Genomic DNA, 72,089 nt, shown 5'->3' with positions numbered 1-72,089 from the left:
TTAGCTTTATGCTTAACTTTTTGGACATTTTTGACTCTATGAGTCTATATGGTGTGTTGGAGATCTGTGTATCTGATGAGTGATGATAGAGCTCACTTTTATGTTTCATAACTCAAGTGCCAATTTACCTATAAACATATTTTTAAGTATTGTGATGTATGCTTGAATGTTATGTGATTATATGAGTATTGTGATATATGCTTGAATGTTATGTGATTATATGAGTATTGTGATATAACCTTAAATGTTATGTGATTATATGTGTAATGTGATATATGCTTAAAACTGTATATGATTACCATGTAAATAAACTAGTAAATATTGCACAAGTATAATTTGACACTAAAGTTAGAACTGTTGAGGTTGTGCTATATGGTTGTTTCGTTAATGCTTGATGAACTGTTTTCATGGTACTTGTTCTAGACATTTGTTGAGCTTATTAAGCTCACCCACTCCTTTTAAAACCTTTCAAAGTAGTTAAGTTCTAGTGTGAGCGGTTTGATTCTGATGGGTGATCCAAGAAAGTCCATTTCATTTTTCGTAAGTGTTTATTGTTTATTCAATTGTGTTTTGGGTCTAAGGCAATGTGGTAGAATTTTACTAATTTTTGCCATGATGTTTTGGATGTTTCCGTCGATTATTTGTTCCTAAGTTTATGAGATTTGTTTCATATTACATTGATTACTGCTAAGACTTACTTTCGATGTTTGAGACTATTACTATGGTTGCTTTGCTGTTTCTTTGTTGATGATATGATAGCATGATGAATTGGTACAAGTTGGAAAGACTTATATGCTTAAAAATGTTGTATTTTTCTGGTCTGAAGTAGAGGTATCGATCTTCGTGTTGTAAAAATGTTACATATGTGATTTTCAAATGTGTAGGAAGTCAGAATCGTAAATTGGTATCGATATCCTATCATGAGTATCGATACTAAGGGCAACTTTATCAATACTTTTACAAAAGTGTCGATAATTTCAAAGACTTTGGTTTTTTTACGAGAAATAGAATGCTAATTTTGTACTAATTTTCCATACGGTATCGGTATCGTGTAAGGAAAATATCAAAACCCATGTTTTAGTAATGATACCTACATAGTTAGTTTTGAGATTTTGCTAAATGGACCTTATGTATATTTAATTATTGTTATAAGACTATCTGATGTATGTTTAGCATGTTACAATGATAACTAAAGAGTAAGATTGACTTAAAACTTATACGAATACTAAAATTGAAGAAGTATCGTTTAGAATGAGCTTTTACTTGTTGTGTATGACATGAGATAGTGGTGCAGCCTCCTCATATTCGGGCTTGACGACCAGGCTGGGTATAGTATGTTACATTTGGTGGTATCAAAGCTCGAGATCTATTACAGTCAGACCTAGGTGATTATTGTATGTTTGTAGTATCAAATCTCATGAGTCTAAATTTCTCTTTTTTCTTGGAATTGTGATATAAATCTGTTTGAAATGTCTTTGATTGAATTGTATGTGGGGTAAGAATGGGAACACATTACCTTAAATCCTGAAGTTTTCTTGTAAGAATGAGACTTGGATCATCTCTTTGCCACTTATATCGCTTATTTGTTTGTATGTTTTAGATTAGATTTGATATGCCTTCTAGATGTGTTAGTGTGAGAACTAGTGCTCAAAAGGATGGTACATCCTATGCACCTCTAGTGTTGCCGCGTAGAGTGAACATACCTGATGAGGGTGTAGGCCCTCTGATGGAAGCTATGATAAGAGCTTTTCAACAGATTACTAGTGTTAACCTTGCTCCTGCACTTGCCAATCTTGCACTTATTAAACGTGGGTTGCCAATTGAATGTCTTCGGGCGTTGGGTGGAAAAGAATTTTCTATAGTGAAAGGTACTGATCCAACCATTGTTGAGTATTGGTTGGAAGGAGTTGATAGGATCCTCGAGCAAATGTCTTGTTCTGATGAGGAGAAGTTAGGTTGTGTTGTGTCAGTACTTGACAGCAAGGCGCATTGTTGAAGAATACAGTTAGGAGAGGTACTATTTCTAATAGATTGACTTGGAATCACTTCCTTGAGGTCTTTCAGAGGAAGTTTATGGGTGAGCAGTATATGGAGGCTCGTAAGCGTGAGTTTTTGAATTTGGTTCAAGAAGATTTTTCAGTGGTTGATTATGAGGCTGAGTTTGGGACTTAGTCAGTATGCTCTTGAGATGATACTTTTTGAGAGGGACCGATATAAGAGGTTCCGATTTGGGCTTATCGGAAGATCCAGTTTTACTTAATAGCATAGAATGTAGATATGTTTGATGAGTTAGTTGAAAGAGCTAAGGTAATTGAGGATACCTTAGTTGAGCCGCCTCATTCTGTGGTTACCGATTCTAGTAAGAGAGCTTTTGATGGTGTATCTAGACGACCGTCTAAGAGAAGACATGATATTTAGGGTTCTGATGGAAGTGCACGACACAAGTTATGACCAAGTCAGTCTAGGCAACAAGATAGTGTTGTAGTTAGTACTAGTAGTTCATCGGGTGGTTCTAGATGGCAACTTTGTGTACATTGTGAGCATAGGCATTCGGTTGAATGTCATAAGTTGACAGGTGGTTGTTTTAAGTGTGGTTCGAAGGAACATTTTCTGAGGGATTGTCCAAATAGAGTGAAGGCTTCATAGGCTCAGAGTTCTGCAATAGTATCCGCGCCTGCTAGAGGCCTTGGTCGTGGTAGAGGCAATGGGAGACTAGTTGAGCAGCAAGTTGTTGCTCATACTGTTGCTTTACAGGTTAAGTCTGGAGGTTTAGCTCGGGTTTATACTATTAGGGAGCCATAGGATCAAGATTCGAACGTTGAGATTGCGGGTATTTTTTCTTATGATCACTTCCTTTATTTTTATTAGTAGAATTAGGTTTTACGCCTACGTAAATTTTGAAAGATTTAGCTAATAAGTGGAGAATCTCGATAGAAACTATTGAATTAGGAAAAATGGTTATGAGTTCTTTAGACGAGAGTGTCGTGGTGAGTAGAGAAAAATGTTAGCAAGTTACTGTAGAATAAGTTTGTGGTAGTGAATAGGATCATTAAGAAAAGCAATAGAAAATTAGAGAGAATAGGAGTCAGAGTGTGCAAGAAAAGTTTGATAGTTAGTTTAAAATTAGAAATAGTATATTTTGTGATTCAAAAAGTGACATATTAGCAGGAAATTTTGAGGATGAAATTCTTTTTAGAATGAGAGATTTGTAACACCTCAAAATAGGGCCTAAGAGTTTTAAAGGCATTTTAGGGATTTTAGCCTTAGAGTGTTCGGAATTTTACGACATGTTTTATCAGTAATGTTTTTTACTATAGTTTTTAGAAAATTAAATCAATTTCTGAAAAAGAGTTTTAAATTCCTTTAAATTGTAAAGTAGGACTAATTTGTAAAATAGTCAAGACTTAGAGTTTTTAAGTGGCAATTAGACCAAATTTTAAAATCCAACCTAAAACCCCCTATTTATAGCTCTATTTTCATGTTAATCTTCTCCATCTTCATGCTTTAGCCGTCCCTTGCTCTCAAAGCTCCTCTCTTCCACTTTTTGTTCTTCAAACATTAATTCAATTGATTTCTATCATTCCCAAAGCATTAAATCTTCATAAACCTTCAAGCAAACAACTTAAAATTCCATAGATTTCATCATCATATTCGCGTGGGTTTTTCGGGTTTTCGAAAAAAGTCCATTTTTCTTCCAACTAAGGTAACCATTCATCTTTCTATTAGTTTTTAATGCTATCTAGTCTTTTAACAGGAATTTTTAGTCATTAAATCAAATGATTTTAATAAAAGCCAAAAATTAGGTCGTTAATGGTGAATTTGGGGATTTAGAGTAAAAATATGGTTTCAAAGTGTTTTTCAACTTTTTTTAACATGATTGGAAGGTTTCTAAACTTACTTTTAAGGATCGCTAAAGATTTCTTGAGTTTTTAATGAATTTTCGTTAAAATTGCCACAAACATGTCGAAAAATTTGCAACCATGAATTGGGTGTTTTTGTGTAATTTAAAGGTTGGGAATTAGTTGTAGGTGAATTTGATGCGATCCCAGCCGCATGATGTTATGACACAACTCAACGACATCGAGATTGGCCCAAACTCGAGGGGGCCAAGTGCAAAATGAAGTTTTTAATTTTAGTTTGTTAATTTGGTTGCTGGAATAAGGACTTTAATTCATTTACTTTTGTGTCTTTAATTATGTTTTAGTTTGAACATCATTAATATCCATCTTTAATTAATGTCCTGTATTATTAATCTACATCTCTTAACTATAACATGCATTATGTAACTCCCATGTTAGTTTAAGTCGCATCATTAAATTAAGTCATGCATTAAGTAACTCATTTGTTCATTTAGTTTTCATCTTAAACCTTGCATTTAAGCATCTTAGTTGTTTAATATGTTTGAGTTTGTTTATATAAGTATGTTATTTAATTGGTTGTTACATTTTAATGCATAAATTAAAGTGTGTTTATCTTCATTTTGAATAAGGTAATTTAAGTTGCATGTTCAATTAATTTGTGTGCATGAGTGTTATTAAATATGTTGTTTTTATTAGTGTTTTAAGTTACTATTTAATCTTAAATATCTATTTTTCAGGTGAATTTTCATATGATTAAAGACTCTTCAAATTTGGACAGTTTCAAATCTTTTAAAAGAACATTAAGGAGGTTGTTTAATGGACCAAAAGACACTCTTCAAGTATGAACATTTTTGGAGTCTTAAGTCTTCATCATGGTGCCATTTAAGAGGATGTTACACAAGCTTTTATCATGTGGTTAAAAGGGGCTTAAGAGACATCAATCAAAGACATTAAGGATGCTTAAAGTCTTCAATAAGGAGAATTGACATGCCTTTTCAACTACATCAGGTTGCAATGAAGAGACATGACTCATTGGCTTCCTTACATGAGTTTAATATGAAATTAAAGCTTATAATAACATTATTTAATTGTTGAAGGTGAAAGGTCACAAATAGGCATTTGAACAGTCATAATAATACCTATAAATAGTTTGTAATAAGACATTGTTTTAGGGTAGATAACTTTTGAATTTTGATCAAATTTTATGAACTTTGTGTTCTTGAGTGAGTTTATCTCCTCTCCAAATTTTGTACAAGTCTCGTTGACTTATCTAGAGTGCTAGTGGCATCTCCCGACTTATTTCTGAACTTATCACCGTAACCCGGTGTGGCGTTCAATAACCTTCTATTTTGCAAAACCATCTTAGACGATATAGGAATCGGGGTGACACTTTTTAGTGTTGAATCATTCCTGAAGTTTGAGTTTGATTATCCATTCCCACCATTTATCTTAAAACTTGTTTGTCTTTATTTTATCCTTAAGCTGAGCCATCAAACACACCACCTCCTTTGTTTTCTATCCTAAGCCGAACCTACCAACATTATAACCACCCATCTAAACCCCTTGAAAGCTTCCGCAACCCTTAGCCTAAATCACCCGTTTTCGACAACTCTAACTACTCCTCGTTGAGGATCGGACGAACTTTGTGAAACGACTCGACTCACTCGGGCCGGATAGTATCAGAATTATAAGATGAACAAAATTCATTTTAGATGGAAAGATTAAGTATAGACCGAGATATTCAAATTTTAAGTTTTCTATGTCAAAGGTTTCGGTCAAAAGAGAACCTAGCCTAGGCTTGTGTTATTAGATTTTTTTATGTGAGTCTTTCACTGAATATTGATTGTGTCATTGTGTGATTTACTTTGTTGAAGCATTGGAATCGATAGGACCTTCTACGAGTAGAGACAAAGGCAAGGAAAAGCTAGTTTGAACTTTTAGCTTTTTGACGAAAGCGTAATATGTGAGTGTTTGGATTAATTGCTTGTGGAAATAATTCAATGCATTATTTGAGAATTTAGTAGTAGCCTAGACCCTTGTGGAAATAATTCAATGCATTATTTGAGAATTTAGTAGTAGCCTAGACCCCTACTCTAAATTCCAAGTGTAAGCTGTCTCATACCTATGTTATCTTGTGAACTATGTGCTTATGTATTTGTGAATATGTGAACTGAGATGAGATACTATAACATGTGATATGTGGTTATGATAACTGTTGTGAAAATGCAAATGTGTACATGTTATATATATGTTAAATGTTAGTGACAGTGTTTTGCTAAAAATAAAAATATGCAGTGATAGTGCACGGATAATTGGTAAGTGATATGTGTTTGATTTTAGATATTTTTTCCTTGTGATCTTAAAACCCTTAGATATAGTTGGCATGCCATAGGATTGTGAGTACTCACCTATATGTACAGTGATTTTAGGCATTGAGACCCTGGGACATGTTGGAGGGATAAGGGAATGTGAACTAAGCTCTATTCAAAAGGACATGTGAGGGGAAATAAGTAGAGTGTTAGCTTTATGCTTCACTTTTGGGACGTGTTTGACTCTATAAGTCTATGTGGTGTGTTGGAGATCCATGTATCCGATGAGTGATGATAGAGCTCACTTTTATGTTTCATAGCTCAAGTGTCGATTTATCTATAAACATGTTTTTGAGTATTGTGATATATGCTTGAATTTTATGTGATTATATGAGTATTGTGGTATATGCTTAAATGTTATATGATTATATGAGTATTGTGACATATCCTTAAATGTTATGTGATTATATGTGTAATGTGATATATGCTTAAAAATGAACATGTAAATGAACTTGTAAATAATGCACGAGTAAGTATAACATGACATTAGAGTTGGAACTGTTGAGGTTGTGTTGTATAGTTGTTTCGTTAATGCCTGATGACTTGTTTGCATGGTAGTTTTTCTAGACATTCATTGAGCATATTAAGCTCACCTACTCCTTTTATACCCTTTTAGAGTAGTTAAGTGTTGCCGGTGTGAGTGATGTGGTTTCGAGGGGTGAACCAAGCAAGTCCATTTCACTTTTCGTAGGTGCTTAGTGTTTATTTACTTATGTTTTGGGAATAAGGAAATGTGGTAGACTTTTAATGATATTTGTCATGATGTTTTGGACGCTTCCATGGATTATTTGTTCCTAAGTTTATCAGATTCATTTTGTATTACGTTGATTATTACTCAGATTTACTTTCGATGTTTGAGACTATTACTACGACAATTTTTTATGTTTATTTGATGATGATAAGATAGCATGATGAATTGGTACAAGTTGGAATGACTTATATGCTTAAAAATGTTGTATCTTTCTGGTATGAAGCAGATGTAACAATATTCATGTTGTAAAAATGATACCTTTGTTATTTTGAAATGTGCATGAAGTCAGAATCGTAAATTGGTATCAATACCCTACCACAAGTATTGATACTTAGGGTAATTTTATCGATACTTCTACAAAGGTACTGATAATATCCGAGACTTTGGTTTCTTTTACAAGAAACAGAATGCTGATTTGGTGTCGGTTGTCCATACGATATCAATACTGTGTAAGGAAAATATCGATACTCAGGTTCTAGTATCAATACCTACGTAGTTAGTTTTGAGATTTTGCTAAATGGACCTTATGAATATTTAATTATTATTATAAGACTATTTTGATGTATGTTTAGCATGTAACGTTGATAACTAAATAGTAAGATTGACTTAAAACCTATATGAATACTAAAATGGAAGACGTATCATTTAGAATGAGTTTTTACTTGTTCTGTATGATATGATATGGTGGTGTGGCATCCTGATATTCGAGCTTGGTGACCAGGCCGGGTATAGGGTGTTATAAAACAAGTGGGAGACTATTGATCTAATGCTCTGTGTGTAGTATATTCATTTGTAAACTTGTAATTTTTTTGACAGATTGGTTAATAAAACAAATTCATTGATTATATTAATATACTTTGCATACTTATCCTCATGTGGTTTTTGAACATAAAGAAAAATAGAAAGCAAATGTTGTTCATTGGTTGTCTAATGTTTAAACTAATACTAAGCGATATTACATGGTCGGATCGTAATGCAGAAAGACAACTTATATTAGTAGACGAACCTAAACATGTCCTTAGTCTAATCAAAAATGAGCAAACTAATTGAAAGACTAATATGCTGACCTGCTGTCAAATGTAGTAGTTAATTTGGGTCAATTTCGCACTTAAGGAGTTTATTTTCTAAGAAATTTAAGATGTTATATGTTATTTTCAATAATTAGGCCTTAGGATAGAAAGTTAATAAAAATAAATGTTTTTAACACATTTTGCAGGTGTTGTGACTCAATAGGCCGACATGGGCCTTAGGTTGTGCTAATTGCTTTAATTGAGTGTGTAGGATGGAGACACAAGCTTCCTGGGACATCAAAGCCCCAAACGAATGACACAAGGCAATTTTTTTTGTTTTATGTCGTGCCACGCTAGGGGTGTGGCATGGCACACGTTGACTTGCTGCCCAAGTTCACTCGGTATTTTCGTCCATGCAATCAAACTTATACAAAGGCCTAAGACGTGTTGAAAACCTAATTTGGGCTGCCAACAGCTCTATAAATAAGACATTAGGGATTGAATGTAATCAAGTCGTGCTAGACACCTTCAAAAACCCTCGTAGTTTAGGATTAGTTTTGGTTTATTTTCTTTTTGGCTTTTTAGATACTTTCTTGTTTTTCTTGAATCAGTTTTGATTCAAGGACTTGTTTACTTAATTAAAAAATTTATTTTATATTTTCCTTTGTATTTATTTTATTTCGTTATTCCAGTCAAGAGATTTGCTACTCCGTTATCCATTTGATAGTAACCCACAATTATTCATATCTCTTTTTTTTCTCTGAATCAGTCGTGTTTCTCACATGGTTTATTCAATCGAAGCTGAGATTATGAATAACATGAGTGGCTACATCCCTTATGGGAGATTAACGAGTGGATGAGATGTGACTAACGGAGGATTTGAGATTTCTCGAGATGAGTTAGTTGGTATAAAATATATGTTCTTAAATTGTTAGGCTTGACAACCTTAATAAGTTATCATAGGGTTGATAAGATCGGAAGATAAGTCAAACAAAGTAAATTATAATTTATTCTGGTTGAGAAAGTGATGTATGAAGATAAGCAAGTATCAACCAATAGATTAAGTTAATTAGAGTCGGGAGGTAATAATTGTTTAATCCATGACTAATCCACTTTAGACCCCCAATCTAAAGTTAGTTGCAAACCCTAAAGCAAGTTAATCTTCCTGATTGGTTATCTGTTTAATTCATTTGTTTATCTTTATTTATTTATTTATTTATTTATTTTAGTTATTTATTTTTAGTCCTCTTAATTTATTTTATGATCCATCGTAATATAGGAATTAACTATTACTGCTTAGACTTAGTATTGTAAAAAGTATTTTCATTATTTGTTCCATCCTCCCTTGGGTACGATTCTCGGAATACTTTCGGTATTTCATTGTACAACTATATTACAATTTGACCCCTGCACTTGCAGACACCGTCGTTCTTAATTATGATGTTTTGGTGTTATATTTATTTTATAAATGATAACTCGTTTATAGGCGGTCATTTGTCGTCTATCAAGCCCAATTTGGGAGATGTCTTGTCTTGGGAATCGGAGCGAATAACTCCCAGAAGATAGAGATATAGATATGACTGATTAGAATGACAGTACATCAGAATGGACCCAAGAAGAATAGATCCTAAATCAGTTTATGGATTTATTCACTTGTGACGTTCATAGTGTGGCATACTTAAATCCTGAGTGGATGATAGACTATGTATTCATAACTCGTATACTTTGATGTAAGTAAAAGCTTGAGTTCAAATAGATAAGGAAATGAAAGTTGGTGCGTTAGGTATACGACTTCTTCAGTATGTAGCGTCATTCACAGTAGTGGAATTCATAGTCCGGGACATGGGTAAACGAGATCCTCTCATTGGCATTACATGGTTGATGAAAAGTAAAACATGGCCACAGGTCGTTCGTCTTTGTGATGAATGACTTGATTACTATTTGATAGTAACTGACTTTTCATGAAGAAAGATATAATGGTTACCATGAGATAAAATAGGATTATATTGAGAGAACGGATATTACCCCAAAGAGATTAAGGATATTCTATGAGGGTAACACACTTATGACAAGGTTATTGGATGAGCACCGATCAAGTTATTTTCGTAATGGTATGCAGTTGGGGAGAGCTTAGTCACGATACTATATTGGAATGGCTTCGTGACTAAATGAGTTTATAATTAATAGGTAAAAAGTTAGAACTTAATTATAAATCATTTGAGCCCCAATTGCATATGTCTAATCGATCCCTCCGCTAGCTTGTTGAAATCATAAATGAATTGCAGGTTAAATCAAATGAAAAAAAAAATGGATAGAAATGGTGAAAATGGAGAAATAGGAAACATTTGGAAATGATTATGGTTTTCTCAAAAATGAAAATTAAAATAGAGAAATCGAATCATTTGGAAATGAATGTGGTTTTCTCCAAAATGAAAATGACATGAAAATGAATTTATATTTTTCGAATTAAATGAAGCTTAAAAATGTAAATAAATCATTTGGTCATAGTGAACTATTGAATGTAGAAATATTAAATATATTTTATTATAGATTCTTTTACGGTAAAGTCATCATGATATTAACGGAATTAGAACTGGGTTGAGAAGATTATTTAATTGGAAAAAAATATTGAGATGTTTATTTTGGGAAATAGAAAAACGAATATCTGGTTGGATCGAATTATCAAGTACTAGGTTAAAAGTCCAGGAAATACTTGTAATTGGACTCAATATGAAAGAAGCAAAAAAAGCCTCTCGTGTTAATGAAGGGGATGACAAACCCTAGTATTATTAACTAGGGTTGTCTCTCCCTATACTTCTAGTTAGACTAGGAAATCATTTTTCTAGTTGAAATAAACTTCTGCAACTCAACAAGGGTTCTACTTCTTCTCCTATAAGTAGATGGCACAGATAGGGTTAAGAACACAAATTTAAAATATTGTTACTCTAGCCGGAAATAGAGAAAAATTATTTTCAACTATCAAATCTATTTTCCCGAATAACAATTTTTGTCGATTTTTATTGACAAGGGATTTTTCTTTTTCACACTTAAACAAAAAAAAATCATTTTTGGTTCTGTGTTTGATTTGAATCATTTAAGCTCACACTCGAAGTAGTTCATGGTACGAGAATAGTGGAGAAGGTTGTTCGGTTGAAAGTCGGGAACGATAAGGATCCGTCTATCTTAAAACACTGGTGTGAATTTGGTTAAGGATTTATTGCTATAATTATCACAAACAAACTCGGTTTTAAATTATTTTCTACTATGCAAGAAAACTATTTTTAAACTAGACTTTTTCCAACTTGGAGATGTCAATGGAAGGGTAAGTTGGTGATGGTTTTGGCAAAGGTGGGCAAAGGGTTAGATGTTCATTGGCTGCAGGTTGGATTAGGGAAAGGGCAATGTGTATGCAAGGCATTCAGATTGATGGCTTCATGCAGCGGCTATAGCAAGCAAGTTGTCTACTATTAGTGGTGGTGTAGCAGTGTGTCAACTGAGGGGTTGCTAACAATGTAGGCTCAACAATGATGATGTTTAGTGGATTTGATTTTAGTTCTAGAGGCTGACCTTACTTTATCATAACCAGCTAATTTTTTTTGTTCCTTGGTAGGCCCCGAGCTAACTAAAATAATATTGGTCCAAAACTTAATCAAAACATGGACAGCATTCCATCACTACACATGTTGCACTAATTGCTACACCAATCTCTCAAAATTCATTGTCTTCAGAACATGAAGTGTGAGATCGTCCTCCTCTATTGCTACATCAGTAAGAGCAAGCAAGTTCATAAACTATATTTTTTTCCATATTTTTTAAGTATTTACCAATTGACCTATCTTCATGCTTGGTCTGTTAATTTATTTTTAAGATCCAAAGTCTGTTAATTTATTTTTAAGATCCAAACTATCAATCAAGTTCTAATGGCATACATATGAATTCCTCTTCAAAAGTCTTTAATGAGACTATGAAAGGCATTATTGATTCTGAATTAGAAGCAAAGATTGCATGAAGAATATAACATTTAACATAAGTACAATGTGCAGAAAAATACTTGCCTGAGTGAATTAAGACACATGTAAAAAAAAATCAAAGAAAAATTATTTATTATATGTAATAAACTAGGCTTTAATAAATTCCATTTAATCAAAGAAAATATTTGTCTAGATTTAGGGATAAAATATTTTGACTTTAATGAAATGGTGCTTAAACATCTTGTCAAACATCCATTTGAAATGGGTTCAAACTAAGTGACCCCCATCCCTTACTAGAGCTGCAAAATAGGCAAGCTCATGTTTCTCGGGCTCGGATTAGCTCGAGCTCAGGTTTTCTCGAGCTCGGGCTTTTTCAAGCTCGTATTTGTTATGGACTCAGATTTTCTCGGGCTTGGGTCCTTTCAAACTCAAATTTTTTCGAGCTCAAATTTTTCGGATTCGGGTTCGAATTGAGTTAGTTGGGCTCTAATGGATTCAAATAATTTTGAATTTTATAAGTTATAAATATTTTAATTTCAAATGTAAAATTCATTTTACTTTCATACGATAACAACGTAATTTAAATTTGTCTTATAAAAAGCATAAATTATATATATTTGACAAAAATATTTTATATAAAATAATTAAAGTGCTTATTGTATGTAAAATTTATTACTCTATAATATTATATGATTAACAAAAATATCTTTTATTGTTCATTATTATATTATATTGTCAATTGAATAACTTTTTTTATCTTTCTTATTAAATTTATAAACTTGATACTCATATTCTAAAATATTTATTTTAAAACCCAAATATATTATACTAAGTCCAAACCCAAAATAACATATTCATTATTACTCAAACTCAATATAAACTAATTATGTATAGCCGAATCTCAAGTCCCAAAATAAAAAGAAACTAAACTCAATGCCCAAATACAATTTGTAAAAGTTAAGCCTAATTCAAAATCTAATTTAATAAAAATAATATTCTATTAAGATATTAAATTATTAAATTATTAATAATATTTTATGATTTTCTATTTATAATTATAAACATGTATTTTAATATACTAAATTACACTTGACTATTGATGATATATCTTTTATTATAATTTATAATATAATAATAGTTATATAATTAATACTTATAAAATATATTATTTTATTATATAATATTATATCACATACTATAATAGTAGATTAATACATAATATGTTAATTATTATCATATATATTATTGTTTATTATTATACTAGTTGAAATATGCTCGAGTCCCTATACTCTTTCTATATTTGAAAGTTAACTCTCCTATTATATTATATAATACTATTTCATATAGTATATAACATATTAATAGTTTATATATATACATCAATGATTAAAACATTATAATATCATGTAATATTACATATTTTATTATAATCTATAATATAATAATAGTTATATATATAATAGCAGTACATTTATATATTATTGTTTATTACTATCTTGGTTGAAATATGCTCTAAGTCCCTATGTTTTTCGTAGATTTAAAAGTTAGCCTTCCTACTATATTATACAATGTTATATTATATCATATAGTATATAATATATTAATAATTTATATATATGCATCAATGATTATCATGTAATATTATATCTTTTGTTATAATATATATTATAATAATAGTTCTATATGTATTAATATTTTTAGTAATAGTTATACATTATTTTATGTATTAGTAATATAGAAATTTAGTATACTAGTTTTCACTAATAGTTATATAATATATTATTACATTACCGTTAAAGTTTAATTTTATAGATTTTAAGTTGATTGAATCTTAGCTCGATTGGCATGGGCATTGTTACCAATGCAGAAAGACATGGGTTGGAGTGCACTGAAGCACATTATCCTTCTATTTATGGGTTGAGGAGGAGCTATGGGTAGTTCTAGATATTATGTTAAAAAGAATATTATCTCATAACCTATAGTGAGATTATTCAAAAATATATATAGATTTTAATAACTATGAATTTTATATATTTACTATACATATATAATTATAGAATTAAAAGTATTTTATATTAAATTAATGTTTTTAAATATTTATTTCACTTTATAATTTAACATAAAAATATTATTAATTATTTTTTATTAATAAAATTTTAATATAAATATGCAAAGCTTATAAATTCATTTTTAAAAAATAAAAATTATCATTTATTTAATTTTTATTATTATTTTAAGTAATAACATAAAATTATATTACTTATTAATGTCTTTTACGGTTGTTCAGTTATAAATTCGGGCTCTAAATCGGATTTATCTCAAACCAAATCAATCTTGAACTTGAATCTGTTACGGGGTCGAACTTCTCTTATTCAAATTTTCTCTAATTTAAATTTTCTTGAATTCAAAGCTATTTTATCATATCTATCCCTAACCCTCAATATTGTATAAAATGCAAAGGAAAATGCTTTGATTACGGAGAGTTAGTTTTATTTGAAACTGTACTGTATTTATTTACGTAAATGTGGGTAAAAAACGTAAAAATGTGGGTAACTCACTTTACTATTAATAATTTGCAGCCTTGAGTAATTTCCCATTGCTAAAAAACGTAAAAATTAAAAGGTTTATATATATATATATATATGATGTTGTTTAAATTTAAATTACTTGAGCCCACCTAAGGTGTGTTACTTATTTATTATTTATATGCTTATTTCATATTCAGTTATTTGTAATATTGCTTGATCTGATAAAATGATTTAATTATATTTAAATTTTCTTTTAAAAGATTAATAAAATTATTGAAATTAAATTTCGCTCTACAATATCAAATCAAATCTAAATATATTGTTAGATTAAACTCGAAGCATCTCAATTGTGCACTACCCTATGGAAGAAAAATAACGGATTCTTATAGTGGATCTCTTTGTATGTTTTATTTGTTTTATTAAAAGTAGTACTCATACTTTTCTAGTATTTTTTATTTGATTAAAAGATGGATTCAGTTAACTTATTAATGTTTAAATTATTTATTATATCTTGATTTTTCACTTAAGTATATTCAAACCACATCCTCTAAATTGTTGTAACAGTAACGTGATCAACTAAATTAAAAGTCCGACAATTAATATTTATAATTTTTATTTTAATTCAAGTTGTTTCTAAGTTGATATATATATATATATGAAAATATATTTGAAGCATTGTTGGTGTATAAATCTTATATACCAGCAATGAATAATATAACATGATATAACATTAACAAATTAAACAAAAAAATTAGAGGACTTGTAAATAAATATTATTAATTATTAATTATTAATTATTAATTATTAATTATTTATAATTAATTATTATTCAATTATGTTTAAATAAAATTATTAGTATATATTTATAATTTTTTACTATTATTGTTGGTACTTATCCACCTGCATTTGAATTGTGATTACAAGTTGTATTTGGAGAATCCAACCCAATTAGGCTTTTAAAAAGGCGAAAAAGGAAAGTCCTTTGTTCCACAATGTTGAGCGAATCATCAACACGTCTACCTGTCAATCACACATTTCAAATGCAAATTTTTCTTTCCACACTCGGGAGGGGTTAACAATTAACCGTTCTTCTATATATGGCTATCCCCTAAGCACAACATTATCCCCCGAGTCCTTGCTACCAGACGATCCATGGCTCAAATTAGGAGGATGGATTGCAAGGTTGAGGTCAAGTCCTCAGCTGATAGGTTCTTTGATGCTTTCAACACCAAAGCTCACCTCATGCCAAAGATGTCCACTCGTCTTATTTCTGATGTAAAACTTCTTCAGGGTGATTGGAATTCTCTGGGATCTGTCAGAATATGGTATTATGCTTCCCAAGGTATTTACCTAAACAAATATTCCCATTTTTATTTTTATTTGTACATTCATGTTTTGCTGCTCTCTTTTAGGTAAGTCTGCGGCTTGTAAGGAAGTTCGAGAAAACGTGGACGAAAAGAACAGGACGATTGTTTACGGTATATTGGAGGGTGAAATCTCGAATTACTACAAGACCTGGAAGTCCACCCTTAATGTGACACCGAATGGAGAGGGAAGCTTGGCGAAATGGACCATCGAATATGAAAAGCAAAATGACCACGTCCCTGAGCCTCTCAACTACTGCGATTTCTACGCCATCTGGTCCAAGGATGTTGATGCTTACCTTCTCAATGCCAAATGAAATATATATACATAAAAATATATAAATAAATCAAAGCACTTAAAATTGTAAAATAAATTCGCTTTCTCTGTACGTACGAGAAAGCATGATTATGAAGCATGGTGTCGCAATAATGGCCGCTGGGTTTTCAAAACATTTGCCAAAGAGAGCTGAAAGAAAGGGGTTTGCATCTTTAAATGTGGACTGGCAAATGAGAATATATATAGCCATGCATTATTACTGCTTAAAATGATCTCTTTCTTTCCTTTTCGTTTCTGTTGGGAAAATGAAAGTCATTCTTGAAGCATACACGATGCTAAAATTGAATATTCATATATAACATACTGGAACATATCTAACCAGCAGCAGTTGAAAGCATATAAAACCTTCCTAACAATAATTAAAGCCATCAGCAAAAAAGCATAGAATTTCAATAAGCAAATCATCACATGCAAACCTAACTGGATGCTTCAACATATACAACAACAATGAAAGTAGCCGTAATCTACCAACATAATTAATCTTTGCAGATCAATTTCAGGAATTGAGCGTTACTGTTCTGCTCTATATTCTGATGAACAGAAGTCAAAAGTTTTCATGATCTTTTATATGCTTCTTGACACCATGAAACAACAATCATGGAATCGGCTTGATAAAAAAGAAAAAAGAAAAAACCATGGAATCCGATTCAATCTTTACTCATTTCTTAATTGGATTTTAGTTACGTAACAGTACTTAAAGTTTCATTCGGAACCATAAACATCGATATGCGCCTAATAGTGTATATAAAGCATATAAATTGCAGAATATTAGCATGAAAAGGACTAGCTCCCACTTGGCACTTGCACTTGCCCCTTTTATTCGTCTCCGATCGAGGGTCGCTGCGAACCATCCCAAAATGCTGTCGAGACATGAAATAGCAAGAAAAGTATCGACGCAAAGACCGCAGCTTCTCTGTGGCGTTTTCTATAATTTCCTCGCCAATACCATACACTCTTCAGCATTGTCTATTTGTTTTTTACGCTTATTAATAATAGGTTAAATTATTGTTTACCACTCTTTACTACACTCAACTTAGGATTCAGTTCATTTACTTCAATTTGAATATTTTTTCTTCCTACTATTATTAATGTTATGTATTAATCCAAATAATTAACACTCTTAAAAGTTCAAATAGTTAGCGGATATAATATTTTGTTTTTAAAAAAATCAAACTTAAATTGCTTATGTCAATTAAAATGTAAAGAAATGATTGTATTTTTAAAGTTGATTGTGTGAATAATGAAGGATTCAATTATCGTTGCATGAGATATAAAGAGGAGATTGTATATGCCAGTCAACTGAATCAGGGGAAAGGGGAAAGGGTCCACAAAGAGTTGGAGAAGATGGACACAACTTTCATGGTCTCCATCACCGATAGGAAAATAGAAAATTAATGTAGATGGTGGTCAGAATTTGGAATATGGAATAAGTATGGCTGGTGGTGTGATCCGAGATGTAGATGGTTTGTGGTGTCTGGGATTTGCAAGTAATATAGGGTTGTGTAGAACTCTAGGGCATACTTGATGGTCTTGAACGGTATTGGAAGCTTGGTTGTTGAGATATGTTGTTAGAATCAGATTATTTGGAAGCGTTGCACCATATTGAGGGGAACCTGATAATTAATCAACCAGAATCACACGTCGTAAATGTGATTCGAGATTTGTTGACGCATGATTGGAATGCTCGTTTAACTCATGTGTATCGTGAATGCAATAAGTTGGTTGATTATTTAGCGAAGGCTGCAGCTTTCACCTTTAGTCTTAACTCCCTGATTTTACTATGAATATGCTGCGTGAAGACCTTGCCGATTTATCTATTCCTAGATTAATTATTATGTAATACTCTAGAATGCTATTTCTTTTAGTAAAGAAATTTTTACCCAATTTGATAGCTCGACTTTCATTTCCTCCATCATATTGGTACTTTGTGTTTATTTTCTTTAAAAAAAATGATGTGGCAAATAAGTAATCAATAAAAGCCTGCTAGGTGTTCAAAATACAACCTCCAAATCAACTACACCAAAACAGGCTTTTAGCGGCGCTTTTTTAGGCCTTTAGCGGCGCTTTTATAAGTGCCGGAAAAAACGCCGCTAAAGAATGCGTCGCTAAAGGCCAAGACCTTTAGCGGCACTTTTCCCACAAACGTCGCTAAAGACCAGGACCTTTAGCGGCGCTTTTGCCACAAACGCCGCTAAAGACCGGGACCTTTAGCGGTGCTTTTCCCACAAACGCCGCTAAAGACCATGTCCTTTAGCGGCGCTTTTACCATAAACGCCGCTATAGACCATGACTTTTTAGCGACGCTTCTGTCACAAACACCGCTAAAGAACAAACCTTTAGCGACGCTTATTGCAAAAACGCCGCTAAAAATATAACCTTTAAAAAAAATTATTTTAATCAAATAATATTTATTTTTATGATAATATTATATTATGTTTTATTTTTAAATTTGAACTTTAAATATACTTTTAAGGATAAATAAAAATATTATTTAAATTAAATTTTCTATGAAAATTTTAACTTTAAAACTAAATATAAAAATTAATGAATTTAATTTTAGAATTTAAAATAATAAATTAATAACACAATTAAAATTCAAAAGTTAGAACTCAAGTTGTCATAAATATTAAAGTAAAAATAAAAATTTAGAATCAAAACTAAAATAAATAATACATATGAAAAATTAAAACACAGAGAGTAACGAAAAATTAAACACCACACATAAAATTACACAGACAGTAACAAAAAATTAAACACCATACATAAAATTTATCAAATTAGTTAAAAAATACATGGTGCAGCTAGGGGTGAGCAAAATTCGATTCGACTCGAAAAAATCGAAAAAAAAAATTTGAATTTCGAGTTAAACGAATCGAGTTATTCGAGTTAATCGAGTTATTCGAATCAACTCGATTTTTTTTTTAATTTCGAGTTCGAATCGAGTTGAGTTTTCGAATTCGAATAACTCGAATAATTCGAATAATTCGAATATCAAACTATAATATTTTACATTTTTACCCCAAACTCCCAAGCCTTTTTACTTTTCCCTCAAAACTTTTACTCCTTTCCACTTTCCCCCCAAAACTTTTACTCCCCTCCCCTCCCAACCCCCCAATCTACCCAAAATCCATTTCGCACCAAAATTTCTCTCCCATTTATTTTTTCTCAAAATTTTACTCCCAAAAACCCTCAAAACCTTTTATTTTCCCCCAAAATTTTTACTCCCTCCCACTTTTCCACTAAAACTTTTATTCCCTTCCCATCCCACCTCCCATTTATCCCAAACCCTCCCCCCTCCAATTTTTTTAATATTTTCTCTCCAAAATTTGACTCCCCTATTTACTTTCCCTCAAACTTTTATTCCCCAAAACTTTTATTTTTCCCTAAACTTTTACTTCTCACCCTTTACTCTCAAATAAAAATCAAAATTATCCAAAAAATCACTAAACATAAATAGTAATAATTTTATTTATATCTACTATTTATATTATTAAATTAAATTTCACATTTTATATTATTTATATTATTGAATTGCTTAGTCATATTAAATATTTATATTAAAATTGAATTATTAATTATGCCATAAAATATTCGTGTTAAAATTTTATATTAGTATTAATTTCACATTTTATTTTTAAAATAACTTTTATTAAAAATCATATTTTTATATTTAATATATTTTTAATTCTAAAATACATAGTGACAAGAATCAAGATAATTAAAACAACTAAGCAAGCAAAGAAGCTAACCAATATATAAAAATTAATAAATAAATTATGAAGTGATGAAAGCTAATAAAAAATTTGATTAATGTGGACAAATTTTATTACGATGGGTGACAATGGTTATAAGGACCCAAAATTATTTTTTTAAATTTAACTCGAACAAATATATTCGATTAGATTCGATTCGAATTCCATCTTACTCTACTCGATTCGAAAAAATTTCAAATAAAGTTAGGTTGATAAAATGAGATTCGAAAACTCAATTAACTCGAAAATTTTCGATTCGATTCGATTCGATCGAATGCTCACCCCTAGGTGCAGCCATGCAATATAAATACAATAGAATCATAGGGTAATTTTCCATAAATATCTTCAGAGTACCAAGAACAATTTGTCATAAAATTATAAAACATGATAAAAAAAAAAAAACAGGAAGCAAACAAGCTATTTGTTACTTTTTGTTTTGCTTCTAAGGCTTCCTCAGCTGCCTTCATCTTGGCAACAGAATCATCTTCATCATCCCTGCTTAAGAAAACAAAGAACCTATTGTTAAACAATTTAGAACTTGAAAAAGAAAAGAACCATGTTACTCGGACTTAGGGATGAGTGTTAGGTGTCAGTATAAAGACATGTCAGATATGGGTATGAAGGCATGTCTGAGATGAGTATGTTCAATTGCATACTTAAATAGATCTGCCCATAGAAAGGAAAGCAAATTATCAGCGAAAACAAATCCTTAAATTGCATGCAAGAGTTGATAAATGAAATGTACACACACACAGAAGTAGCATAAAAAATAACAGTGCAAAGAGATAAAAAGTGGTGACAGGTTGGCATGAAATAATCACATCGGTGAGAAAAAATGTTATTGACCAGCTAATTCACACAACAGGGAGTTGTTATAAAGGAATCTACTATGCTGCGGACTCTTAACAGCAATAGCAACATCATGTTGACATCACTAATCCAGAATGCAACTTCACAAATTGGCAAATTGTGGTCAATGAAGTATCAAGAGAAAGGATCAACCATACAACCTCCGCCGGTTCAGATTAAACATAAATAAAAGAACACACTTCTTTCACTTAAATCTATATATTATTGCTCCTAGAAACATGCCCTGATGTCCCCAATTAAAAAAAAAACACCTAAAAGTCATTGGTTCAACACTTTAGTATTTTGAGTATATTTTAGATTATAACAAAACTTATCAACAAAGATAAGTAGAACATGGAAAGCCCCAATGCTTAAGATTTAGGGAAAGTAGCATATGTAGACAACAGTAACACATACAGAACATCATGCGTGGACTAAATAAGCCATTATTAACAGTATATTCAAATTAACAGATGAGATCGTTCCACATACCCCGCCAGGTAAAGGCACCATAATAGTTTTATTCTTTGAGATAGTCTTCACCCATTCATAACGTGTAACACCCAGCCCACGCTCCCTGGACCTCTCCCTCCTCAACTTCTCTTCTAGTGATATATTACTCTCGTCAAGTCCACCATCCGGGGGAGAGAAGAATAAATCTTGCTTGACAGCATTGAGATCAAAAGTAAAAACCTTTCTACTCAAAGTTTCTTCAGGACTAAATAAATATGCTATCAAACTATCATCTGGACTAAAACTAACAGATGTAGGTGCTACATATCCAGGTAAGGGTGATTGAACTATATCTTTAACAGGGAAAATATCGTAATGGTCAAGGGTTTGCGTAGCAGGGCTGTCAGTCACGGGCATATCGTGCAGGGATAGTGATCTTGATCGTTTCAATTTCGTCTTAAATTTATATATATATATATATATATATATAAATTACACAGGTAAAGAGCACAAAAATGATGATGGAAGACCAAATTTTAGGAGCTTAATTTCATACATCAAGAAGATCAAGCCAGCGGTTTGCAACAACAGCGACAGCTGAGTAGCATTCCTCTAAGGTGGATCCATTAAGGAACTTATCAAAAAGCTCCGCCTGCAAAAGAGAAAGTATTTCATGTCTAGAAAATGCCAAATGTGAAGGAGAGAAGTCCTAATCCTGAAATATGAAAATTGCGGTACATACAATAATAACATAATGCAAACAGTAGAAGAACGAAAACAATTTTTAACTTTGTTCCTTGTTGGGAATGTATTGAATCTAAACAAACAATGGACGACAAATTTTATCGAGTTTTCTAAGACCTAAAGCATTCAAATACAAAGAACTGAAAATTCTCTTTTATCATAAGCTGATTGCAGAAATCACATAGAATTGTCTTTAACAATATGTGCACACACATATGCCACGCACTGCACCAAAAATTAATGTAATATGATGGAGCGCAAGAACTAAATATCTAAAAATCATAACCCCAAAGGTCAAAGCATTAGCTTTGTTATATTGGCAAAAACCATCTCAAGATGCATACTGTAAACAGGGTATATCAAAGAGAGTGGGTACCTGGAAAATTTTGATGAGTTTCAGCTCACCTCTACGCTTTATCTCAAAACCTTTCAGTTCCGCAAGGGTTCCATCATCATTAAAAACAACATATCTTTTCTTGATTAATATTCCTTCTTCCTTAGACGCAGGTATAATCATTGCCTAAATCACATAACCAATTTGTGCCCTCAAAAAAGGAATGCGAAATTTAACATTCAATAACAACTTAGTTTTCAGTATTACCTTGTATGGGCCATCTACTTCAAATTCAATTGAGCATTCACTATGAGTTGTGTATGTTTTATTGACAGGATTCACAAGTGTCTGTCAAAAAAACGTAGCTTAGAAAGTTGAACAAAAACAAGTCTTTCAAAATACCAAAACTTCCAAAAGAAATTATCAAATGCATTTGGAAGAAAACAATTCGAACATAGATTAGAACAAAGTTCCATGAAAACCTGGTACTGATCATTTATATTATTTCTTGCCACATCAACATTAAGCATAACACACGGATAAGAGATAGTCAGCTTCTTCTTCAAGTCACTGACAGACATATTGTATAGATTATCAGAATCTTTAAATCAATCATGAAAAAAAAGCAACATATTCTCTCCAAATATGAAATCTAGAATCATATTTCGTTTCAACTTTAAATACAATGAAAAAGTATTCAGAAATCAGTCACAAGTCCCAACTTCAGAGCACATATGCAAATAGGTCATGAATATAGCTTACTTAGTTTTAAAAGTAAAATTTTCTGGAAAAGACCCAAGAAGCGCACACCAGATACCATCTGTGTCTAATTCAAGTGGTTTCCCAATTTTTTCAACAAGTAAGCGAGCATTCTGAATGATTTTAGCACCAGTATATGTAACTACACCAGCCATTTCCATTAAGTACCACCTCGCACCTCTGTAGCAGACATATTTAGAACATTACTCTAAGCATGAAAGATATGTTCTATTTTTTTATACTAAAAAAGGAAGATATATACAGAACAAGTAGACAACCAAGTTCAAATTGTGGGAATTTAGAAGTAAATACAAGCTTTGAAGCCTACCCACACCCCACCCAAAATAAAGAAAAGAAAGTGAAGTCACAACGTACTTGCGCATGACATATCCATAGAATGAGTTCAGAATACACTTATGGGCAAGTTGTAAGGAATCATAAAGCACTACCATGTCCTGAAAAATATTGAGAAGAAAAGGAAAAACCATAAGAAGTTTATTTGATTATTGCGAGTCGACTATAATGGTAGACAAAATGAAGAACATTTAGCAAACTTGTGCTTCTTGGATCTTCATAGGGTTTCCACCAGCCTTGGCTTCAGACAGCTTCCCTTTCCAAACTTTATTCAGTCCTTTGTATTCATACCTTCTATCTCGAAAGCTTGAATAAGGTTAAAGAAAATATGATTTAGTAAGAAACCAATTTACTCAAGGTCACTTTAATAACTCAACTTCTTGTCATTAGAACATCTGAATAATAATCACCGATGCTCTCGTCAACAGATTGCAGTACAAATTGAACTCCTATTGATTCCAATCACAACAGAACATGAACCTTTATGCAAAGATAAAAAAATAAACTAATTAAGAAATGAAGTAAAATCATCAACACGAATTCAAGATAGTAAAGTTCCTTCCAATTCAACAATTAAGCTAATTGAGTTCAAGTTATTCTAAAATCTCCTTTCAATTTGATAAAAGTTTGCAAATAACACATTCTGAAAATTGAACTCGTTATTTTATCAAAACCAGAAACGGCCTCATTTCAAAATTCATTTCTATAGTTTTCTCGGCAACAAAGCAAGAATTAATTTTGAAAAATTAAACAATTAAGAAAGACATTACCTGCGGTGGATCTGATAACAGTCTAACGAACTGCACCGAATCCACACTTTTTTCCGTGAAAACTAAATCTTCCTTTCCTTTTCACTTTAACCATAAAACCAAACTCAAATTAAAAAGCAACATGGAAAAAAAAGTTGACTTTTTTTCTTTCTCCAGAAAGAATAAGATTGGAATATTACCTGCAAAATAAGCGGAACTGATGATCGGCCATAAAAAATAATTTTTGTCCCTAAATTAAAGAAAATTTAGATTAAGATTAAAAGAAGGTAGAGGAATTAATGGAGTTGGATTGAGTAAATAAAAGGAAAATATTGAGAAAGGGCACGTTGTGGGCATCGACTGATATCAAATGCTAGGTTAAGAGTGGGAAAAATAATGCAAGTTCCAGGCCCTCCTATTGACAACCCTTCCACTTGGTACCTTTCAATTTCCAATCCCTTTTTGCTGTTTTTCTCATCATTTCCTTGGTTTCCTAGTTCTAGGTTCTTTGATTTTGATTTTCCCTAGAGTTGAATAAACTTCTGGGTTTCTTTCTTGGATGTGGGAAATAAGAGATTTTAGGGGGAAGGTTGGGGATTTCGGCGGGAGGGGGGAGAATATTATAAAATGGCGCTATTTTTTTAAAAGTAATTTTTTTTTTGGCGTTTTTTATAAAAATTCAGCTATTGCTTATCTAAAAAATTATTTTATTTGGAATAAAACGATATTGTTTTGTTATATAAAATTGGTGTTATTTTTTAAAATAAAATTATTTTTGTATGCGTTTTTAAAAAACGCATTATTATTTACCTTTTATGTATTTTTATGAAAATGCATAACAAATTATTTTATTTGTAATAAAACGACACTGTTTTGCTATGCTAAAAGGGCGCTATTTTTTTAAAGTAAAATTATTTTTTGTGGCTTTTTTCATAAAAACGCCGCAAAAAATTATTTCATTTGAAATAAAACGACACTGTTTTGCTATGCTAAAAATCTTTTATTTTGTCTATTAAAAATTATTAGTTAAATTGAATTTTTATTTATTTATTATTTTTTTTATAAATTGAATTTTTATAAAAATAAGTACTCTCAAAATAAATATAGTATATTTTAATAAGAAAAAATGATTAAATGACTGTAATTAATTATTAAGTTAGAATTATCCAATGTAAGCAATTAATCTCTCACATATCAAATTTCTATTAAAGATTGAGGCGTTAATCATGATTTTATATTATTCATTTCGATTTAATCTCCATTTTATTAGAGATATTTCTTCCTAAGTAAAATATAATTATTTTGCTAGATGTTCGATGTGGAATGATTTTAGTTTTGTATTCTTTTTCTATTTGTTATAATTTGGTCCTATATATCCAAAATAGATAGTTACCTATCCGTATCAATTTGTTACATTTTTTTATTTTTTAATTCTAATAGTTAAATATATCAAATGGTTTAGATTAAATTTTTTAGTCATAAACACCGCTAATGTTACCTTTTCCGGCGTTTACAGAAGAAACGCCACTAATAAATTAAATTCTTGTAATTAAATGACACCGTTTTGAAAAATTCTAATACATATTAGCGGCGTTTTTGCTATAAACGCCGCTAAAGCTCGCATATTTTATAATTTTTTATATTCAATTATTGTATATTGCATATCAATTTTAAATTAATAATCTTTACAATTTATTATTATCTCTTTTACAATTACATAAGAACTTATTTAGTATATAAATTAAAAAATACTAATTAATCTAAACCTTAAACCCTAATCTGACCCCGAACCTCTAAACCTTAAATCACTAACTGTTAACCCCAAACCCCAAACTCCTAACCGCTAACCCCTAAACCTTATTTAATATATAAATTTAAAAACACTAATTAATCTAAATTCTAAACCCTAACCCGACCCTAAATCCCTAATCCCTAACCCAACCTCGAATCCTTAACCCCTAAACATTATTTAATATATAAATTAAAACACACTAATTAATCTAAACCTAACCCTTAACCCCTAAATCCATAAACCCTAAATCCCTAACTAATCTTAACCTCTAATCTCTAACCCCTAACCCCTAGCCCCTAACCCATAAACCTTAAATCACAACCCTTAAATCAAAATCCCTAATCCATAATCCCTAATTCCATAATCTATAAACCTTAAAATTGTAACTTTTAAACTGACCCTAAATCCTAAATTAACCATATATATACTCTAAACCATATATATTAAACCCTAAATTAACCATGTAAATTTGACCAATATATAATAAATACAACGAAATATCAAAATTTTCAACTTATAATAAAAAAATATAATTGAAACATTACTTGAGAATATATCAAAGAATGAGATAATTGAGAATATATAAAAAAAAGGGCATTAGCGGCGCTTTTTAAAAAAACGTCGCTAAAGGGCCGGCCATTAGCGGCGCTTCTTCAAAAATGCCGCTAAAGGGCCGAGCATTAGCGGCGCTTCTTCAAAAACGCCGCTAAAAGGCCCCAGCATTAGCGACGCTTTACCAAAAACGTCGCTAAAGGCCCGAGCATTAGCGGTGCTTTATCAAAAACGTCGCTAAAGACCCGAGCATTAGCGGCCCTTTATCAAAAACACCGCTAAAGACCCGAGCATTAGCGGCGCTTTATAAAAAATGCCGCTAAAGGCCCAAGCATTAGCGGCGCTTTTTTAAAAATGCGCTAAAGGCCCGAGCATTAGCGGCGCTTTTTTAAAAATGCCGCTAAAGGCCCGAGCATTAGCAGCACTTTTTCAAAAATGCCGCTAAAGGCCCCAAAAAATAGAAAACGGCGGGCTTAGGCTTTTTGTGGCGTTTTACAAAAAACGCCGCTAATGCTTATTTTTAGCAGCGTTTTCCAAAAAGCGCCGCTGATGCTTGACCTTTAGCGGCGTTTTTATAAAAGCGCTGCTAATGCTTGATTTTTAGTGGCGTTTTTTCCCAAACGCCGCTAAAAATGCCGCTAAAAGCCTGTTTTGGTGTAGGGAAATAAGCAAATATCAGATAGTGCTAAAATGAAACTTTCTTAAAAAAAAGTAAGATTATGCAAAATAATAATAATAATAATAATAATAATAATAATATTCTAAAAATACCTAGAATTTCAAAACAAAAATCTAAAAGATTGAGACTTTTCTTCAATAATTGATTTTTTAAATCATAAAATGTGGAAATTATGAAAGAAAATCATAAAAATATATTCCTTAAAATAAAAAATTACAAAAATAAAAATTTATAGAATAGAAAAATTCTAAGAAGAGCATAAGAACAAACGATGTTTACCTAAACCCAAACCAAATAATAAGTTAGAACGAATTTAAATAGTTATGTATTTACGTTGATTTGTCTAAATTTATTCTAATTTATGATTTGATCTAGGTTCTAGGCAAACATCGTTTATTTTGTGTTCTTCCTAGAATTATTAATAATATTTTATACTTTTATGAAAAAAAATTTAGATGTTTTTGGAATTTTCATAATTTTAAGAATTTTAGTGGTTTCTAAGAAATTATATTTTTTATAATTTCAAAAGAAATTAAAATTTTAAAAATATTTTCATTATATATTTGTTTTTTTAGAAATTTATGAATTTTATAAAAAAACTTCATAATTATAATTTTTTTAAAAGATTTTTATAGTTTCAAAAAAATGATTTATTAGAATTTTAATTTTTATAATTTTATGATATTTTTAATATACAATTTTGTTATGGTTTATTTTAAGTTGATATTTTGGTAATAGATTTTTATTGATAGTTTATTGCTATACTATTTTTAATGAAAATTGTGAGGCGCCATGTGAGGGGATGGAATGAATGTTGAGGTTGGAAAAACATGTTTTAAATATTAAACTGAAAATTTAAATATAATTGCGGAGTGAAATTAGGTATAATTTATTCGAAAATATTTACTACATTATTAGTGGAGTTTTAGGTTACATAAGTGTTATACAGACATAGTAATTTAAAAAAAAGGCACATAACAATTTTTAAGACTATTTTGTGAAATAAAAAGAGTACAGTTAGTATAGCAAATATCAACTCTAATTTATTTGAGTTGAGATCCATCCTATTGCATTTTCATCCATTAATATCTAATATAATACTCATTGTTATTTAAATGTGTAGGACCCATATGTAGAATCACATCTATTAAATGTGAAAAATTTACTCGTAAATAGTGATTAAACATGCATTAGTTAATGGACGAAAAACTAATAGAGTAGAATCAAACTCAATTTATTTGTAATAGTAATTACGAGATAGATATGATAAAAAAAATTGAAATAGATTGGTTTTCATTCGATCGGATTTGATAGAGTTGGAATTTTGTTTTTAAAATTAAGTTTGAAATGGAGGAAGTATTTTTTTTTAAAATCGAGTCTAAACTCGTTCTACTGTTTGAAATATTTACAAAATCTACTTGTAAATAGTGATTAAACTTGCATTAGTTAATGGACGAACAAATAATAGAGTAGAATCAAACTCAATTTATTTGTAATGGTAATTACCAATAGATATGATAAAAAATTGAAACCAATTGGTTTCATTCGATTGGATTTGTTAGAGTTGAATTTCTTTTTTTTTAAAATTAAGTTTGAGAGGAAGGAAGTTATTTTTTTAAATCGAGTCTAAACTCATTCTACCCGTTTGAAATATTTACAAAATTATCTTCTCTGTATATTTATGATTTAGATTTAATCCCTAAATTTTGAAAAACTACCCTCAAATTACCCGTTTCATATATAATAGCTAAAATAATAATAATTAAGAAAATTAAGAAAAGATAATTAATTAAATTTTATTTACCAAAACTTCTCATATTCACTCCCAATAAAAATTTTATTAAATTGAAAATTTAACGGAAACTATAAAAGTATAGATATTTAATTAGCTTTATTCAAAATAATCCTATTTATATATTTAAAATACTTAAATTACTATAATACCCTATTATATGTTAATGACTCTTAAAGGAGTTTTATATTGTAACAATCCATTTTTAGTGGTGTTTGGAGCAGTGGTTTCAAAATCCCATTTCGACGAGTGAGTTCGTAAATATTATTATTTAATATTTACGAGGTTAGTATAAAGTTTAATTAAATTTTGGTCCTTTAAAATTTTTAAATAGATAGTTAATTAAGGTATAAGGGCTAAATTATAAAAGTAATAAAATTAATTGTTAAGGAATTTTAATTAACTAAAGGACCAATTGAGTGTTTTAGCCCTTTTAATATAGTTGACGGTGGTGGATGATCACTAACTATGTTAATTAGGATTAGTAATTAGTTAATTAAACTTTATTTAATAAAAATTATGAACCATTAACTTTAACTAAAGTAAATATATTCAAAAAATAATAATAAAACATTCTTCTTCATCTTCTTCCTTCCACAGTTTCTAAAGGAAATAAAAAGGTTTTTAAGCTTTCAATCATTCGGCCTTATGTTGGTAAGCTATTTCAAGTACTTTTCTTATAAATCTTATGCTTTTTAGGTCTTGAGAACTTGATTTAGTTAACTCATGTGCGAATTTCTAAAACTGTTGAAGTTTTGAAAAGTTACCATCAATAATTTCTTGAAATTTTTTTATGTTATTTGATTAGATTTTAAGCTTAGAAATGAAAAATGACTAATTTGTAAAGTGAAAGTGTTAATTTTGAACATAGAGACTAAAGTGTAAATATTTCAAATTTAGTAAGAAATTTCGTAAATATAGGAATTAGAGGGATGTAGAAGGATGAAATTGAGATCGGTTTCGAAATCGAAGCTCAAATTTGAAAGTTATGACATTTTCAATTTTAGGAACTAAATTGAATAAAATGCAAAATTTTAGGAAACATTAAAAATTGAAACAAAATTTTCATAAGAATATAATAGACTGATATTAAGTATTTGGAATTGATAATTGAAATGAGTTATTATTATAGATTAATATTTGGACCAAACTGTAGATAATCGCGGAAAAGACAAATTAGCAGATTAGTCCTTGACATTTGTTAATTGTTGATTTTGTCTGGTAAGTTCATATGATAAGTATATGTATATTTAATTGATAAAATCTTGTTATGTGAATGTATGTATGTTTATTATGTTTTGAATTATGTACAAAATGGTAAAAAATGTGAGATTTGAATTAAATTGAAAAGAAGTGTTAAAATCTGTATAAAGTAATGCCCGAGTGAGCATAGTAAAGAATAGGACACATTTGGCATGCCAATAGGGTTAGTTGTGTGCTTGTACAGGTTTGCACTTCGGTGCCTTTCCTTGCATTACAGTGCTTCTGTATAACACTACGGTGCTCTCTAGTGTGGTGTAGTACCCGCGTATCCTAATTTATTTACTAAAGTTCATTTGACTAAATGACTAATACGAATTGAGTAATGATACTGATATGGAATGAGTTTGATAAGAATGTGGTTCAATATTAGATTGGTTATATGATTTATATCGAAATATCATTTAATGATAAATATATATATGTTGACTTATCGTATGGAATACAAATAAGAATTCACCTTGTGGAATTGAATTGGAATGTTAGGTCTAAATGTTGGATTATTTATGTTATCGTATATAGTATTAAATGAGGTAAGTTTATCGTTTTATGATTATGAACTTTCTAAGCATTCAAAATGCTTACTTGGATGTTGTTTTCTTTTTCAGTAGTTTGTCTGTTCGATAAACCTGTCAATCGAATCATCTTAGAGCTCACACTATCTAGCTATTGATTTGATAGTCCTTTGTTCAATTACATTCGATTATGTGGTATGTAAATAGGTGTCAGTAAGTGATAATTTGGACCTAGAGTATGTGTATATATGATTGTTTATATTACTAGTTGGATATGTTGGTTTGAATTAGTTAATGTTTGAGGTTATGCATTATTTGCTAAGTAGTTCATGTTGATTTTGGTTTTGAATTAATGTCCTTGAATGTTCTTTGAATGGTTAAAAGTGGTGAGAATGAATTGGTAATGTGTTGTGTTCTTATGAACATTATTTGAATGATATTTTGAGTATGATAATGCATGACAAAATGATGATTTTTGATGGTTGTAGACTAAGGCTTAGTTTGGATGGGCGGTGTGTTTACCTCCGGTGAGGTTAAAAACAGCTGTGGCGGTGAGATTGGATACCGTAGCAATGAGATTAGAAACAATGGTGGAGTGTGTGTTTGGATTCAAACGCAGTTGTAACGGTAAGGTGAGAATAAAAAATGACTATTAAGGACATCAGATTAGAATTGATATATAATAGAAGTTTTTTAAATTATTTTACTTTTTTTAAATTATTAAAATATGTGAATTTATAAATTCATTTAATAAAATATTAAAATGTATCTTCCAATATTTTAATGAATTATATAATTAATTTAAATTATTTATTAGATAAAATGATAATTATTTTTAATTTTTTATAGTTAAATATTTTTTTATAACAATGATAAATATTATTTTCACAAATAGTAACATTATACTTGGATCAAATTTTGAAGTATCTAAACAGATGATTTTTAATAAAAAAATATATAGTAACATAAGACATAACAAGTTTCATTACTACTAGAAATTATGTTATGATACAAAATGTTTTTACAAATATGGATTCATTAAACTAGTTGCAATGGTTTCCCTTAACATCGTGATTTCAAGGTCACTTTCTCTGTTAGAAGAACTCGATTTACCTCTGTCAAACTGGCTTGAAGAGACTGGCATGTCGGGTATATTCTCAAATTCTCGAAAATCCTCATCATTTGACCAAGCATGTCTTCGAATGTAATTATGCAAAACTGTTGTTGCAATAACTATTAAAACTTGCTTGTTGAATGAATAACCTGGAATATCTCTTAATATTGGCCATTTTTTTCCACACTTCAAATGTTCGTTCAATTACAGAGCGTAACGAAGAATGGGCATGATTAAAGATTTCTTTTTTTCCAGATACTTGATGATTACCTCGACGAAAATCAGGTAAACAATATCGTTCCCCCTTATATGGACCTAGAAAACCTGCCATTTGTGGATATCCTGAATCCACAAGATAATTTTTTCCTACAAAAAAGTAAAACATAATATCAAGTTTAAAAATAAATTAAAAATTTTAATATTTTTATGTAAAAATTAATTAAAAAATTAAAGTTCAACCTGGTGGAGAGTGTGGAAACTTTAACTCTTGTTTTCTAAGTGCTTGCAAAAAAATTCTACTATCATGTGTTGTTCCTTCCCAACCAGGAAATGCAAAAATAAAGCATATGTTGAAGTCACAAACTGCCATAATATTTTGAGTTGGTTCACCTTTTCGTCCGATATAAGGTATTTGACAAGAAATCGAAATGCATGCTTTTATGTGTGTTCCATCTATGGCCCCAATACAATCCTTTAAAATAAATACAAGTAATGAGATAAAAGTTAGAAATAATTTATATTTTAAAAATATAAAGATTGTGTAAATTTTACCTTAAAGTGGGGCCAATATCTTGTATCATGTCGAATATGGTTCGGTACTTCCTCGAATTGACCTTCAGTGGGTTTAATCATGTCTATTCCCATTCGAGCAAATATATGCAACATATCAGTAAAAATTCGACTAACAGTTTCCCCAGATCGTTGAAATCGCTCTGTTGCATTTGAATTTGATTCTCTATTTCCAAGAATGTACAATGATAATGCTAACTTCTCCATTGCCGATACTTTCTCATTCTTTAAGCAATAATTTGTTTGCAAATCATGCAACAAGCTGTGAAATATTTTTTTGGCATCCTAAAACTATTCATGCAACGATCATCGTGCCCATTTAATACTTCGTCCACCCACATTTGACTTGTATAATTTGAATTCATACGCGGTTGCATAGTGAAATAATTTTCATGGTGTACCAATACACTACTTAACACATATTCTTCCTTTTCATGATAATTGTTGTGCTCAACTTAGGTAACAATTGTGGCTATTCTTCGTTGAGCTTCTTCACTTAATTCAGGGGTATCATAATTCATATCAAACTATTATACATATTGTTAAATTCATCCATAACCTGAAAAAGTAATCAAATGAAAATAAATTAATATTTCGTGACATTCTATACAGCACAAAAACTTGATTAAAAGCATAGCATAAAAATACCAAACATAAAAAATATCATACAGTAGTTTTACATATAAAAAAGTAGTATAGTTATATTACAATAATAATTGTAAGAAGCTTATGGTGGAGGTGGTTGATGGTATGGTTGGAAGGGAAATGAGGATGTTGCTACCAAGGATGAAAATGATGCAATTGGATTTTGTTCAGTATACTCACGTCGAAGCCACCAAACCTTATCATCTGGATCTAAGTTCAAAAACACTTCTCGTTTCACCGATATTTGGAACATTTTGGTGGCAAAATAGTACAGCTCCTCCTTTTTTGGAATTTCATCTCCCAAAGCACACAAAGCATCTATTGTATTTGAAATAGTATATTGAGAGTGAGGAAAAATAATTTCATTCACTGACTTCCTTAGACTAGCCATACTCTCACACAATTTCTCAATCTGAGTAATTAATGTATTTCTTGATGATTTTTTACTTGAACTTGATTTTTTTCCTTTACCGTGTACAGCCCCAAGTGTTTGCTTTCTTTGATTAGGGATTTAATGAGAAGGGTTTGATGGTACCTCATCAGGAGGAATACCTTCATTCTCGTTACTATGTTCATTTGAATCACCAAATCCCTCATTAGGTGCATCATCTCCTATAGGAACCTCACTTGGAAGAACACCAGACGAAGGTGCCCATGCGTTCTCTCCAGTGGCTACAATGCCACCAAACATTTGCCACATTAACTCATTCAATAGTGGTTCGATTCCTTTCTTCTTAAATCTTTAAAATCAGGATTTTCCTACATAACATGTTAAATTTAAATGTTATACTAAGATTTTTATAATTGTAAATTATTAATTTCAATAAACTTTATGCATTAAAATAATGATAAAGTTAACACTAACCTGTATTTTTGTAGCCCACCATTCTTCGGTAGCATCAACCGTCTTTTTAGATGGACACCATCCAATACCTGTAGATTCCTTAAGCAACTCCCTCCATAACCTCCATTCCTTTTTTTAATGTATCCCACTTATTTTTCAATTGAGGTTTTCCATAATTTTTTTTTTGTGTTTTTGCTTGAAAAAGAGCAACCACATTTTCCCATCCTTTTGAGTTTAGATGAGTTTTTGGTCTATTACCAGCATTTACTTCATTCACGGAAAGCTCACAAAATATCAACGTCAGCTCATCATCCCAAACAGCTTTTGTTGCTAAGGTACTATCTCCCTCCACAAAATTTCGTGTCTTTACCATCTATTATTATTATTTTGATTTAAAATGTCAATCGGCATAAAACCATAAATATATAATTAGATATAATGATATAGTTTCATAAAAAAATAAGAATAACACATCACGAATGGATGAAAGCCATAATATGAACACTAAAGAAAAAATTCTCAAAGATCCTAGATAATAATTAGTATATGTGGCCTTACTACCTCTTCTTCATCGAAACTACTTTTTAAAGATTAATATTACAATAATCTCATCTTCAACTTTATCAAAATTCATCTAATTCATAATAAATACATGAATTTTAAATATTAATTTTGCTTTAAAGTCTTGATTTTAAGTAAGAAATTTTACGATAAGGTTTAAAAATATTATTCAAATAATTTTCAAGATTAAGGTATGAAAAGTTAAAATAGAAGAGCTTTTTCTATTTATAAAAGAAAAGTGAGATAGAAGAAATCAAATATAATGAATAATGTTAAGTTATATTTCATCATTAAGAGGAGAGTTGGATAACATTCACAAAATCATTAATACGTCTATTGTTAATGTTTGTGGTTTACCGGATGACTTCTTTTGCATTTTAAAATGAGGTAGCATCGATAATTTTTTAAATTCATATTTAATATATATGGATATCAATTAAATAAATTTTAAATATAATATTTATAATGTATCATCCAAACACCGAAAAGAAACATCTTAATATTATTTGCTAATTAGAAAATAACATGAATGCTAGTTTTATTTTAATATTTATATATTATAATTATATTTATAATAGTATGTCTTTAAAGTTCCCATTAATTTTGGACTGAATTAATTGAGCTTTACCAAACATTTAATGCAGAAGCCTTTCTTTCCTTTTGCAAACAGTAGGTTAAGTTCTTCTAAATTATGTTGGTAACCTTGTATTATTCATAATTATTCATTGTTCCCCACTAATGTACATTTTAGGTAATAAACTAATAATACGGTGGAAAGGGGAGAGGAGGCTTTTAGTAGTTTTGACTTTTGAGTGTCAACCTAAGCAATTGAATTGAGTTTTGGTCGGTGGAAGGATTTGGATACATACCGTTGATGATGAAACGCATTCATTTTTCAGGATTGTAGTGCTGAAAGCATTTAGTATCAAGGATTTTAGGTGTTGTTTGGAGGATGCCCGATAGTTGTTTGATAAAATGCCTGAGAAAGGTTGTTTGTCGAATGAGTTTAGTTTTGGGATTTTGGTTCGTGGGTATTGTAGGTTTGGCCTTGCTAATAAAGGGTTGGAGCTTTTGGATGAGATGAGAAGTTCTGGGATTTTGCCTAACAGAGTTGTGTATAATACATTGATTTCAAGTTTTTATAAGGAAGGTAAAACTAGTGATGTTGAAAAATTGGTGGAAAGAATGAGAGAGGATGGTGTAAGGGATGTTCATAATTAAACCCTATAAAATTTAAAGAATTAAACAGTCACTTGCTCATTTTCCATATTCATAATTAATATTCTCACATTATTGTGCATATATATTTCTTTCTCTGCTTATTATTTATTTTACTTTTTGATGCAGCTGACATGCAAGCAGCAGCCTCTAATGTTCTACCAACTTTATCTCTGTAAGCATATATATATATATATATATATATGGTTTATAAACAATTGAAAGCCTAGTTGTTGATTATGATGACTGTAAGGAACTTAGGTTTCAGTACTGGACTCCTTTTTAACTATTTTATTGCAGGAAAGGTTTATTTTTGTATTATATATGTTTCATAAAACTCTACATATAGTTTTCATCCCTTCTCTCATGTACTTTGGATATATTTGTTCAATTCAATAACTAGATAGATGGAGTAGTTGCCTTTTGATTTGAGCTTTTATTTTTTAAACACTTATCAAGAATATAAAAAAATGAGCAAGGGATGTTGGTGGAAGCAAAGGCCTTGGTTGAGTCCATGGAGAAAAATGGTGATTTGATGAATTTAGATAGTTATAATATTTGGTCGTTGGGGTTGCTAAGAAATGCAAAGTTAGTAGAGACTCAGTTGGTACTTAAAGATATGGTAGATAAAGGTGTAGAACCTAATATTTACTCGTATAACATTGTGATGGATGGTCTATGCAAGAATGGGATGCTTTTTGATGCGAGAATTGTGATGGGTTTTATTGTAAGGAGTAGTCTTTCCCCTGATACAGTAACTTATAGCACTTTACTGCATGGCTACTGTAGTAAAGGGAAATTATCTAAAGCAAATGCTATTCTAAATGAAATGATGAGAAATGGTTGTGTCCCTAATACTTATAATTGTAATATTTTGCTGCATAGCCTGTGGAAAGAGGGTAAAATATTGGAGGCAAAAGAGTTATTGTAAAAGATGAATGAAAAAGGCTATGGTGTGGATACTGTGACCTGCAATATTGTAATTGATGGTTTGTGTAAAAGTGGGAAATTGGACAAAGCTATGGAAGTTGCACATGAGATGTGGACACATGGAAGTGCTGCTCTAGGTAACCTTGGAACTCATTTATTGGCCTAGTTGATGATGTTAGCCGTAGCATGAGATGTATTCCTGATAGTTACATATTCTATCATAATTAGTGCTCTATGCAAAGTAGGAAAGATAGATGAAGCTAAAAAGAAATTCAGAGAGATGATGGGTAAAAGCTTACAACCCGATGCGGTTATTTTTGATACTTTCATCCATATTTTCTGTAAAGAAGGAAAGATTTCATCTGCATTTCGAGTTCTCAAGGACATGGAGAAAAAAGGATGTAATAAGAGCGTATAGACTTATAATTCACAAATACTTGGCTTAGGAAGTAAAAATCAAATATTTGAAATTTATGGACTTGTCGATGAGATGAGAGAAAGAGAGATTACTCCTAATGTTTGCATATACAATAACATTATTCAGTCTTTGCAAAAATGGGAAAATCCAGGACACTACTTCTATCTTGGATGACGTGCTGCAAATTGGTATAAATCCTAATATTTCTACCTTCAGGATGTTAATAGAAGCTTTCTGCAAGGCAAGTGATTTTGGAGTAGCGAAGGAGTTATTCGAGATTGGTCTATATGTGGTCACAAAGAGTTTACATACAGTTTCTAGTACCCTCACACACAAACAAATAAACCCAGATAGTTATTATTTTCTTAGCTAAGAACAAGATGAGAAGGAAAAACAGAAACTACTTTGATACAATTCAAACACATATATAGAGTGGAAAAAGAAGGGTTTTGACTTACCAAGTGATCAAATTTGAGAACAAGATTGGTAGGATGAGTCGAAAAACAGAGTTTCTTTGAGTCTGCTTGTTATTGGTGCTGTGTTTTTTTCCGGGAGAAGTGGGAAAAGAGGAGAGTGAAAAAGCAGGAGTTGAAGAGCGGATGAGGTTTACAGCAAAATTTGGCTGCCAAATCTAAAGAAAAATAAGAATGGGAAAGAAATTAGTTTAACTTTCAAGGATAAAATGGTAAAATAATAAATAAAAGTAATGGTATTTTTGTCTGTTAAAAAATACCAATATCTTAATTAATTTCAATTGCTGCTTTCATCTCCAGTTGATTTGGGCTGACCAGCGTGGTGGAGATTGCTTCTCATGGACTAGCATGCTGAACCAAAGGGCTGACCAGTGAGGTTGGTACCATATTTTCTCCCCAACTGCACCTCACTGGCATGCAAAGCCAAACCGAAGGAAGCCTAAGGATTGGTTGGTTGAATTGGTATAGCTTTGATGGATTTGTTTTGCCAAATTTATGGAAATGTTAGAATGGAAGTTTAGAAATAGTTGAATAAATGTTTAGACATGCTTTTAGACTAGTTTTGTGTAGGTTTAAGTCTGCATTTATGCACTAAATAAACTAATAGTTTGGATTGGCATGAAATAGGTACCAAATGACTTATTTTTGCACTAAACAGAATCCTTGTCTCGACAACGACCAATAGTTTGTAACATCCGACATCAAGTGGTCCAATGTCGTGACATGGCACACTGTTTGGCGATGTCACGACATGGACGAAGTCACGTGGTGATGTCGTTTGGAAATTTTGAATTCTTTGAAGTGTAGTCCTTATTCAATCCTAGGTTAACTTCAGAGCTTACGTAACCTCGCATAAGACTCGGGAAAAGTTTTAAATTATATTGAATGATTTAAATTATTAAAATTATTGAGTTTTGATTCATTTTATTCGTTAAATGTCTATAATTATTCCGTTATCGACTGTACCATCCTGTAACTCAGATCCCGCAATCGAGTCGAATGAGAGGTATTACATATATTATATGCTTAAATTACTATGATACCTCTATTAAGTTTTAGTGACTCTTAAGGAATTAATTTTATATTAAATATAGATTTTAATCGCTGTACTTTTAAAATGAAATAATAAAACTTTGTATGATAGATAAACAAGCAAAATAGACATATTTGTAATAGACGAAACATAGATTCATCAATTTAAAATATGATATGATTTTTTTTTTATTAAAAGAAAGGGACCAGTTTACATCAAGCTAGAACAATTTTCACAAAAGCCAACTCATTCTCATCCTCAAGCAGAATCTATTCTATCTCAAGAGGAGGTGAGTCAAATAGATGAAATCCCACGCCCATACATGTTAGATTTGCCATAGTGTCTGTCACTCTATTACCTTCCCTATAACTATGTTGGACAGTAACCTCCCAATCGCACTTGAACCAATTTCGAATCCACCGAACTAATGTATTGGAGTAATCTTCATTTGAGTTGTTATTGATAAGATTGGCAGCAGCAAGACTGTCCATTTCCAGTATAACATGTTGCAAGTCAAGTGATCCCAAAAGCCGAAAGTCCGTCCATGGCACCCTAAACATCGGCATCCAATACCGAAGAACGACCGACTATACGAGTAAAGCCTGCCATCCAATTTCCACGATCATCTCTAATCATGCCTCTTGAAGTAGCAACATTTGAATTCAACTTAAGCTCTCCATCAGAATTGATCTTAAACCATCCTTGAGGAGGAGTGTGCCAATTGACCATCTAATGCTAATAAGTCTCACTGTGTCTTCTGATGACTACTTCGGTTGGTAGGGACTACCGCACCTCAAGCCAAACTGGTAGTGACTACCGCACCTCAAGCCAAACTCGCTTACTTCTTTCCCAAATGCCTTCTGTTCCAGTGAAATATGAATCAAAAACTAATTTATTCCGTCTGTTCCATAAACAACAAGAGAAAATCTCAAATCTCATATCCTGATATTCATTATCCTTGGCAAAGCAACCTGAGTTAGAAAGGTTAGCAAAGATCTAATCTTTAGTCTCCATTGGCATAAATTCATCAATCTTTTCAACCTTAACCAGAACGACTGCTCCAAAGCAGTGTCTAGTTACATGTACCATATCTTCTGTTTGAAAATTGTAAATCGAGCAGTGGCCATGTTCACTTAATAAATAAAATAAAATCCATATTTGATTTCATACCTTAGATTCATTGGTTAAATGCAATTGCTTTAAGAATTTCTAAGTTACAACGAGTTAGGTGAAACATGTAATGTTATATATATTAAAATAACACCACATCATCTAATTAAATTAATAAAATTTTTGCAATAGCTAAAAACAATTTTCTAATTTTCCAGTGTACATGAATTTTTTTTCCATTTTGTAATATAATTCATAGACATATACAATACGGTTGTTATAAAACAAAGTCGACAAAATCTAGTGGAAATAATAACAGTATTTCAACATCCGTACGAGCATTCCAAATATCACGGTCTGACACAAGTTAAAGCCGAAAGACATGCTTCCAAGTTTGTTGTTCTTTTCAAACAAACTCTCGACACAAACCAATCATGCCTAAACTCCCTCTCTAACAACAAACAGAACCTACCGATCCAAACCAAAAAAAATACCTGAATCTCCATTTTTTTTCTAACCAATATTGTGCTTTATTAATTTCTCATAGCCTGTTTTTTTTTCTTCAACCAAAAGAATCTCTCATTGCTTTCCATTCATTTCTCATCTTTGAATCAAAGTGATAGCAATCTAATGGGATTTGGGTCGATTTTGAGTAGGGAAAAGAAGCAAAATCCCTCGAATCCAGTTGCTTCTTCATCTCCAATGCGAACCCAACTTGAAGAACTGGAACTAGTTTTCAAAAAGTTCGACATCAATGGCGACGGTAAGATCTCATCTTCGGAGCTTGGTTCCGTCTTGGGTTCTCTCGGCCTACAACACTCCGAAGATGAACTCCTGAAAATAATCAAAGAAATCGACACTGATGGTGATGGGTTCATAGATTTCAAAGAGTTTGTGGAGCTGAACACCAAAGGAGTGGACTCAAACAAGGTTCTGGAGAACCTGAAGGATGCTTTCTTGGTGTATGATATTGACGGGAATGGGTTTATTACGGCCGAGGAACTTCACCAAGTTTTCAAAAGCCTCGGAGATGAATGCTCGATCATGGAATGTAGGAAGATGATAAGTGGAGTGGATAAGGATGGAAATGGGATGATTGATTTCGAAGAGTTTAAGGTTATGATGATGGCCGGCGCTAGATCTTAACTCCATGGAACCTCGGACTCAATGAAGATGATGGTGTTCCCTTTTTATTTTGGAGGGTTAATCGGTCGTGCCATGTTTTTATATATCTAAATATTAGTTGATCAAAAGAATATTATGCAAATCACTACCCCCCCCCCCCCAAAAAAAAATCCAAATGTTCTTATACAATCCATGAAATATGGACGTGTTAAAATTATAGTTTTTTTTTATAAATGTCATATGGGGTATCCAACATAGGTGACATGAGACATATCAAATACCTTGCTCAACTAAAATAAAAACGGATTGTTCTTTCAAAAAAAAAAGATTAAACCCAAAAATAATCGAGAAATCAGTGACCAAAATGTCAAGCAAGGCTATACATCATAGGACACCAACGACACAGCTATAGTAAAACACAATCGCTACCTGAACATCAACAAAACCATACACCATAACAAGCCAAAACCTACTCAATACCTGCATTACAAGAACCCATATAGGCACCTAAAACATTATATATCACACGTCCAATGCACCCAAAACAGCACCCTTACAAACAATCCAGTAAGGACCTAAAACAGTTACAAAAACTGTAGAAGATTGATTAATATTTGGAGGAATAAACAAAAAAAATGATGAAGAATATAATGGAGAAGAGAAATAAATTTTGTATGGAAGAGTGAAACACTCTTTCTAATAAACTTTTCTTTTTTATTTCACACACTCTACAAATGCTTCATCACATACAACTCTTTATATAGGAGTTGTAAGTGACTATTCATCTACATCACTTCAGTGCTATAGGAGTTGTGACTATTCATCTTCATCACTTAAATGCTATAGGAGTTGTGACTATTCATCTACATGCATGTGTGTAACTCTTCATCTTCAAGTTTCTTCACATTTCTAACTCTTCATCTTCAAGTCTCTTTACATACTTAGAAACTACATAATTTATTATGTGCCAACAATGCCTCCCTTAAATTAAACTTGCTTCGAACTCCCAACCTTTCAACATTTTTCTTGAAGACTTGTCCACTAAGTGGCTTTGTGAAGATATCAGCCATCTGATATTCCGTCTTGTAATACTCAATTTGAACATCACCATCATTCACAAGTTTCCTCAAGAAGTGATATCGAATGCGAATGTGTTTTGTCCTTCTATGAAGAACTGGATCCTTTGTGACCGAAATAGTAGAACTATTGTCACAAAACAAAATCATTGACTTGTTCTGCTTCTGCTTAAGACTCTCCAAAATTCCACGTAACCAAAACAATTGACATCCTGCATAAGATGTAGCGATGTATTCAGCTTCTGTAGTAAAAAACGCCACAACTGATTGTTTCTTTGAGCTCCATGAAACTCCGCAACTACCAAGGTGAAAAAAATAACTTGAAGTGCTTTTGCTATCTTCAATGTTTCCTGCTAAATTACTATCCGTATAACCAATGAGATCAACTAATGTATTAGCTTTATAAAAAATTCCATAATTAATGGTTCCCTTCACATATCTCAATATTCTCTTGGCAGCCTCCCTGTGATTGGAGTAAGGTTTCTCCATGAATCTACTCACCAAGCTAACAACATATACGATGTCAGGCCTTATCGAAGTCAGATACATCAAATTCCCAACCAAACTTCTGAATATGGTGGAATTAACAAGCTTTCCTTCACCCTCTTTAGATAGCTTCAGACCTGTGATGCATGGAGTAGAGACTGGATTAGCATTTTCCATCTTGAACTTTTTTAAAACTTCCTTTGTGTAGCTCTCTTGTGAAATAAAAATTCCTATCTTGGATTGATGAACTTCAATGCCAAGAAAATGATGAAGTTATCTGTCATATCAAATTCTACCATCATTGAGTGCTGAAATTCTTTCAGCATCTTCACATCATTTCCTGTGAAAATAAGATCATCAACGTAGAGACTTACAACCATGAATCTTCCTTGAGAATTGTCTTTGATGTAGAGAGTATGCTCATATGGACATTTCTGGAATCCACACTTCTGAAAATAAGAATCTATGCGGCTGTACCAAGCTCGGGGTGATTGCTTCAACCCGTACAAAGCTTTCTTCAACTTGTAAACTTTTTCTTCTTCTCCTTTTTTGACAAACCCAGGTGGTTGATCAACATATACTTCTTCTTTGAGAACACCATTCAAAAACGTAGATTTTACGTCCATTTGGAACATTTTCCAATTGTTTTGGGTAGCAATAGAAATAAGTAACCGAATTGTCTCAAGTCTTGAAACTGGAGCAAATACCTCTGTAAAATCTTCTCATTCCTATTGCTTGTATCCTTTTGCAACCAGTCTTGCCTTGTACTTGTTGATAGAGCCATTTGGATTCATCTTTGTCTTGTACACCTATTTGACTCCAATTGAATTCTTTTGCGGCGGCAAATCTGTGAGCTCCCATGTATCATTGTTTTCAATTGAGCAAATCTGTTCTTTCATGGCTTTCCTTCATATTTCTTCTTGATATGCATCATCAAAAGAAATTGGATCTTTTCCTGTAAAGAAGGCAAATAATACAACATCATTTTGCATAGCTTCATCAATTACATCATATAACTATTGGATACTTCTCATTTTTCAGATCGGGCTGGATGAAGAAGAATTTAATGAAGAACTTGGGGAAGCAGGAGGATTTCCTGCTTGAGCACCATCTTTAGCATTCTCAATTACTGCCTCTTCTTCTTCTTTAAGTTCAAAAGGAAAAATTGGAAAATTCTCCTTTTCAACTTCCATATCTTCAAATATGGAATTTTCATCAAACCGAACATCTCGACTTATCACAATATTCTTTGTCACCGGATTGTACAACTTGTATGCCTTACTTCTTTCACTATAGCCAATGAAAATGTATTTATCTGACTTGTCATCCAACTTGCTTCTCATTGCATCTGAAATATGAGAGTAAGCAACACTCCTAAATACTCTAAGATGACAAACGCTAGGCTTTGTACCATACCACTCCTCATGTGGCATGCAATTCTCCAGGCTTCTTGTCGGCGATCTGTTGATAAGATAAACTGCACAAGAAACAACTTCAGCCCAAAATCTTATTGATAACCTCCTATTCTTAATAAGACATCTAGCCATCTCCGTAATTGTTCTGTTCTTTCTTTTACACACACCATTTTGCTGAGTTGTATGGCGGACTGTCATTTCATGCCTAATGCCACTATCTTTGCAATATTTCTCAAAGTCTTTTGAAAATTTTTCACCTCCACAATCTGTCCGCAAGGTGTTAATTTTCAGCCTAGTAAAGTTCTCCACTTCTGCCTTGAAATCTTTGAATCTCTGAAAAGCCTCTGATTTTTCTTTGACACAATACACTCATAACTTTCTTGAGTAATCATCAATGAAAGAGATAAAGTAACGATTACCTCCCAAAGATGAAACTGTCATTGGACCACAAAGATCCAAGTGAATAAGTTGCAATGGTCTTCTTGCTTTCCACGAGGATTGAGAAGGAAAAGCAATTTTGTGTTGCTTTCTAAGCTGACAAGCTTCACAAACATCATCAAGCTAATCGATCTTTGGTAAACCTCTGACCATCATCTCCTTGAAAGCATCTCCAAATTTCCATAGTTCAAATGTCCATATCTATCATGCCATAACTTTGAAACTCCTTTCTAAGCTCCAATAAAACAAGACACATTCTGATTTTGAAGGGTGAGAGAGAAAAGATTATTTGATGCTACTCTGACTCTAGCAACAACCTGATTTTTCCTTGACAAGTAACAAGTCATGTAATGGAAATGAATATCATACCCCTTCTTCAAGAGATGCCCAACGCTAAGCAGATTATTTTTAAGACTAGGAACAAAATAAACTTCAGACATTTTCTTTACCCTTCCTTGCTTTGTAAGCTTTGCCATCTCCCACTTTTACTTCTCCACAATTAGATTCAAATAACTTCGAGAATAAATTTTTGTTACCTGTCATATGCTTGTTAGCACCACTGTCTATGTACCGGACATCATCAATCTCTCCACTATGAGACACGAGCAACAAAGTTTCTTGCTTTTCCTCTTGATCATTTTGCACTATATTAGCTTCATCTTTCTTTTCTTTCTTGTACCAGCATTCACTCGCCAAATGACCAGGTTTGTGACAATAATAACATTCAAAATAGCCACGACCTCTTCCTCTTTGATTTCCACGTCCACGTCCTCTTTGTGAACCTCTAAAATTCTGATTTTGGTTGGCTTCTTTCCATCCATTCTCTGTGCTTGCATCTTCACCTCTTCCACGAGCATTTGAGCCTCTTCCTCTAAAGTTTATTCCTCTTCCACAACCACGATCTCTCCCTCTTTGATTTTTAAAATCTCCCTTCTTTTCATTTAGAGACAAATTTAACTGGAGTGCTTGATCTAGATCTACTTCTTTCTTCTTCTTGTTTAATATTTCTTCATGGCTTTGTAACGAGCCTGTGAGTTTATCAATGGTCATGGTACTCAAGTCATTTGATTCTTCAATGGCTACCACAATGTTGTCAAATCTGAAATCTAAAGAACAGAGGATTTTCTCAACAACACGAATATCATCCATAGTTTTACCATTTCTTTTTAATTGGTTGACTATGGACAAAAACCGTGAATAGTATTCAGAAACATATTTCGACTCTATTTTTTGCAATCTTTCAAGCTCCCCTCAAAGAGTTTGCAACCGAACTCTTTTCACCTTTTCATCTCCTTTGAATGAATTCTGTAAAATCTCCCATGCTTGTTTTGCCGAGGTGCCACAAGCTATTTTTCCCAATCCGCTTCATATTGTTGAACTCCTTGATATATCCAAAATAAGGTTTGTTGATTTTTCTTCCTTGATTTCCTTATACTCTCTTTTTAAGCTTGTGTTAATTCTTCCTCCTCTTCAGCCTCAACTTTATTATAACCTTTTTCAACAATCTCCCATTCTTCTAGAGATCCAAGAAGAGCCTTCATTTGGATACTCTATTTACCGTTAATTGGGGAACGGAAGAAAGAGGAATAGAATTATTCATTTCGATCGAACTTGGCTCTGATACCAATTTGTAGAAGATTGATTAATATTTGGAGGAATAAACAAAGAAAATGATGAAGAATATAATGGAGAAGAGAAATAAATTTTGTATAGAAGAGAGAAACACTCTTTCTAATAAACTTTTCTTTTTTATTTCACACACTCTACAAATGCTTCATCACATATAGGAGTTGTAAGTGACTATTCATCTACATCACTTCAGTGCTATAGGAGTTGTGACTATTTATCTTCATCATTTAAATGCTATAGGAGTTGTGAGTATTCATCTACATGCATGTGTGTAACTCTTCATCTTCAAGTCTCTTCACATTTCTAACTCTTCATTTTCAAGTCTCTTCACATACCTAGAAACTACATAATTTATTTTGTGTAAGATTAATTTAATTATGTGCCAAAAAAAACTCCATCAAAACCTAGTTCAAGAGACTCCCCCTTCAACAAAATCAACATTGTCCAAGGCCACCAACATTTCAAAGCATCACCTACTGCAATATTCTTAAACAACCCTTTAACCCCATGATAGAACAAAATCCAATCATTTCACCTTTCATTAGCTATCAATTAGTAATTCGAGTCCAGCAAAATTCAACTTTTACGGTCAGGGAAAAGATATTTGAGAACGTTGACAGCTGCCAAAAAAATTAAACGACAAAGCCGAATGCAATTGGTCAGGTTGGGTCAGGTCAATCCCTAATTCGATTTGAAAAAAATTAATCTAGGCCTATTTTTGGGTCAGTTTACCTATTTTACCGTTCAATAAAAATATATATATACACTTAAATTTTGCCATAATAAACCTTGTTAACTTATTGGAGAATTTGAGCTCACCTTACTGGTGAGATGCAAAGGGAGCTAAAATCTCCTGTTGCAATTTTTTTCATCTATAAAATTGTAAAACATAGCTTCTTTTGCATACAAAGAGAACTTCATTTGAGAAAAGAACTCCACAAATCAAGAATATTTTCCTTACTTTAAACATTAAATTGGCGGTGTCCGCAAGTATATAAGTCAAATTGTGATATAGAAATGTTACAACGGAACACCGATAAGTATTTCGAGGATCGTACCCAAGGGATTGTAGATTGGAGAAATTATTATTAAATCAATTAAAAAAATAACTATTAATCTAATCGAGTTATGAATTAGTAGCGTTAATCCAAATTAAAATATTAATTAAACTAATTAACCTAATGGAATTTTCTATTCCTAGTGTCAACAATGCGAGCTTCTAGCCTATGATCGATTGAATCCCTAATTATCTAATTAAATAATTAATTATCCTTGATTGAGTTATTTATCACCGTTAGCTAAGAATACCCTTTTGGTCTCATCTTCACTAAGGATTACCACCTAAGTCACCCTTCCAGTCTCTTCTGAGGCATACGAATACCCTTCCAATCTCACCGTGTGGCACAAGTTATACACGACAGGATACCTTTCCAGTCTCACCTGTCTATATATTCTATTAGGGGCATCACTCCCTAATATACTAAGTACTTTTGAATAAACAACCACTTTCAGATAAATAATTACTTAGTAGATGAATCAGTTTAATAACCGAATCATGCAAGATATAAGAAAACACAATAATCTATTCTAATATTTATACAACGTTTAATTGGCTAAATCAACGAAATATAAATAATAAAAAATAGAAGAGAAGAGTAAAAAGAATGTTCATTGATAATATATCGAAGCGCGAATTCGAAGCAATCTCCGTCACAATTGTCTTCACATCGGAATAGAAAAGTTCTGACTAAGAAAACATAAAAAGAAAATACAAAGAAAACTGAATGAGAAAAATTGTATTTGATGGATGGATGCCCTAATTTGTGTACAAAAGCCACTTATTTATAAGCTAAAATATGTACACTTTATGCCCGATATGCCCGATATGCCCTCGATACTAATAATTGTTCGATATCAAACGATATCTTAAAATTTGGACAAACACAACTATTGGTGTCATCATTGCTTGTGACCCACTTTCAGGCTATGACTCAACATATGTTGCTATGGCTCAACACAAGAGCTATTATGGCTCAACATAGGCTGTTATGGCTCAACATAGGCTACGTGTTGTGCCATAGACATTGCATGTCACGCCATAACAATCTTTTTGTGGCTTTGGACATTCATGTCATGCTTTTGTAGCTTGGGAAGCTTGTGTAACACTCATCCCAAGCTCCTACATCAATTGGGTCTAAAATTAAGCACCCTGCACACTTAAATACACAAATTAAACCCACTTAAGGCCTGTGCTAGCCTAATAGGTTACTAACACCAAAAAATGTGTCAAAAACACTTATTTTATTAACTTTTACTACTTAGCTACTAAATAAAAACATGTAATAATTAATTATAAAACACCTAGAAAACAAGCTCCTTAAATGTGAAATATACCAAAATGACTACTACATTTGAAGTTAGGTCAAATACCCCCATACTTAAGTCTTTACTTGCCTTCAAGCAAACCAAACAAAAACAACAAGAAAAAAAGAACTAAAACAACTAAACTGAAAACGGGAAATAACATGCAAAAAAAGAAAATGTACTTGAGCTAGCTTGATACAGGAAATTGGATAGAAATATATTAACAAGATAATGTAAATAAACATATAACTCTAGCATGATATACAATTGACTCACAATTTCTAAAATTAGACCTGTTAGTTCACTAAATTACAAAGAAAACAAATAAAAAAATGTTAAGTATAGGTTTCCATCAAAATCAATATATAAATATACAATTATATTCAAATGAATATAAGAAATAAAAAATCAAAACTTGACACAATTTCATCCACATAAAGTACTACCTAAGTCACATAGAACTTTTTGACTTGTAACATTCTACGGCTTAGGTTGGTCCGGATTTCAAGAATAGGCTCGACAAAATGCTAAGCACGAAAGTAGTTTGGCACGTTATATTATCCCCGATACTCTCCTGAGTATACATGTAGCTCACCGCCTTATGTTCACTTCTCTCACCTTCCTTATTTCTCCCTTTACTAAGGCATAGTATAGTATTCACGAGTACAATCATCCGAACTTGATTTTTTTCTAAACAAATTTGAGCTCACTTTTTTTCTAACTCACTTTGTTTTTATTTTTTTATTTCTCGAGATTTTCTTGATTGGAATTTTGCCTTATTTTTCTACAAGCTCAAGAAATCTTATACTCACTATACCATACAATTCCTTAGTTCACTCTTTTTTTTTTCTTTTCAAACCCCTGTGATGTATCTACCTAATCAATATCAATGGTCAAATGTCTAAATCCGTGCAAGGACTAAGAAATTAAAGGATCAAATAAAATATTTGTTAGGCTAAAGGTTTCAATTATGGTTCATCGAGAAAATGGATTAAGGTTCAAATTAGGTACTAGGGAAAATATTTAAGAGATAGCCTTTTGGCTCGAAATTTATCTACTAAACAACGCCTTAGGTCGTCCCTAGGTAATTCAATGCATGGATTAAATCGGCCAAGTCTATCAATTTCTACAACATATATAATTCAATTAATCATGCATGGTAGTTATATATCTATTTATCATGTTGTATACTTAACATCTTAAATCTATTCAAAGTGTAATAAAGTGAACTAATTAGTCTAAAATTAGAAAATTTAGTATTTCTACAAGCTTAAGCACATGAAAACACACAATACAAATGAAAATTTTTAAAACTATTGAAAACAAGAAAAACAAAACAAAATAACAAAAAAAATTAAAAGTTTTCGTAAGTCACCCCGACACTTTATTCGGTACATTGTCCCTAATATGTACTAAAAATTAAAGGAAAGATGTTACCTGATTGGCGTGATTAGTGCAGCAAAATTGGTGGGATTGAATCTTCCTTGCGGTGTTAGCTTGATATTATAGTGTCATCAAAAGTATGGGGTTCCTACAGAGAAAAATTAAACACAAACTATATATATAATAAAATAAAATCCTAATTTAACTAACTAAAAAAATAAAAATCATTCAAAATTAAAATAAGTCTTAAAAATATAAATAAAAAATACAAATTAAAGATGTTTAGAATTAGTTAGAATAAGGCTCTGACTCCTTGTTAGCTTCGTCTGAGTTGCCCTCTGAATCTGGATTTTCTTCGCGATCTTCTTTAGAGTTTTCCATTAGATCCTCCTCTAGATTTTCTTCTACCTTTATCTTGCTGGATTTTGTCCTTGCCTCGTATTTTTCTGTTGGGAATTGAGGCAGCCTCTACCCATTTTTTTGTGCATAGTCCTCATAGATTGATCTCGCTTGTTGCATCCATCGAACTATTGACCGCCTCTGGACATACAAATGTCTAAAGTGTGACTACTACTATAAAATAAAAATTTATGAGGTTGTATCCGCAAGTATACGGGTCGAGTTGTAATATAGATTTTACAACGAAGTAGGTGAGTACTCCGAGGATCGTACTTAAGGGAGGCGAATACTAAATCAATCTTAACCTAAACAATTAAATTTCTAATTAATACTTTAAGTCAGTTATAGTACGAGAGTAAAATAAGAAATATTATTTTAGGGTTTTTAAATTAATAAAATAACATAACAGAATTAAAATTGCAAGAGATAGAGAGAAATAAATTGAATCAAATCTGATGATGGGTGATTAGCTTGTTTCAGCAATCTCACTCAACTGTCGTCTCGGGTTCTTCATCAATCAACTAGTCGTTACCCTGGCAGGATCTTCTGATCATCCACTAAAATAACGAGTCAGCAGTAACTACTTATCTTCTGACCTCATAGTCTAGACTGGTTTGGGGTGAAGGTGTTCACGAATGAGAAATACCAATTTTGGGTTAATTCCCACCTTAATGACTTCTCAAAGTTGTCAGTCATAGGGTTTGTTTCATGTTCTTCCTTTCCCAAATAGTTGATTTGTTGAATAACCCTACAAAACAGTTAAAAGATCATGCTTCCACTCGCTAATCCCCCATAGAAGGATTAGTTTCTTATGGTTTTCATAAACAACATGGAATAGATGGAAGAATTAAACATAGATAATGGATTGAAATAAAGAGTTTAAGAAAAGCTTGATTGATATTGATAATAAGCACGAATCCACAATAGTCGATCTTCTTTATTACTCAAAACTCTTGAAAGAAACAAAAAAAAAAATAAACTAAAACTATAAAAACCTAAAGAAAGAAGGAAAACAAAACTTAAACTTAAAGAGAGAATCTAAGCTAATGGAATGTGTCCATAAAGTGTGCCAAAAGAGCCCATTTATAGCCTTCAGGTAGCTGTCGTCCTTAAATCCTAGGTTAGCTAGCATTCCTGAGCTTTAAGTTCGATTGTGTAGACCAAAATTCCCCTCCTTCATGTTTTATTCTCGTCATAGAGTTGATGTCGCGGCACACCAGGGCCTGTGTTGCGACATAGCAACCAGTATGCTCCTCTACAGCCATCTTCAGGGATATGTCGCGACACCCTTAGTCTGTGTCGCGACATCGAAGGTAGTTTCTCACTTTCTCTATTCTGCTCTCTATATTACGACATCGAATCTCCTATGTTGCAACATAGCATCCAGTATTGACCCGAAATGCCTTCTAATAGTCTCCTACACACTCACGAAGTACGTTAGCTCTCCCTTAAGCCTCATTCAGCCCTTAAGGTTAATAAAGGACTCAATGTGCACATTTTATTAAATGCAAATAAAACTAAAGAAACTTAATTAAAACATAATGAAAATGCTTGTATTCAATCTCCTTAAATGTGAAAACTAGTTTAATCTGGTACACCGAATCACGATAGATCAACTATCCATTTCGAATCTGGCAATAATGTCTCTCTTAGATATTATTTTACTTTGATGGTCCTATTTTATTTTCGATTTCCCACCAAGTGTTTTATGCTCGGTTCTCGTACCAGATGTTCTGTTGGTTATAGGTTGTGTTCTAGTCGTCTCATTAGTACCCTCACTTGTTTACACAAGGTTGTTACTAAATGTGGAAAGAGTAAGTTGACTTTTTTTTCTTGACACAATGCAACATGCGCCGGTAGATCCATGTACTGACACATACTCTTTCTTTCTATAATATGACATATGGTAATGTAACTTGGAAAGTATCTATGTTAGACATGTCTGAGGCTAGGCAAACTTGAGTGTTGATAAATTGTAACCACATTCTTACCCTCAGAGTTAGTTGTTCTTACGGGAATGATGTCAGGAAATTTGTTCCTAAATGGCATCTTCATTCTTCTTATTCATACATTAGAAGGTTACGTATCTCCTCTATATTCTCTCTCGAGAAATATATTAGATTTGTCTTTTGTACAAAATCGTAGAGAAATAAAAGGATATCATAATAGCTCGTTATCTCGGGAGGTGAGATGGCAAATTTTTTACCTTGAATGAAGACCCGCAATCATGGTAAATCCAATTCTCAAGTTGGGTCGATCTCCCTTAAGGCAGTGTAAAATTTCTGCACAACTAGCATACAGGCTCATCCCTTTGGGATGACACAGAACCGAATTACCTCTCTCATTTCGTTGTTTAACAAAAGAAAAGACTCAAAACCTTTCTCCTAAAGAGGAGATTTCTGTCAAATGTCCCGCAGATGAATTCCAAGCTACTTTTCACAAAGTTATTTGAAGTTATCAACTCCCGATTCAGCATCTAAAAGGTTGCTCCTCATCATTTTAGGACTATGAAACAAGTGAAAGGCAGAGAATTCACGAAATCTCAAAGAATAGAGTAGCGAAGAGTGTTTGATTGCTTGTGGAGGCTTGGAAGATGCGTCTTCTGATAAGGACAATATATAAAGGCCATCTGGGGCTTAACTTGACGTGCAAACTAGGGGCATATCTCTGAAGATTACATCGAACTAAGAATGAAATGTTTCCAAAAATAGGTTGCATTTCTTGCCATACAGAAGGCACTGCACGACACGTAATGAATTTTTCCCTTATATTTACTTCAAAGTGTGCATGTCCTGCCGTAAAATGTGTATGGCGTGACACGACAATGTATTCTCAAATTTTCTGGTTCAAGATGGGTGTGTCGCGCCATGAGATTGTTATGTGATGATATAACTTTGATTTGGCCTTTTTGAGACTTATCAAAAGCCTTTGGTTGTCCGTGCTTAAGCCCAAATTGCTTCTAGCTCCTCCGTTGCTTCTGGAAACATGTTTTCTTCTAGATCTAACATAAAATTAAAAATCTAAATCCTAAAATATAACTAAAAATAAAAACAACGAAAAATAAAATTTGAAATAAATAAAATTTAAAAGCGTAGTATTTTTCAAAGTTAGGACAATCTATATCGCCCCCGAAGAAGTTCCAGTTGGTCCTTAACACTTTGATCTGTCGTTTGTTCCACTATTGATAAATCTAAACCAGAACCTTCGGTCGATTCCAATGATATTGTTTATCTTTGATCGGTGCGACATCCACATCACGAGTCACTTGGTGCCGAATCAGAGCCAACCCTAAATCATTTTTCGGGTTATTATTGCCTCAAGCTTCCTCCCCTCCATGTCGCGAGAAGCTTTTGTTACCTAAGCTTTGTCTTTATCATCGAACGAGAACGACATGAGCTCATCGATTTCTTCGATTGACACCTCCTTTGTTATGGCCAAAAAGTATTTCGACTCGACTACTGTTTCTTTCATAATCGATTAAAGCTCATTTACCTCTAATTCTATTGCTACTTATACTACTACATTTACAATTATGTTAATTGGATCGGAGATGTCTTTGACTATATTCAGTTCATCCCTGAATCCAGTTCCAAACTCTTGTTGACTTTCAAGATTTAATTTCGGATGGTTGTTTGTAAAACATTGGTTCTTTGGATTGGAATTGGAGACATCATGTATCACCTTTTCCAATTGAGTACTTTCTTGGGATCTTTGCCAAAAGAATTCCTCTAATTGATCCAATTGTTGTTGGATTCTTTTTTATTTAGCTTGGAATTCTCACTCGCAGATTTCTTGTTCAGAAGTATAGTCATACGGATCACAAGGAGTTTCGATTAAAAAGTAGGGAAATTAACAAGCTAGTAAGATTATTAGCTTCTCTATGTATGTAAGAATAGGTAAATAAAGTTATGGACCTTCAAAACCATTTTAGGGGTTCTATATGCTCATGAAAGTTGAAGCTTTTAAGATGAAGTGCAAGTTTAACCAGTATATTTTTTGTTGTAAAGCTTAGCTACTAGGAGAATGGAAGCTTTGGCAATCAGGAAGTCTAAGCTGAGGAGATGACAAAACTTTAAGTGAGTTTCTAAAACTTTGAACATGGATGTTCTGATCTAAGTTGTTTTAATTTTCCATGGTTGCATAAACATGAAATTTGATGATATGTGCATGCATTGCATGACTGTGGGAAAAGCCTCAATTGGATAGATGGAGTTATGATGGGAAATGGGGAGTAAACCTATTAGATACCGCCATGGGCAAAGCTCCAGGCCTTACAGAGGTAACACTGTGGTGTTCGAGCATCATGGTTAGGTGGTGTAAAGGAGGTAATTGGAGGGGGTTTTAGGAAATAAGAACCATGGAAAGGTATTTATCGCGACAGTGGTACCAACTGGACCTTTGAGGCAACACCGTTATGATGGTATATGACGTAAGACCATAGATGAAAAATGCTATGATAGTCTAGTATGAGGTACGTAGCATAAGACCATTGATGAGAGATGCTATGGCAACATGGTGCAAGGTATAAGGTATACGGTATAAGACCATAGATGAAAGATGTTGTGGAAGCTAGGTATAATTAGTAAGACCATAGATGAAAGACTCCATGACATCCATAGAGATAGTCCGCACAGAAGAGATAGTCCACTAGGACAGTAAACACAGAATAGAGATAGTCCATTGGGATAGTAAACACAGAGCTAGTCTACCGGGAACATAAACACGATGTAAGTCCAATAAGATAAGGGAAACTAAGTTAGAAAGGTTTACGACCATAGCTCAGCTATGACAACCCATAGAGTTTGCAAGGACCTCATGCGCGGGGTATAGTGCCAGTGCGCTAAGCATGAGAAAACCACGCAGGTGGAAGAAAAGTTAAAAGCAAGTGAAAGTATGGCAAATGAAACAAGAGGAATCGTCCAAAAATAATGAAAGTGGTAAGGATAAATGTGAAATTCAACAAGGTATAGGTGAAGACCGAACAAAAATTAGAGGAAAATAGACTGTGCGAGAGTTTTCCTTATTATGGGACAGTAAGAGGGAAAAATTATTCGAGGCTCGCAAGCAAAGATTCATCATGAAGAGCGGCCAGGGGTAGCTCAAAAGAGTTGTACGTGAGAGGAAAATCTCATTGAAGGGATGGAAAGTTTACTTCTAGGAGAAGGATTCTATCTAAGGGATAGAATGTCATTGAAGACTATTTCTCTTTAAGGAAATTCTAATGCAGGTACACCAACGCAAAGATAGCCCATAAGGAGGAAACGAGCAAATGGGATGGCAAGTTCATATAATCACAAGGACGATAACCTATTGGTTCATCGAGTAAGATTGATCTTCATTTATGGGATAGGAGTGTCCCCAAGTAAGGGCTCGTGTGAGGGGCAGATTACTAGAAGTAATCCTACCACTGTTACTAATAGGATGGGACAAGAATGGGTTCGCCAGAGTGGTGAAATCCACTGTGAGTCAACATAATATAGAAACGTCAATAAGTCCTTTGGGACTATGGTATGGAAAGAGGTACTCTGCCAAGGACTATTCTAACCAGGAAAGCCCATCTGAAAGGTATGACCTAAGTATCCTTGGGCAAGGAGCTAGGAAATTTACCATAGAAGTCATGGAACACCCTATATGTAAGGTGTATGAAAGGAAGGAAACATGAGGAGCAAGGATTGAACTTGCTTATGGCGAGTTGTCTAGATTACAAGCAAGTAAAGAGTTTGACCAGATGAAGGCCTTATAGTAAGTCGAGTAGCTCAGAGGATCGAGTAGAGTTTGCCACTTAGATAAAGAACATTCACCTTGAGTGAGCAGGGAATAAATTTATGTTTAGTTTAATTTACATTTGTTACCCTCGTGCGATAGGGTTAATTCATGGTGTCGTAAAGGAACTCACTAAGTTCATTTGAAGTTACAATAGTTTATTGATGTTCATAGGATTTGTGAGGATAATCGAGGACTTAGAGGAGGGATCCAACCAGATAGTGACAAGATCAGAGATTGTAGACAGTTAGAGTCATACATGTAGAAATGGGGTACCATTAGAGGCTTCACCTCAATAACAAAAAAAAACGAAGCTAGATAATATCCCTAAAATTTGGAATTTTAGGATAGATAGCCCTTAGCTAAAATTTTTAGAGTTATTTTGTATACAAATAGTCTGTATAGAGATAGAAACCTTGTGAGAGCAAGATTTTAGATAAACTTGAGGCTTTTTCTATAAGAAGTATTATTGTATCTATATAGTCTATTTTATAACAGTTAGTCAGTAGAATTTAGGATAAGTTAATTAGGTCCATTTGTGATGCTCTGTACTCGAATCGGACATATGGGTCAAGTTAGGGGTGTTACAACTTTAGTGGTATTAAAGCTAGGTTTAGTCGATCCTCTTAACCTAGATGATTGGAAAGAAGTACCCCTATGTTGATGTGATCACAACAACATCATGTTATTGAGCCTCTAATCAGAGTTAGACCCAATCACCCAATTCAAAAGGGTCAAGATGGTTTGGTCTAATTTAGGCTTTTGAAGGAACAAAAGTTCTAAACAAACATTTCTTCTTAACTAAAGGTGTTGGGCCTAAGGGGGCTGTAACACCTTATACCAGGCCTAGTCGTCAAGCCCAAATTCAAGAAGCCACACCACTGTCTCATGTCACATATGAGTGAAAGTTCTTTATAAACAAAGCTTCTACTATTTTAGTATTCGTATAAGTTTTAAGTCAATTATACCTGTTATTTATCAATGTTACATTCTAACCATTCATCAAATAGTCATATAATAATACTTAAACATGCGTAAGGTACATTTAACAAGGTTTCCAAAACTTGTCCGTAGGTATCAATACTGACACTTAGGTGTAGATATTTTCCCTAAGTGGTATCGATACCATTTTCATATTCATGGAACTAAGCATATTAAAAATATGTAATCCTTATAAACAGAATCAAAACTAGCAAAATATACAGAAATAAACAAGGCTATAACAAGTTTACAACATTGTATTTTTCCTATTAGTAAATAAATAAAGAACACCCACAGGATAACACTAAACTGGCTTGAATCACCACTTGAAAAACTACACCGCTCACACCAGTTCGCAACTAATCTACAGTGAGTAAAGAAGGGAGTGGGTAAGCTTAACAAGCTTAGTGAATGATTAGAATAACTATATCACAAACATATCATCATGCATCCTCAAGACAACCATTTAAGTACAGTTACAATAGTCCAATGTCTAGTGTCGTAGAGTACCTAACCATGCTTTATCTTCCAATTTTTTTACATAGCACTTACATATTCATGCAAACATATGTCATGTAACACACATATTTAAACATGCATATATCACAGTTCTCTCAAATCACATATAATGATAAATTGGCAATATAGCACATACTCCATTAAGCATAAAACATGTTCCACACAGTTACATATAATATAATAGATTGGCACTTGAGTTATGAAACATATAGTGAACTCTATCATCACTCACTGGATACATGGATCTCCAACACGCTGCATAGACTCATAGAGTCAACCATGTCCCAAAAGTGTAGTATAAAACTAATACTCTCATTATTTCCCCTCACATGTCTCGTTGAATGGAGCTTCGCTCACATTCCCTTATCACTCCAACATATCATTGGGCCTCAACACCCCAAAATTACTATACATATAGGTGAGTACTCACAATCCTATGGCATGCCAACTATATCCAACTGTTTCAAGATCATAAGGCCAAAATATTTGAAAAAGTAATCACATATCACTTACCAATTATCCGTGCACTATCACTGCATGTTAGCATCTTTTGCAAAACACTATCGCAGTCATTTAACATATTTATATATCATGTATACATTTTCACTTTTCAAAATAGTCACCATATCCATATATCACATGTTTGAGCTTCTCATTACCATGCACAATTTCATAATCACATAAGCACAAAACCACAAAATGAGTATAGATACAAGAAAACTTACACTCAGAATTTAGAGTAAAGACCATAGATGAAAGATGCTACGTAAGCCAGGTATAATGAGTAAGACCATGGATGAAAGACTCTATGGCATTCATAGAGATAGTCCGCTGGGATAGTAAACACATAACAGAGATAGTTCACTGGGTTAATAAACATAGAAATAGTCCACTAGGATAGCAAACACGGGGTAAGTCCGATACGACAAAGGAAAAGAGGTAAGAAGGGTGTAAGACCATAGCTTGGCTATGGAAACCCATAGAGTCCTCCAGGACCACAGTGTATATTGCCAGTGTGCCAAGCATGAGAAAACCACACATATGAAAGATGAGTTAAAAGGAAAGTGTAACTATAACAAGCGAATCATAAGAAATCTGCCAAAAATGATGAAAGCGGTAAGGATAAATGTGAAAGATTACGAGGCATGGGCAAAGAATCGATAAGAATTAGAGGAAGATTGGTTGTGCAAAAGCTGGCCTAATTATGGGAAAGTAAAAGGGGAAAATAATTTGAGGATCACAAGTACGAATCCTTCATGAAAAGCCACTGGGGGTGGCTCAAATAAGTTGTACGCAAGAGGCAAATCTCATGGAAGAGATGGAAATTTCATTTCCAAGATAAGGATTCTGTCTAGGGGATAGAATAACTGTTAAGACTATTCCTTTTTGATAAAAGTCTAATGCGGCTACACCGCTGCAATGGTAGCCAGTAGGGAGGAAAGAAGCAAGTAGGATAGAAAGCTCATATTGTTGTAGGGATGACAACTTGTTGGTTCAACGAGTTAGACCAATCTTCATTTATGGGATAGAAGAGTTCCCAAGTAAGGACTAGTGTGAGGGGCGGATTGCTGGAAGTAATCCCACCACTGTTTCTAATAGGATGGAACAAGAATGGGATCTCCAAAGTGAAGAGGTCCACTATAAGTCAGCATAATACGAAAACGTTAATGAGTCCTTTAGGGCTATGGTATGGAAAGAGGTAGTCCACCAAGGACTGGCCCGGCCAAAAAATCCCGTCAAGGCAAGTATGACCAAAGGATCCTTAAACAGGGAGCCAAGAAAGTTATTACCATAGAAGTCATCAAACAGCCTGTATGTAGGGTGTATGAAAAGAAAGAAAGAAGAGGAGCAAGGATAAGACTCGCTGATATGAAGAGGTGTCCAGATTACAGACAAGTAGAGAGTTCGACCAGAGGAAGGCCTTATAATAAGCTAAGTAGCTCGAAGAATCGGGTTGAGTCCACCATCCTTATAAAGAAAACTCTCCTTAAGCGAGCAGTGAGTGAATTTATGTTTATTTTAATTTACAATTGTTACCCACGTGCGATAGGGTCAATTCATAGTGCCATATAGAAACTCACTAAGTTCATTTGAACTTACAAGAATTAACTGATGTTCACAGGACTTGTAAGGACGATCGAGGATGCAGAGGAGGGACCCAACCAGATAGTGACGAGATCAGGGATTGTGAATAGTTAGAGTCATGCACATAGGGAGGGGGTACTGTTAAAGGATTCTGTTGGATTTAGTGCCCTTAGTGTAATATATTTGTTTGTAAACTTGTAATTTTTTTGAACAAATTGGTTAATATAACAAATTAATTGAGTACATTAATATACTTTGTATAATTATCCTAACATGGTTTTTTCACGCGAAGAAAAATGGAAGCAAATGTTGCTCATTGGTTGTCTAAATGTTTAACTAATACTAAGCGGTATTACATGGTTGGATTGTAGTACGAAAAGACAACTTATATTAGTAGATGAACCTATACATTTCCTTAGTCTTATCAGAAATGAGTGGATGACTTGAGGAGATGCATTGTCTTGGGCATCGGAGCAGATGACTCCCAAAAGACGGAGACATAGATATGACTGAATGGACTGACAGTTCATCGGAAAAGACCCAAGGAGAATAGGTTTTAAATATGTTTATGAATTTATTCACTTGTGACATTCGTAGTGTGGCATACCTAAATCCTTAGTAGATGGCGGAGTATGTATGCGTGACTCGTACACTTTAATGTAAGTAAAAGCTTGAGCTCAAATAGATAAGGAAATGAAAGTTGGTGCATTGGGTGTACGGCATTTGTAGTATAAAGTGTCATTCAAAATAGTGGAATTCATAGCCTAAAAACATGGGTAAATGATATCTTCTCATTGGCATTACATGGTTGATGAAAAGTAAACGTGGCCACAGGTCGTCCATCTTTATGATGGATGACTTTATCACTATTTGATAGTGATTGACTTTTCTTGAAGGAAGATGTATGATTACCATGAGATAAAATAGAATCATATTGAGAGAAAGGATATTATTGCAAAGAGATCAAGCATATCCTCTGAGGGTAACACACTTATGACAAGTTCATTGGACAAGCACTGAGTAGTTGCTTTCATAATGGTATGTCATTTGTAACACCCCAAACCCAGTCTAAACATTATGATCGAATCTGGCGATGTCACATTGTAACACCCCTTACCCATATTCGACACCAGAATAGGGTACGAGGCATTACTAGAAGACATACATTTGCATATATATTAAACCGAGTTACAAAATTTAATCTGAATTAAAACTTTCAAATTATTAACGTGCTTTTATAATTCTTTACAACATATCCTTAAAATATTATATTTAATCATGTAATTTAAAGCTTCATTTCCATTTCATTCAATTCACAATTTCTCATGTTCACAATTCAAATCAATTTCTCAATCTTGATATAAATTACGAAATACCAAAATTCGGGGACATTTTGGTAATTTTCTATTTTCCTCAATTTCCACCCAATCTTGATATAAATTAATATTTCATTCAATTTATTAATTTAAATAATAAAACAATTCATTTCATGCAATTTGGTCACTTTTTGACATCTTTACCAATTTACCCTTAAAATATTACTTTTATTCAATTTATCCTTGAACCTAAAACATGCAAATTGACCATTTTTAATGAGAACTCATGCAAGTTGAATAAATCATTTATTTTCCTCCTCCTCCTCTCCATTCCACATCCTTAATGTATATAACATGCTTATATGTAACGTTATCTATAATTTCATTATTTATTTGATCATTCAAGGCTGTCCACTTGAGTCACAGTCACTAAATTATTTATATATTGATCTACAGAACTCCAAATTAAGATCCGCTAAATTCCTATGAAACTAGACTCACATATATTCTTACCATAATATTTTCATAATTTTTGGTTTATCCAATAAGAACATTTTATTCTTTAAATTCATCCTTATTCTGCTGTCTGACAGTTCTGACTCTTCTTCACTAAAAATTAATTATCTCCTCGTACAGGATTCAGATGATGTTACCGTTTGTTTCTCTTGAAAATAGACTCATTAAGTATTTTAAAAATATAAATTTAAGCCTCTAATTATTCTTATTCAATTTTTTATGATTTTCTAAAGTCAGAATAGGGGAACCCGAATTCATTCTAATCTTGTCTTACAAAATTTATTATATCTCATGATTTACAATTCCATTACTTACACCGTTTCTTCTATGAGGAACTAGAATTAATAAGATTTAATTTCACATTTTTTTCATCCTCTAATTCGATTTCCACAATTTATGGTGATTTTTCAAAGTTAACCTACTGCTACTGTCCAAAACTGTTTTGGTGCAAGATGTTGATTACTAAGTTTATAACTCCCTAATTCCCTTTCTCTATAATATTTCCCATCATTTTCACTTATTTCCCTTCACTAATATATCAAGAACATAAGAATTTATTTAAGAAAACTCTACTACAACATCATTTCCATGCTTTTTCAACAATAACAAACTTAAAAATATATTGAAATCTTGATTTTCTTACCTTGTGCTATTGATTTTAATCTTTAACTTGATTTTCTCTCTCTTCTAGCTTCTATTTCTTGAATCTAACTTGACATTCTAGCTCCCCATTCTCTCTAGGAAGCTATGGAAATTCTTTTGATTTCTAGGTAAAAATAGTGAATTTTTGGTGAAAGGACCAAATTGTAAAGAAAGCAAAACTTTCTTTCTTTTCTTCTCTTCTAACGTTGGGTGCATGGAAAGATGATAATTTTTTTTCATCATCTTTCCTCCCTTTTATATTAATCATTTAATAATAAAATAATACTAAAAATCTTAATAAAATATTAATTAAATAACATTGATCTAATTAACTAATTCAAAATATCACAAACATTATCATTACCTTCTAGAATTCTCTCTCTCTCTCTGTCTCTATTTGACCATTTCGCCTTTTATAATCTTTTGAAATTCCATCCTTGAGTCATCACTTAATTTGGTAAGATTGCAATTTAGTCCCTCAAAATTCTTCACCTTTTCAATTTGGTCCTAATTCATCCATTTTCCTTAGTTTCTAGATTATTCCACTCTTAAAATATTTACACTATTGGTCCTTCAAATTTTTCATATTTACACTTTATTCCCTCAAATTTCGAGTATTTACTCTTAGGCAATAAAACTTTTCTCACTTTTGTGATTTAATCATTTCTTTAATTAATAAGTCATAATATAATTCTCAATGTTGCCATAACTCAAAATTTCCCTTTTTGTCACTTTATATCCTTATTTTACGATCAATGATACCTACTTTCTTACTGTAGTAATTTTCGGGGTATTCAGTAGTAATTTTCGGGATATTACATCGTTGGTGAGAGCTCAGTCATGATACTATAGTGGAATGAATTCGTGAGTAAGTGAGTTTATATTTAACAGGTGAAAACTCAAAACTTAATTATAAATCATTTGAGCCTTAACTACATATGTCCAATCGGTCCCTCCACTAGCTCGTTGAAACTAGAAATGAATTGCGTGTTTGAATATAAATGAATGGAATGCATATTGAAAGAGAAATAAGAAACATTTAAGACTGATTATGGTTTTCTCCGAAATGGAGAATAGAATCATTTGAAAATGAATGTAGGTTTCGTAAATGGAAATGGAAATGAAAATGATCCATTTGCAATCTTATATGGATTACTTAAAAAATGATCGAAAGAATGAGATTATATTTTTGGACTGTTTTGAAGCCCAAAAATGAAAATAAATCATTCAGTTATAGTGAACATTTTGAGTTTTGAAATATCGAACATATTTTCTCGAAATTTTACTAGAGGTAAAATTTTCAAAATTTTGTTGGGGGTAAAATAGGGATAAGAAAATTGTTTTATATATAAATATTAAATTTTATTTTGGGAAATAGAAAAACTAAATCGGGTTGGATAACATTACAAGGTATTAGGTCAAAAACGCCCAAGAAGTACTCGTAATTGGACCCGATGTGAGAGAGGCCCAAAAACCCCTCATATTGTTTTTACCTCTAGTAGGAATACTAGAGTGTGTCGTCCACCCTATTCCTATTCTAAGTAGGATGCTGTATTTCTATTTGAAATAAACCACTACAACTCAACAAGGGTTCCACCTTCTCTTCTTATAAATAGATGGCACTGGTAGAGCTATTAACAAAACTTTGAGAGATTGTTATTCTATCAAAAAATAAAGAGAATTTATTCTCAACTATTACATATAATTTTTCGGAATAACAATTCTACCGGTTTCTATTAAGAATATAGAGTTTTCGTTTTCACCCCAATATGAGAGAAAACATTTTCTGGTTATGTGTTTCGATTCAATTGGTTCGAGCCCACACCCGAAGGAGTTCATGGTACAAGAATAGCAGATGAGATCATTTGGTTAAAAGCCTGGAACAATGAACGTTTGCAAAGCTGAAAAAACAAGTACAAATTCGGTTAAGGTTTATTATTATAAATATTACAAACCGAGTCTATTTTAAAATTTTTAATTTTCAATTTTGCAAGAAAACTGTTTTCAAACCAATATATTTCCAATAGCTTCGCCTCAGGAACAAAAACAAAAAATCTATCTAATGTCCCTAGAATCTAGATTTTCAGCAAAAATAAACCTTAGCTAAATTTTTAGAGTTATCTTGTAAACAAATAGTCTGTATAGAGATAGAAACCTTGTGAGACCAAGCTTTTAGATAAACTTTAGGCTTTTGCTGTAAGAAGTGTTATAGCAGTTAGCCGGTAGAATTTAGGTTGACTTAATCAGGTCTATTTGTGACACTCCATACCGGGATCCAGCGAATGGGTCGGGTTAGGGGTATTACAAGCACCAACAACTTGATTGCCTCTAACATGTTATCAGTTATGATAAAAATATCACACAAAAAATATAAGAAATTAAATTAGCGGTGTTCGCAAGTATATAGATCAAATTGTGATATAAATATGTTACAATGGAATACTAGTAAGTATTCCGAGGATCGTACCTAAGGGATTACAGATTAGAAAATTTATTATTAAATCAATTACATGAAATAATTGCTAATCTAATCGAGTTACGAATTAGTAGCATTAATCCAGATTAAGAAATTAATTAAACTAATCAACCTAAAATTAGCCTAATGGAATTTCTTATTCCTAGTGTCAACAATGCTAGCATCTACCTTATGATTAATTAAATCCCTAATTATTTAATTCGATAATTAATTATATTCGATTGAGTTATTTATCACCCTTAGCTAAGAATACCCTTCTGGTCTCATCTTCACTAAGGAATACCACCTAAGTCACCCTTGGTCTCTTCCTAGGCATGCGAATAACCTCCGAGTCTTACTGCTTGGCACAAGTTATAAAAAACAGGATACCCTTTCGGTCTCACCTGGTTAGATATTCTATCAAGTGCGTCACTACCTAATACACTAAGTACTCTTGAATAAACAATCAATTTCAGATAAATAATTACTTAACAGATAAATCAGTTTAATAACCAAATCATGCACGATATAAGTAAAGCACAAAAATCTATAATATAAATAAAAGAATAGAAGAGAAGAGTAAAGAGAGTTCTCATTGATAATATATTGAAGCACGAATTCGGAGCAATCTCTGCTCACAATTGTCTTCATATCGGAGTAGAAAACTTCCAAATAAGTGAACATAAAAAGAAAATACAAAGAAAACTAAATGAGGAAAACTATATTTGATGGATGGATGACCTAATTTGGGTATAGAAGCCTCTTATTTATAGGCTAAAATATATGCACTTTATACTCGATATGCCCACGATACTAATAATTGCTCGATATCAAACAGTATCTTAAAATTTTATCAAACACAGTCGCTGACATCATTATTGCTTGTGACCCACGTTCAGGCTATGGCTCAACACAGGAGTTCCTATATGTAACACCCTATACTCGACCCGATCCACAAGTTTTGGTATTGAATGTCATGAACCACATATAACTTAACAAACTCTTTGACTATCCTATTTAAATATATTGGTTTCTATATTTTACAAAATTTAACTTTATTAATAAACTACTTTAAGCAAACTTTAAAATTCTTACAAATTCACTATGTTGGTAATTTCTGACCTTGTTCGCCATTTTGATTTATGTCTACTACACTAATACATTCAATTTAATTCCCAATGTGTAGCCTGTAAGGAGTGCCCCTCTATAAGCATGTTATGGCTATCGCGCCTTTCACCTCCAATTGGCAAAGTCTGGCTTGGTCTTCTCCCCTAATGGTTATATTAATCTTTAACCCTGCAACCAAGGTAGTACAATCGTAAGTTCAAATGTACTTAGTGGGATTCAGTAAAACAATGTAAAAATCATATTTCAAATGTCTTTAGAAGACCAAAATTTTAAAGTAGAGATTTTAACTTTCTAAATATTCTTAGCCTTCTATAGATTTCACTAGCATGGTTTATTCCTTGCCCTACTCCGCAGCTCACCGTTGGAGGACTTTATTCATTGTTTTAGTAACAAGTGCATTCTCTACAACAATGGTTCTCAATGGTACTGGCCCGATTTTGCCTCATTCCATTTTCTTTTTTATCTTTACCAACTCTGCATTCACAATTCTATCTATATGGATAAGCCATCTGAATGGATGCCTTACTGTTGTGGTAGCTTCGCATTATACTATCTAGTCTTAGCTAACTTTTCGCCTTACTCTTAGTCATCAGAAAAAATGATGTTAACAGATAAATCCCTATCAAGCCATACTTTCTTTTGCCTTTTGTCAAAATTTCTGCCCAATTAACCCTTGGCAGACTTCCATGAGGTTTATTCTGTGTCACATAATCCTAGTTAACTTATTTCCCTATTGGTAAGTGTAAAGGCATCTTTTACCATCGAATCGTTCGGGCAATCTTTATCTTTGTGAGGAGCTTAACGGCCTTTTTAGGAGCTAGATACCCCCTTTTTACCCATAGATCCTTAGTTTTAGGTTTCGCTTAAACATCTTATGGTCATTATCCATTCTGGTTTATTAGCAAAACCTACTGATTCATACCCAGGTTCTCAAGCGCACCAATTCCATCAAATAATGTTACTCTCTGCTTGAGTTATACCCAAAAATTTTTTCCTCATCCTAACAACTTTTGGGTTTAGTGTCCTAGCGGACTTCTACTCGTTACAATAGTCGAACTATGCTCTTACACAATCTACCCCCTAAATTAACGTCCTGGTGGACTTTATGATGCCATAGTTGAGCTACGGTCTTACACGTTTATTTTCATGTTTAATGTCCTGGTGGACTTTTTATGATGTTAAAGTTGAGCTATGATCTTACACGTTAAACCTCTCTGAGATGTTTCCCTGAAAGACTTTACCGTTGTCGTAGTGTCACCCTGAAAGACCTTATCGCCTTCACGGTGTCGCCTTTAAAGCCTGTTGACAGTCGTAGCGATGTTGCTCTATGGAACCTAATAACCATCATCATAGTGTCACTCTAGTGATCCAATCGATATAATTTCATTTCATATTAACCTGGATGCTCAAACACTGCAATGTCCCCTCTACAAAGGCCGGAGGTTTACATATCACATTAGCGCCCAAAAATATTGGATTGTGGAATCTAACGAAAATTTCATTTCCCTATCTGTAACATCTCACCCGAGAAAGTCCTAATGATCAAACAATGTTGTTGAAAGCAAGGCACAAAGAGTAAGGTTTGAACGAGTAAGACATAAGGATTTGTCTAAGTATAAGAATTCATCAAAATGCCTATACGACGTAGCTCAACGAATTCTGAAAGAAAAGCTCCGTAAGAAGTGTTATGGCGAACCAAAAGTATTCTATCTGTGAAGCCCTCTATAATAGGAATAGTTAAGGGAAATCATGAAAGGGGTAAGGTATGACCAAATAAGGAATAATGGTATAGAAGGGTACCATTGGCAAAATAGTATTCATCTAAATGCAGTTCTCGGCGTTTAGAATGGGCGAACTTCAATATAAGAATAAAGTAAGGATTTCATGTCTGATTACTATGAGTGGTGAAATTAGACTTATGGTTATGTAAAATGACCTTTAGGATGTGAGTTCACGCCAATGGCATAGTACACCCTATAGCTATTATGGTCTGTGCCAACTAAATTGTGAGGAAAACTAGTCAGAAATTAACCAGCCGTTAACTAGAATGGTTAAAGGCTAAAGAAGTAACCGAGTAAGTTCTTAGAGGTGCCAAGTTTTTATAAAGCCACTTAGTCTTGATGTGATGTTCACCAAGTTCCTATAAAGACTTGGGTTAAGTTAAAAAGGACACTTCGGTTGGGTAAAGAAAAATGTTATCTTCTTTCATTTTTTCCTCTAAAAAATAAAAAAAGATTTAGGTCTAAAAAGAGATAGAAACATTACTCTGAGCTAAGTTTGAAATCCTAGATATTTCTAGTGATTTTCTTCACTACAAGGTATGTTTCCTGACTCTGTCTATCAAGGAAACATAGATTTGTAAGTATGATTGAAGAAATTTGGCTTTGAGAGATGTTTGGGTTTAAAATGATGATAATGGTTACCTGAATGGGTTCTAACGAAGTGTTTCTATTCTACAAGGCAGAGAAGGTTGTAACACTCTACTGAATGATGGATTCGAAGGTTAAGCTACCCTTTTGAGGTCATCAGGTGAGTCCCTAAGCTGATTCTTGCATGCATTATGTATGTTTTAGGAATTTCTATGCTAAGTGACCAAAGCATGACATTGAAACTAGAAAAGTATGAAGTAATAACTCTGATACGAAAGGAAAGGTTCATGATCATGAATGTATAGAATGTATGAAGTTTGATGGACTAAGTGTAGGACATGAACCTGAATGTGTGTGGCATGTACATGAGTTGGAAAGCGTGAATGTGTCTGCCATGAGTATGTCATTGTATGATGGGTCAATGCATGATGAGTTTATGTCTATCTCCAGAGTTGTAAAAAGGGTTCGTCGGGACTCAAAACATGAATCTTTGAAAGGACAAGACCATGGTCATGATGCTAAAAGAAGACCATATTGTGTAAGACCATAATTGGTGGGTTATGGCATCATATGGAAAGAAAATTATATCATGTAAAATATTAATTGGTGGCTTATGACATCATATGGGGATGTTTAAGGAAGATTATTACCTATTGTAGTTCTTTGTGTGTCCCAGAATGATGAGGAGCAAACCTCACTAAGTGTGAGTTTAGGGAAATCCCTATCGTTTAAAACACTAGTAATGTAACAACTCATTTTTAGTGGTGGCGAAAATATTTGTTTCAGGACCACAATTCTGACAAGTAAGTCAGTATTTTTTTATTAATTATTTATAATTTATAGGGTTATTACAAGGTCGTAGTAAAATTTGGTTAGAAAATCTTAACGTTTAGATAGTTAATTAAGTAAAAAGGACTGAATCGTAAAAGCTACCAAAGTTAATTACTATTAGTTAATTGTGTTAAATGGTTGTGAACCAATGTTTTGAAGGCCTTAAATAAAAATTAAACCATTAATAGTTATAGTGGACGGTGTGGGTCATTATTTAGTTAAACTTTATGTCCAAGTAAAAGGGATCATTTAGTAAATTAGTAAATTAAAAAACATAAACAAAAATTAAAAAAAAACATCATCATCCTCATTAGCTTTCACCACCGAATTTTATTAAGAGAAACTCCATGGGAGAATCAATTCTACCTTGCATGTGAGTACAATTTTAGTCCACTTTTAATAAATTTTCACGTTTTTGAAATTGTTATAGCTCAATTTAGTTAATCGAAGGACTAAATTATGAAACCGTCCAATATTTAAAAGTTTTCCATGGTTTATATTGCATGTTTTTTTATGTTAAATAGTTTAGTATTAAGCTTTTTGTTGCGTTTAGATTAGTTTGAGTTGTAATTTTGGTTGGTTTTAAGTTAAGGACTCGTTTGTTGAAATAGGAAAGTTAGCATGAAATTCTTGGGAAAATATGATAAATATGGACTGTATAAGGACCCCAGAAAATTTGATTAAGCTTGGAATTGGTTTAATTGTGATAATTTTGAAGTTTTGGTTTTAGGGACTAAATAGTATAAAAGGTAAAAGTTTTGGTAAATGTATAAAATATTATTAAAGAGTTAATTACATGATTTAAAGTGTTATAAGATGTTAAATTGGATTAATTGAATTGAATTATCATATTTAGATCAAGAAACGAGTAAATCGATCGATAATCGTGGGAAAGGAAGGGTTATTGAATAGTCGTCATCAATTACCAGTAACCACGTCATAGGTAAGTTTGTATTATGTAATTTATGGTTTAATTAGTTGCTTTTTACCTATTCATTGAAGTAATAGTCATTATTGTGATAATTATTGAATGCTTAGTTTGATGAAAGATTATTATTAAGATTAAAATGTATTGGAAATGTACGAAGGGCCCGTGTGAACTTGGTAAATAGTCGGAATACAAATGACAAGTCATTAAGAAGAAGTAAGCTTTGAGCTGATGTATTTGTAATAGGCCTTGGGCCTAGTAGGCTTTGAGTTGGTGAATAATTATATTCGATACTTCATACGATTAATGGATACCGTACCGAAAGCTTGAGGTCAAGCATGTGTTTCGAACTCCCTGAAGCTTGAGGTGTTGATTAATTCCCTAGAGTTGACCCATTTGGATATTACTTTTCCGCGTATTCGAAATGATTTACAATTTACAATTCAACCTATAACATTCACACCATCAATTCACCATATTATTGATTAATTTGGATATTACTCTTCCGCGTATTCGAAATGATTTACGATTTAATAATATGGTGAATTGATGGTGTGAATGCTATAGGTTGAATTGTCTTGGTTGGTTAAGATAGGTGAATTATGATCATTGATCTTACATTATGTTCTTTTATTATTGAATTTAAATTTTCGAGTATGATATGTTGAATTTCACGAACTTACTAAGCTTTTCATGAGATCACCTCATTTTGATTTTATTCTTGTAGATTTGTCAGGATCGTGACATCGATTCGATCAACTCAGGAGACCACACACTATCTGTTATCCTTTCAGTAGTCTTTTTGTTGTTTTGAAAATGTTAAAAGTGGCATGTAATTAGGGTATCCATATGTATATATTTTAAACCCTTAGTTGATAAGTAACATATCGTGGAATGGTAGCTTTTAATTGACATTTTCGTACTTTGTTGATGTGGTTGGTGTAATATGTTAATTAATGGTAGCTAGCATTTGGTGTTTTTGGTGAATTTGAAATTGTCATTATATGTGTTTGAGTAAGAATGTCGTGCTTGTAGAATGGATGTTAGTGAATTGATATGTTTAAGCTATTATGAAATAGAAGATTGTGGTAATTGTTTATAGTTTAAATTGATGTTTGAATTGTGGTGCCAATGAAGGCATATTGGTTAGGTACATAGGTTGATTGTGAATTTGTATGTTTTGGTTTGTTTAGGCACATTTTTTGTAACCTCCCAAACCCGGCCTAGATGTTATTGCTAGATTGAGAAGGCTACATTAGCCACCAAAATGGCTAAGCTAACTTACGTTACTTTTTAAGACTTTAAATAAACTTATTTTAGAGAAAATCGTAGTTGTACTTTGAGTTAGCTAAAAGCATTCATTCATTAGGTCGTGTATGCTTAGGATTCATTTTATTGTTGAGAGTGTTGTTTTAGAAAAACCGTTTGCTTGTCGCTTTTCTTTAATAAAAAATCAAAGTTAAACTAATGCAGCGGAAAACCAGTTTTCAAGTCATTTTGGAAAATTAGTTGCCTTATCGATTTGTTTTTCAAAAACAGTTCCTTTGCAATGTAGTGGAAACTAGGGAACAGTATCAAATTTTACTTCAGCCCGATATTATGCATTATCCGGTTATTATGCTTGAGTAATTCATGCATGCAAAAATCCCCAAAAGAAAAGTTACTAAGCCACGGACCAGAAATAATTAAAAATTACAGGCCAAAACCAATAAAGACTTAATAATACTTAATTAAATAATAATAATCCGAGGTCCAAGTTGATTCTCTGAATGCCGAGTCTGGTCCTATTTTTGAGGTTTACCTGAAAAGTTAAACACTATTAGGGGTGAGCTTATGAAAAGCTCAGTGTGAGTCGAATAATTATTTAAACAGGAAAAAACATTAAATACAATGAAACATATTACCATTAACAGAATAAAACAGAACCATCATAGGAATTTCATATCATTACATAGTCATTATCAAATTGATGTCAATGGTGTATGAGCATAGGTCATCATTCATTCGAGTAACAATCATTAATGTCAATACCATTCAATACAACAAAATACAATGCATAGCATAAATCAATAACATTCGAATATGTCGTGCATATGATGCAATGCAAAAAGGTTTCTACCCATACCATCCGCTACACACCACGAGTTCCCCAGAACCTGTCTGCCAAACTCCAAAACATTATGAGCATAGCTAGATGTGGTAAAACAACCGAATAATCAATAATGCAAAAAATTTGCCAGATATCAAATAGTGCGATATAATCGCCAATAACTTATAATATGCAATAAAATCGCCAATAACTTATAATATGCAATAAAATCGCCAATCCCTT

The 72,089-nt window shown here is 32.5% G+C and overlaps 3 protein-coding genes and 1 pseudogene across 15 annotated transcripts; 3 read left to right on the top strand and 1 right to left on the bottom strand.

Annotated features, from left to right (window-relative positions):
• The first annotated feature begins 15,605 nt into the window (after window positions 1-15,605).
• On the top strand, window positions 15,606-16,399 carry LOC105794368 (MLP-like protein 43). The gene is made up of 2 exons (XM_012623519.2): window positions 15,606-15,831; window positions 15,902-16,399. The coding sequence occupies exons 1-2, from the start codon at window positions 15,642-15,644 to the stop codon at window positions 16,168-16,170; spliced, it is 459 nt and encodes a 152-aa protein (XP_012478973.1). The 5' UTR covers window positions 15,606-15,641; the 3' UTR covers window positions 16,171-16,399.
• A 3,847-nt stretch (window positions 16,400-20,246) lies between these two features.
• Window positions 20,247-24,788, bottom strand: LOC105794367 (DNA polymerase epsilon catalytic subunit A). Of its 13 annotated transcripts, none has more exons than XM_052628393.1 (12): window positions 24,385-24,788; window positions 24,206-24,289; window positions 23,813-23,915; window positions 23,636-23,741; window positions 23,457-23,536; window positions 23,085-23,261; window positions 22,805-22,892; window positions 22,590-22,670; window positions 22,365-22,508; window positions 21,801-21,896; window positions 21,284-21,454; window positions 20,247-20,437 (listed from the first exon to the last, which is right to left on the bottom strand). In XM_052628393.1, exons 4-12 carry the CDS (start codon window positions 23,654-23,656, stop codon window positions 20,432-20,434), a joined length of 864 nt encoding a protein of 287 aa, XP_052484353.1. In that variant the 5' UTR covers window positions 23,657-23,741; window positions 23,813-23,915; window positions 24,206-24,289; window positions 24,385-24,788; the 3' UTR covers window positions 20,247-20,431. The 13 variants fall into 13 exon arrangements, 12 of the variants coding, with proteins under 12 accessions (XP_052484353.1, XP_052484356.1, XP_052484352.1 ...); XM_052628396.1 differs by having other exon boundaries at window positions 23,625-23,741; window positions 23,846-23,915; XM_052628392.1 differs by having other exon boundaries at window positions 23,846-23,915.
• Window positions 24,789-36,418: 11,630 nt separating this feature from the next.
• On the top strand, window positions 36,419-38,141 carry LOC105794366 (pentatricopeptide repeat-containing protein At2g17140-like; annotated as a pseudogene).
• A 2,256-nt stretch (window positions 38,142-40,397) lies between these two features.
• LOC105794364 (probable calcium-binding protein CML25) lies at window positions 40,398-41,234 on the top strand. Its single transcript, XM_012623514.2, has one exon. The coding sequence runs from the start codon at window positions 40,540-40,542 to the stop codon at window positions 41,053-41,055; it is 516 nt and encodes a 171-aa protein (XP_012478968.1). The 5' UTR covers window positions 40,398-40,539; the 3' UTR covers window positions 41,056-41,234.
• The last annotated feature ends 30,855 nt before the right edge of the window (window positions 41,235-72,089 follow it).

The sequence above is a fragment of the Gossypium raimondii genome, chromosome 3 (assembly GCF_025698545.1).
Source record: "Gossypium raimondii isolate GPD5lz chromosome 3, ASM2569854v1, whole genome shotgun sequence".
Classification (NCBI taxonomy): Eukaryota; Viridiplantae; Streptophyta; class Magnoliopsida; order Malvales; family Malvaceae; genus Gossypium; species Gossypium raimondii.
The sequence above is the reverse complement of the archived record's forward strand: the minus strand, read 5'-3'. Positions and strand labels throughout refer to the sequence as shown.

Bases quoted from the DNA above. Each gene is read 5' to 3' on its own strand.
- LOC105794368 (XM_012623519.2), top strand. From the start codon at position 15,642: ATGGCTCAAATTAGGAGGATGGATTGCAAGGTTGAGGTCAAGTCCTCA. The intron at 15,832-15,901 runs GTATTTACCTAA...GCTCTCTTTTAG, and splicing joins ATGGTATTATGCTTCCCAAG to GTAAGTCTGCGGCTTGTAAG.
- LOC105794367 (XM_052628386.1), bottom strand. From the start codon at position 23,569: ATGGTTTTTCCTTTTCTTCTCAATATTTTTCAGGACATGGTAGTGCTT. The intron at 22,671-22,804 runs GTTTTCATGGAA...TTTTTTTGACAG, and splicing joins ATATAAATGATCAGTACCAG to ACACTTGTGAATCCTGTCAA. The intron at 21,897-22,364 runs GTACCCACTCTC...TCTCTTTTGCAG, and splicing joins AACTCATCAAAATTTTCCAG to GCGGAGCTTTTTGATAAGTT.
- LOC105794364 (XM_012623514.2), top strand. From the start codon at position 40,540: ATGGGATTTGGGTCGATTTTGAGTAGGGAAAAGAAGCAAAATCCCTCG.